The sequence below is a fragment of the Anabrus simplex genome, chromosome 1 (assembly GCF_040414725.1).
Source record: "Anabrus simplex isolate iqAnaSimp1 chromosome 1, ASM4041472v1, whole genome shotgun sequence".
In the NCBI taxonomy this organism is placed as follows: Eukaryota; Metazoa; Arthropoda; class Insecta; order Orthoptera; family Tettigoniidae; genus Anabrus; species Anabrus simplex.
Window position 1 is genome coordinate 1,770,232,266 of NC_090265.1, and position 72,089 is coordinate 1,770,304,354.

Sequence of the window (72,089 nt, forward strand, 5' to 3'; positions counted from 1 at the left end):
CGAACACGGTACTCGATACAACATATGATTAGAACATCGGTTGATGTGTTTACAACATATCTGGCGTATACCTTTGTTCTAAGAGAAAAAGTAAGACTAAAATTTTGAACAGCTTACGTAAGATAGCAACTCTTATAACTTCCTTTACTTTGCTAAGGCATAGCTTTATCGAACATACAACGCAATCTTGCACATATCGCGTACCTGCATGTTTATACTTGAACACATACTGCTGTTCATAGTTCGATGTTGTAGAACACTGCATTGCAAGACTAGAATCAAACACTTTTGAGGGGAAAAAATTCTGTTCTCGACATACTTACCGAACTAGACGATACTATACTTACGAATCTGCTCAACACCTTCTTTCTTGCTTTTCTTCTATGAGTAATAAACAAAAACTCTATCTTGCAAATAAGGTGCGGGAGGAAGGTAATACCTAATCTAAAATAAAAGAATATGCTAATTCTACATTATTTATTTACATCTTGTATGTACAAGTTTTATCTCGAATCGTTTTACCGTGGTGATGTTTGCGTACTTCTCCCTTCTCAACACAATTCTTGTATGTACAAGTTTAAACTTGCCGTACTATGCTCTCAGCGTACCTCTCCCTACAATATGTACAGTGAATTGTGATGTAAGACAGCGTAACGTAAAGTACACACCTCTAGCATAATGTTTACACACATCTGCTTTATGTAAAGTAGTACCTATCAATACTACTATGCCCCCAGGCTAGAGTGTTGGTAGAATTTGGAATGACAAACCGTTTGCAATCATCATTATTAAGGGCTACCTTACTAATTAAATGAGTGTACAACTGGTGCTTCTTGCTTCTAATGACAGACATTTGCTTATGCAAAACAGGTGGATTACTTTTAATGCAATTGTTATAGCTTTCAAAACTTAGCTGATTCTGAACTACATTCTTGTTAATCCCCTTCAATCTCTTTATTTGTAATTCATTTAAGAGTTTTATGCAATATGACTTGGATTTAGTACCTACAAATGAATCGATTATATTCCCAGCACATTCATCTTTCATTTTACCTAGAACCTTTTTGTTCACTAGCGGTAGATGATATTGATTATTTGCAGGATAGTTACTTCTATCAAACCTACCCAAGTCAGGCTTTATATCATTGTAATAGTCATCAGTTTTGATTTGATAAATAAACGAATCGGTATCTGTGTAGAGCAATTGCGCATTATGCGCGTACTTCTTCATCATATAATCGTAATGGAATTCATACATGAGTGTTTTAGCCAATTCAAGCACTGCAAAGCCGACGTAGGTAGGTTTGTCATACTTAACCTTAACACGATTCATCTGTATAATAACTAAATTCTCATGTATGATGGTGCAGCTGTGGAAATTTGGTTTACTTATTAAATAGTTAGCACCATACCTTTTCTTAATATTTTCCCAGTTTGTAATCAATTTTACATCAACGCGTTTGTCAACATTTTCCATAGTCTTACCAAACACGCTGTTATTCATGAGCTTGTAGAAATCTTTTTCAAACTCGTTAACCGCATTCGTTCTTAAATTATTGTTCAGATCGATATATGGCTTTAGCCACGGTGTCTGATTAAATTCTAGTACGCGATGAATTTTGGATAACTTCAAACCATGCTGCAAACACTGTTTTAAATTTCGGTAGTGAATGATATACTTAGATTTATCACACAAATTAGCAATGAGCATTTTCGTCGTTGATGCGATGTACGGGGACTTCATATTTTTAGGGCAGAACGGTAAGTCATTATGAGAAGTGTGTAACTCTTTAGGATACTGTAAGTCAACTTCGAGGAAATAGCCTTTATCAGCTTCATCGCCTAAGGCGTGCAGCTGTAAAGCATCAATTTCGCACTGCGTTAGCCAGCGGAAACCACTCACCGGTAGATGCTGACTCATCGCCCACCCATACTGATTATTAGCATCGAGATAAACGATATACTGAGATTCCTGACTAGAATCGAAACTCGGCATGTACTTATTATTTGCCTTGGAACACCGCCCGCTGCACTGACTTAGACCGCCTCGAATAGATGATTTTATAAAGTGCACCATATCAATATCGGTTAGCAGTTCCAAATTCACCTGCGTGTATTTTAACATCGCATCCCAATTTAACCCAGGCTCAGTAAAATACTGACATGGGTCAAGGCTGTAGGTTTTCTTACAAACACAGCGAAAATTTTCAAAAACATCAGATAACAAAAGTACATCCGTCTTTAAATATAAATCGGAGTATTCACCTAGCGTTTCAATGTGGAACTGCTCCCAGATATGTTGTGCATGTAAATAGTCATCATCACTAATATCCGCTGAATTCAGCGAGCTGTAAAAGGATTGTTTCGATGGTAAGGCACGTTCTTCGAGGCGTTCTAAGCAGTCAAGATATTCACAACAAAAACACCCTTACACCGAAGTAAATTAAACTGCGCTTCTTCGGGAAAAACGGGTCGAATTTCCGTAAATTGTTCTGGCTGTAAATGACTAGAAAGTTTATCGAGGCTACTCGCCATAAAGCGAAACGAGTCAAGGAATCTCAGTTTTATAGAATGCTCCGCATCTACTTTTACAGACTTTGCAAACGCAATGTACCGCTCTTTATTCTGAGGGATTATATCTACTTTTTCATCTGAAGCTCCAAATTGTGAAATGATGAAATGAGAGTCGTAACCAGATAAGTTATGAAAAATTACAGGGATTACTTAAGATTACAGCTATAATGAGCGGCACATCTGTAGAAACCAGTTAAATGATCATGATCAAAAACTTTAGGGTCATTTTCGGAAAATTCCCCATCACAAATGCTACACTTTGTAGCACGTTCATGATCATTTAAATGAATTTCGGTGAGTGGCTTCATAGGAATATTACTATTTAGAATACGACCAAGACGAACTGCATCACTTTCAAGTCTTTATAAAAATACTTTAGCAGCATCAGGTCCTCGATACAGCTCTAACTTGTTAAGCGTACTATCATAACTACACTTGATGTAATACGCGAAGCTATACGGGACATGCATGTGCGTAGTATTAGTGAAAAAGTTGTCAGGATTAGGTGAGCATGTGTTGCATGGCGTGAGTATGGCTTCAAAGTCTGCATAAATCACGAACGGTACCCACATCTGCTTGTGAAAATTTGTAAATTTTAAAACATTATTGCTTGTAGTAGGTATCTCTGTACGTACTTGATTGCAGTCATTCTTGGAATGCTTCGTTAACTGATCTTCAGTTCTAAAATACTGCAAGCATCCATCACATAGCCACTTTTTACCATCATGTTTTGACAACTGACTACCAACAAGTCTACTCAGATTTTTAATCCAGCAAAAGTGGCTATTTTCACTGTTTTCAATATAGAGTAAGTTAACATGAGTACTCTTCTTATGACATGTATAATACAGAGGACCTACTACAGACTTTTTCTCTACACCATACACATTAATGCTAATGTTATTTAGTTCCTCAAAGCGCTTAATATCCTTTATCTGCACAGGAAATTCTATACTATCGAAATTTAGCTGCGTTGAATAGTGTGGATACGATGATGTTCTCTTAGCTACGTCTGATTTAGCAGGATTTAAAGCCGACATCACCGCCCATGCAAAACATGCCGCGTCATTGTTTTGGATGTTTACAACAGCTTCTTTTCGCTGAATCCATGTCGGCAGCTCGATGTACGATGAACCTCAAATGGGATTGTACTTATTGATGTTAACTTCTAGATACATTATTTCAACTAAAGCCCACCCTGATTCCTTTTCCTGAAATTCCTCGCTCTTAGTTGAAATAATGTTAGAGACATCCCTAAGTACATCACCAAAATTAGTCGACTCACTTATGACAAAATTCTTCGTATTAAATGATTTAATGTCCGTTATTTCCGATTCATCCGTGCTTTTAATGTACAAGGCGAAAAGTTCAAAATTAACTTTAATAAATTATGATTGTACAAAGATTTAGCAAGAAGCTGTTGTACATCCGGTTGAACACAATTTAAAAAGTTTGAAGTGCTCTGAAACTTTTGACTGGTGCGAATTCTGTAACTAGCAATGCTACTTTTAAATGCTGTATTAATTTCCTCGATGTTTGCGTTACTACCACTTCTACACGCACTATTTTTTTGCGCATTACTCCGTAAGTGTCCCTGAAAATGTGAAGATGGTACATCAGTGTTACAGTGCTCGCAGTGAATAGTTTGAAGTTCATTTTTCCTAGGTTTTTACTACTAGTACTTTCTACAGCTACATCAGTAGCAGCACGCTTTTTCCCTACTACCTGAGGGCAAGTAGATATTTGATGTACCTCTGCTAAGTGAGCCTGATATTGTTCTACATTAGCGAAGTACAGCCCGCAAACATCACATAAAGCGGATGTTATGCTAGGGTGTTTTGATTTAACATGACGCGTAAGGGTATCTACCCTCGTAAACGTCACCTCACACTGCTCGCAGGAGAACGTATCAGACGCCTCACGATGTTTCGATTTTACATGACGCGTAAGGGCATCTCGTCTTGTAAAAGTTACATCGCACTGCGAGCAGGGAAACATCTGAAAAGAGAACAACCAATAGAGATTAGGCGAAAGTTACGATGTTCGGAAGAAACCAAGTTTCAGCCTGTTGAGGTCGGACATGACTGTAAGTTTGAAATTATAAGATTAAGGTTGAGGTTAGACATAGCTATGTGTGTTTGAAATTATAAAATTAACCTCGTCTATAGCATGAGGATTGAGGAGAACAACTATTTATGATTAGCTTAAAGTTAAGATGTTCGGAAGAAAGGATTGAAGAGAGCGACTATTTATCAATAAACTAAAGTTACGATGTTTTAGAAGAAACCAAGTTTCAGGCTGTTGAGGTCAGACATAGCTATGTGTGTGTGTTTGAAATTATAAAATTAACCTCGTCTATAGCATGAGGATTGAAGAGAATGAGTATTTATCAGCATGAGGATTGAAGAGAACAACTATTTATGTTTAGCTTAAGGTTGCGATGTTTTAGAAGAAACCAAGTTTCAGCCTGTTGAGGTCAGACATAGCTATGTGTGTGTTTGAAATTATAAAATTAACCTCGTCTATACCATGAGGATTGAAGAGAACAACTATTTATGATTAGCTTAAAGTTAAGATGTTCGGAAGAAACCAAGTTTCAGCCTGTTGAGGTTAGACATAGCTATGTGTGTTTGAAATTATAAAATTAACCTCGTCTATAGCATGAGGATTGAGGAGAACAACTATTTATGATTAGCTTAAAGTTAAGATGTTCGGAAGAAACCAAGTTTCAGCCTGTTGAGGTCGGACATTGCTGTGAGTTTGAAATTATAAAATTAACCTCTTCTATGACATGCAGATTAAAGAAAATAACTATTTATCAATAGACTAACGTTACGATGTTTTAGAAGAAACCAAGTTTCAGCCTGTTGAGGTCAGACATAGCTATGTGTGTTTGAAATTATAAAATTAACCTCGTCCATAGCATGAGGATTGAAGAGAACAACTATTTATGATTAGCTTTCTCACCGCTCACCACCCTCTAGGACCCCGATACCACCTAGGGGTGATGAGGTGAAAAACCTTATCCACCAGGGAGAGAGAAAAAGAGAGAGGAAGAGAGAGAGAGAGAGAGAGAGAGAGATAGAGACCCTGGTGAAAAGGTTGTTAGAGTGTCCGCCCCAAAAAGGGAGTTATAGCGAACACGAGGGAGAAGATGGGCACAAGGAAAATAACACCGAAGTTCAAGCACAATTTAAAAACAAGAAATCATAGAAATAACTTACCGGAAGCAGGGAGGAAGACGACTAAAAGGCCGTGGAAGTAAATCAGAGGCAGTGCTCCACCGAACGTGGCGAATGAAAACCAGCATTTACATGAAGTTTAAAAAAAACTTAATGGAAGGGCAAATAGTAAGTAACAAACCAAGTTATTAAGATGATAAAGCCTAAGTTTATTTTTAAAACGTAATGGCAAAATGTAAATAAAATCAACATAAGGTTGAAAAATGGAAAAGGAAATTAACAATAAGTAAAATAAATTAGAATATACCCAGGTGGGGTATTAAAGAAAATTAATTCATTACTAAATAACAATTAATGAAAAATAAATACTCTTTAACAGATAATAAATGGGGAGCTTTATGAAAACAACAAAGAAGGAAAGGGGTGACCTCCGTACCAAATAAAATGTAATCAGAAAACAACGGAAAACCAATAGACTCTCTTACATAAGTACAACTTGAAATAAAATGTGATCGATCACGGATAGTTATTTAATAAAAAAACTAAGTTAACAATTATTCAATAAACTGGATCTTCAACGCGGTCGTTTCTAATAATTACCAGATTTGAAAACGTTCAGTTTACACCAAGGACAGTTTCCAAGGCAAACAGAATTTTACGTAAAAATACCTCCTCACGCGGGGCAAGGAAATGGTAACACAACAATTAAGGAGGAGAAAATAAATAAATTAATTTAAACAGTAAACGATACACTCAACCCCGAAATATATATAACTCAAGATCCACACAGGCTCAACACGCCAGACAACTCTAAACCCGCCAACAATCCACACACGAACCGTCGCCAAGGTAACCACCAAAAAACAAGCAAGGCCTCCTAATACACGGAGGAAAAACAGGCCAGATAAAATAATTAAATTCACCCAAACCCCAGAAGGGGGGGGAGAAGAAAACATACCAAACGAATTAGAAAACAAAACACAGGAAAGCAAACAGAAAGCCGAAAGAGGTAAGGTTCGGTACCTTGGAGACTGTACCTTGGTTTACAAAGAAAGTTACAATTTAAAATGCCAAAGTAGATCAGTAGAATTTTAAATTAATAATTCCAATTTAGTTCATGGTGAACCTTCCACATTACTGTGATTAGTTGCCGAAACAGTTTTCCAGATTTTCGATACCACACACGCAAATAGGAATTAATTTAACGGCGAAGTCCAAATATTTATTATTATTATTATTATTATTTTTCCAGAAATCTTCGAAAATATCAAAATCCTCTTCAGGACGACGTTTAAAGTGTGCCAAACACTGGTACATACCTTTGGTGATGAAGAAATGAGAAGAATTTTTAACCTGACATTGTTGACGAAGAAAAACAGTCACACCGCCAGCATCCAGACCTCGTTGTGAAGTATCCAGACGAAAAATAAATCTAAAAACACGGTCAGAAAGAATGGCAGGAGGTCTCCAATTAGTTCATCTGGGGCAAATCCCCGTTATCGGGAGATTACGGTGGTTTCCACCTACTCCACGACTCCATGACGCCGGACACAAAACCACACGAGCTCGCTATCATGGCTGACTCAAGCGAACTGCCTCTCGCGTCGGCAAGCCAGCGAGGAGGAGGCCAGTTTTGCCTGGTAGCAGGTCTGCGCATGCGCAACCAAACAGAGCTAGGAGATACTGCGCGCGGCCTACATTAGTTTAAAACGGTATGTCGAGCAGTCCATAGACACAGATATTCTAGGGCTCACAGGCCAGTTCAAAATGTTTATAAGGGGGAGGCTCACATTATTTAATATCGTCACAGCCCTCCCGCCCCGAATCGGCGACAAAATCTCATGCACATGCCATCAATGATGAGGCGGTCATACATACACTAAATTTGGGCGAAGTTGTCCAACAGAAAACGACCACCAAGATTAACTAATTTTAGTTAGGAGTTCACATGACCAGGTTAATAGTCCAAGACACAGTTCCATATCACATAGTTTTTAGAAATAATTGGCGGGTGCGATCAACATCAGTGTCCAGAAATGTTAACCGAGCACTCGGAAAATCACCAGAGTAATGTTTGTCATCAAATAGAGAGCACAATGACCAGAGTTCACCAAAGTTTCAGGTTCACCTAATACACATGTTTTCTATGCATCACACAATGATACAGTTTATGACACATGACGCAGTTCACCTAGAGGTTTGGCAACTCTCACACTAATCACAGATATACTGACCAAAATTAAACCAAAACCACATGTTTATAAGTCCACGCATTCAGGTTATTTTCTCAAGCACGGTGGTAAATTAATTTTTAATGCATGAATACCTTTACAAGTCTCCTTTGAAATTAAGGAAACGCATGATCTTGTGTTGCAAAGGGAGACTACAGGGGAAAGAAACGCACAACGGGACCAGGGGAGGACCAAAGAAAGGCGCAATTGGTGAATGAAATCTTCAAAATAAGTGAACCGCCAATTTTTAGATCAATACAGTTTTGTTACGCTTGATTGAGTCAGGGCCACGGTACACCACTCAAAACACAGCAGTAGGTAGTCAACGAGGTAAGCACCAGTTAGTACACGGAGTATCCATAATACCAGAATGGAACGAGCAACCACACCCATCACCATAGCCAAACAAGACCTCAAACTTCAACACTCGATTCGGTTAGCAATCAAATACCCAGAACCAAAATCACCGCAAAAACAACAACCCATAATCAAGAGCATCGACCATAACATGAGGTGCCATAACCGCAGTGCCAAATAGCAATATTCCACAGAAGTTCAGATCAGAAGCTCTGAGTGAAACAACACCTAGCCCACAAGTACCATCACCACAGTACAACGGCTTACCACCACTAACTAAACATAAATAAATATGACATAGGTCGAGAAGGTTTTCCTCTAGACAAAGATCATTATACAGGCGTACACCAAAGAAAGCAAGTTAAGTCCAAGATTTAGAATTTAGTAGATACAGGGCTACGACACAGTGAAGAATCGACCACTAACAGATTCCGAGATCCACTGACGAGAGCATTAGGGCAAAAAAATTTCAAATACAGGTCCAACTTCCCACATCAAAATACACCACCTAGTTGAATAAGAGTGAGGACAAGAAACCAAAACGCAATAGATAAATCCAGCTTCAAGAAGTCAGAGTTAGGATATTAAATATGGAAAATCCAAGGCTTAAAAGGGTAAACATGTTTAGAGCAAGGGAAGGATTGACTGGACCTGTTGGAGACTTCTTAAGGTATCCAGATGGAGGGTTCGCGAACAGTCTGTCATCGACAACAAATCAGCCAAGCAACACCAAGCAACCGCACACATCATTAGTCACAAATAAGCAACCTGGAACTAACGGAACAGAAATAGGGATAGAAGAATCACAGGAGGGAACACAATCTGGAATCAGTAACCAACCTACTACACCGAACCTTAAATACAATTAATTCCACAACGGCCAGCCAATCAAATTAAAAGGCAAAGTAAAACCTCAGATCGGAAGACCAAAATGGAAAATATCGAGCAATGACGCACACAACGTACACCACCAGATACCCAATAGGGTCTCGGCATTACCCGGTCTACAAATACGTGACTTTCCCATCACACTGTCCCAATAAGGCCACAGGTACTTTCTCCTATCCACCAGGAGAGCAAGCAAATAAAACATAAGTGGCGGAATACGAGGCGAGTCCATGGAAAATGCTCACAGTAGCATGAAGAAGGCAGTACTCTACAAGAAGACCCCATAATCAACTCGCAGGAAGATTCCAGTACCGACCAAGGGAGCACTACTCCGTCCCATACCAGAGTAGCCAACCCAGAGCACGGTAAGATGACAAACACCAAAGTCAACAGACACAAGAGATCCACTGAGAAAAATGAAACACCATAGAGTGGTAGGTAAAATTAAAAGAGCTTTACTGTTGAAGAAATTACAGACAACGACATCAGACCAATAGGAAATGCATGGAGACAGGGAAAGTAAAACCCGAGCATACCAAACAGACACATTACTGAAGACCAACAAACTAATTCTGAGAGTAGAAGATTCCTGTAGGAAGAAATGGCCATATCCCCAGAACACGGAGGTAAATCAAAGACAGATACGAACACTGCCCATACCAAGGTGCCAACATCACCAACTAATACAACACAAAAGAATAACCCAACCATGACAAACCACACCGGACATGTGTCAGCTCCACAAAGGGATAAAGGAACACAAACATCCTCAACAACATGCCGTGAAGTTCTCATGCCACCCCAAAATAATTCCCCAAAAATAATCCACGGTACCGTTACAACACAACCACCTTACATATGTCCAAAGCCATCCCAATGAAGGTTCAAAAGGGCATATACCACCCCTCAGGCAGAGGATCATCAACAACAACACAAGACCCGACAAGTAGATATGGTAGGAATACTTGAACCCACAACTCAAAGGAATTAGATAAGTACCAATAGGTTAACAATTTTTGACAACACATATTCTAGGCCTATAATTACCATGGCAGTGCACGATACCAACATGGAGAGAATAATCAGGCATAAGAGACACCAAATTACCAAGCAATGTTTACAGCAGGATGAAATCCAAAGCAGTAGTTCAGAAAAGGTCAGTCAGATTAATTAATACACAGCAAGACAAGTTACGAGTAGCAAAACTTGAAGTGCCCCAGACACCAGATAAATATCCTTGAACTAGTTGATAGGTTACACGAGGAAGATGGTTCACGACACACCAGGAATAGTGAAACACGCTCGACCAAAATCAGGAAGGAAAAAACCAGTTAAAACTATAATAGCTCAGGCACAAGGCCATCCAGTTATCCCAACCTAATACCGGCCAACATGGCCCAACCATAACTGATAACTGCCTCACGAGTAGTTGACAGAAAAGATAACTCCAATCACAAACCAAGACCAGACATACATACATATTCACGGGTGGGATGATGAAATGAAAAGACACTCAAGCCAACAACACACAGCACACAGCCAAGGCACAAACACACAAAAGCTCGGTAATGATTGAGGCACATCATATAGGCAGATTCAATATACCAAATTCCACACAAGGATGGGAACACCTCTCTAGTAACAGGTCAAATAAACCAGACATGATCTCGCAAGGGTGCATATTTAACGGCACACAAAAAGCCAACTACACTTCGGATAACAGTAACCTAAACCAAATTTAAAGAAATAACAATAGACGAGTAAGGTTAAGCAATTTCCAAATTAAAAACCAACCAAAGAGCACAGAAACATTACAGGCTTGATAAGTTTCAAAATACCATGATGTTGCCCATTAGATTATCAGATACTAACACCCAAGAACGGTTACTGGCATGGAAACAACAGAGGTTAGCCATAAGTTAGTAGGGGCAAATAACTTACCCACACAGCCCCAATTAAATGAAAAGCACATACAACCATCAATACCATAACACCAGGTCACATTTCAAAACCATGAAAGGGCATAACACATCACCGTACACTACAGCACATAACCGTTTACACATATAAGTAGGCATATTTGGACATGCTTAGTGGCCAGGTCAAATTATAATCAGAATCACACACCAGGGTTAACGCAGTAAGAAGGTATTAAATTTAGAAGACCAATAAACGGTTAGCATGTACACCACCGAGGTACCATACAGGAAATATGCTAGAAATGATAATAACATCATTAAGTCTCGGAGCCCAAAACAAGGCCAGAACAGATAACGCAATAAGGTGATCCCAGGACACACAATGTCACTCTGCAAAAGCAACCGAGCAACCTTCACATAACATAATGATCAAAAAAGCTCTCCACGATTAAACCAGATTAATTCCCACCGAAATCGCAACCACAGTAAGCAGGAAGGCAGCAAAAATACAAGGTTGACAGCCAGTACACATAATACAGGACATGTACTAAGCGGTAGTACACCAGTAGCCCTGAGTCAACCAAGTCATACTCCATTACAAGTTGTTCAATTATTACAACTTCCACCAACCCAGAATAATTAATTACATGCAATCACTCACCAAATCCGCCAGGAAAAAGGAAGAAAAATTGACAGGTCACCTCGAAACAGTAAGGCAGAAGCAGAATTCATAGCACAGGTACCCAAAGGGTTTCAAAATCATAGTCAGCAAGTAGGTAAGTCCATACAGCTCAGCATAAACACAGTTGAAAGCAACAGGGAACTCCAAAACACAGGTACATGAAACAAATAACATAGGGAATTACACGAGATCCTTGCATTTCCTTTTACAATAGTTATTGACAACAACACTTTTAGTTTTTTACTTTTTGATTTCCATCCGCCAACATTCGCCACAGCACTGCACCGAGCAAGGGTAGAAAGGGAGGAAAATTAGGCTGCACAAGGCAGAACAACAGAGATTAGGCAGCAGAGCAACAACAGTGGAACAACAAACAACCACCGCTCTGATACCACTCTCACCGCTCACCACCCTCTAGGACCCCGATACCACCTAGGGGTGATGAGGTGAAAAACCTTATCCACCAGGGAGAGAGAAAAAGAGAGAGGAAGAGAGAGAGAGAGAGAGAGAGAGATAGAGACCCTGGTGAAAAGGTTGTTAGAGTGTCCGCCCCAAAAAGGGAGTTATAGCGAACACGAGGGAGAAGATGGGCACAAGGAAAATAACACCGAAGTTCAAGCACAATTTAAAAACAAGAAATCATAGAAATAACTTACCGGAAGCAGGGAGGAAGACGACTAAAAGGCCGTGGAAGTAAATCAGAGGCAGTGCTCCACCGAACGTGGCGAATGAAAACCAGCATTTACATGAAGTTTAAAAAAAACTTAATGGAAGGGCAAATAGTAAGTAACAAACCAAGTTATTAAGATGATAAAGCCTAAGTTTATTTTTAAAACGTAATGGCAAAATGTAAATAAAATCAACATAAGGTTGAAAAATGGAAAAGGAAATTAACAATAAGTAAAATAAATTAGAATATACCCAGGTGGGGTATTAAAGAAAATTAATTCATTACTAAATAACAATTAATGAAAAATAAATACTCTTTAACAGATAATAAATGGGGAGCTTTATGAAAACAACAAAGAAGGAAAGGGGTGACCTCCGTACCAAATAAAATGTAATCAGAAAACAACGGAAAACCAATAGACTCTCTTACATAAGTACAACTTGAAATAAAATGTGATCGATCACGGATAGTTATTTAATAAAAAAACTAAGTTAACAATTATTCAATAAACTGGATCTTCAACGCGGTCGTTTCTAATAATTACCAGATTTGAAAACGTTCAGTTTACACCAAGGACAGTTTCCAAGGCAAACAGAATTTTACGTAAAAATACCTCCTCACGCGGGGCAAGGAAATGGTAACACAACAATTAAGGAGGAGAAAATAAATAAATTAATTTAAACAGTAAACGATACACTCAACCCCGAAATATATATAACTCAAGATCCACACAGGCTCAACACGCCAGACAACTCTAAACCCGCCAACAATCCACACACGAACCGTCGCCAAGGTAACCACCAAAAAACAAGCAAGGCCTCCTAATACACGGAGGAAAAACAGGCCAGATAAAATAATTAAATTCACCCAAACCCCAGAAGGGGGGGGAGAAGAAAACATACCAAACGAATTAGAAAACAAAACACAGGAAAGCAAACAGAAAGCCGAAAGAGGTAAGGTTCGGTACCTTGGAGACTGTACCTTGGTTTACAAAGAAAGTTACAATTTAAAATGCCAAAGTAGATCAGTAGAATTTTAAATTAATAATTCCAATTTAGTTCATGGTGAACCTTCCACATTACTGTGATTAGTTGCCGAAACAGTTTTCCAGATTTTCGATACCACACACGCAAATAGGAATTAATTTAACGGCGAAGTCCAAATATTTATTATTATTATTATTATTATTTTTCCAGAAATCTTCGAAAATATCAAAATCCTCTTCAGGACGACGTTTAAAGTGTGCCAAACACTGGTACATACCTTTGGTGATGAAGAAATGAGAAGAATTTTTAACCTGACATTGTTGACGAAGAAAAACAGTCACACCGCCAGCATCCAGACCTCGTTGTGAAGTATCCAGACGAAAAATAAATCTAAAAACACGGTCAGAAAGAATGGCAGGAGGTCTCCAATTAGTTCATCTGGGGCAAATCCCCGTTATCGGGAGATTACGGTGGTTTCCACCTACTCCACGACTCCATGACGCCGGACACAAAACCACACGAGCTCGCTATCATGGCTGACTCAAGCGAACTGCCTCTCGCGTCGGCAAGCCAGCGAGGAGGAGGCCAGTTTTGCCTGGTAGCAGGTCTGCGCATGCGCAACCAAACAGAGCTAGGAGATACTGCGCGCGGCCTACATTAGTTTAAAACGGTATGTCGAGCAGTCCATAGACACAGATATTCTAGGGCTCACAGGCCAGTTCAAAATGTTTATAAGGGGGAGGCTCACATTATTTAATATCGTCACAGCTTAAAGTTAAGATGTTCGGAAGAAACCAAGTTTCAGCCTGTTGAGGTTAGACATAGCTATGTGTGTTTGAAATTATAAAATTAACCTCGTCTATAGCATGAGGATTGAGGAGAATAACTATTTATGATTAGCTTAAAGTTAAGATGTTCGGAAGAAACCAAGTTTCAGCCTGTTGAGGTCGGACATTGCTGTGAGTTTGAAATTATAAAATTAACCTCTTCTATGACATGCAGATTAAAGAAAATAACTATTTATCAATAGACTAACGTTACGATGTTTTAGAAGAAACCAAGTTTCAGCCTGTTGAGGTCAGACATAGCTATGTGTGTTTGAAATTATAAAATTAACCTCGTCCATAGCATGAGGATTGAAGAGAACAACTATTTATGATTAGCTTAAAGTTAAGATGTTCGGAAGAAACCAAGTTTCAGCCTGTTGAGGTCAGACATAGCTATGTGTGTTTGAAATTATAAAATTAACCTCGTCTACAGCATGAGGATTGAAGAGAACAACTATTTATGATTAGCTTAAAGTTATGATGTTCGGAAGAAACCAAGTTTCAACGTATAGAGGTCAGACATACCTTAAAATCTTTGCGCTGCAAACTGTTACTCGGATGAATAAAATGCGTACGTTCAAGCCTGAAACTCGAATGATAATATTCTGGTCGTACCTAAAAAGAAAAGAACAAACATATATGAATGTAGTGTAGGGTACATCAGCTAGCCTACCTATCTTTACAACTCAAAGTTCGAAAACATACCTTAAAAATGCACGTGCTGCAGACTGTTACTCGGATGAATAAAATGCGTACTTTCAAGCCTGTAACTCGAATGATAATATTCTAGTTGTACCTAAAAAGAAAAGAACAAACATATATGAATGTAGTGTAGGGTACATCAGCTAACCTAGCTATCTTTACAAATCAAAGTTCGAAAACATACCTTAAAAATGCACGTGCTGCAGACTGTTACTCGGATGAATAAAATGCGTACTTTCAAGCCTCTAACTCGAATGATAATATTCTAGTTGTACCTAAAAAGAAAAGAACAAACATATATGAATGTAGTGTATGGTACATCAGCTAACCTAGCTATCTTTACAACTCAAAGTTCGAAAACATACCTTAAAAATGCACGTGCTGCAGACTGTTACTCGGATGAATAAAATGCGTACTTTCAAGCCTGTAACTCGAATGATAATATTCTAGTTGTACCTAAAAAGAAAACAACAAACATATATGAATGTAGATGTCTATTACCTAGCGTAGAAGTTGCTTTGCAAGCAGTAACTAACAGTTCTAGCTTACCTTAAGATAAAGGCTGAAGAATAATATTCACAGCAGACAGTACTTAGACGGGAGATGTGTACGTAATAATCGCATACAGAGAACTGTGAGCGCTTCACGCAGACTGCAGCGAGTAAATATGCTCCTTGTTGCCAAGCGGATATCAAGAATTGCAGACGTTTGCGGTACAATCGGAACGAAATGTTTATGCAACAAGAGCTCTCCTGAGGGTCTTACGCTGAGTTCCGCAGTCTGATGTATTTAAGCCGGGATCGAACCTGCTGTTGATGCCGAGGTGTCAGAATTTAAGAGTTCTGCAGCGGATCGAGCCTTAGAAAGTTAGCACGCGATCCTCGACTTCTGGACTTAAACGGGAGGGTACTAAGCTACATCCGCGGTATTCCTTACCTGTAGGCACTTAAGGGTATTGAGCTAAAACTACATTTAGCTAGATCATGTAATTACACGTTATGACGATCGCGCAGGCCCTTCGCCTAGCATTTGCTATTTTTACGGCTTCCGACAGTAGGAGTTCGAACCCGCTATCTCCCGAAGTAGCGAGAATGATTGCGGGTACAAGAGTGTTGAGGGTGATTCATTTGTCGGATGGAGGTGATAAGCCTTGGGCAGGCTTCTCCGGTAGGAGTAGGCTATGTGCCGGTACCGGGATATCTAGTTATAAAACCTGCTACAACAAATTTATCATGTATACTGCGATTTAAAATCCTAGTCCTTTAACGTCAGGAAGGGTAACCGGTCGTAAAACTATGGTTATGATCTAAGAGGCGGGGTGTGCAAAAAGCCAGCATTAAGTAAGGGCTGTTGATGGGGCGTTAAACCTTGTGCAGACTCCTTCGAAAATGATTGTGAGTACAAGACGTTGATGGTGATTCATCTGTCGGATGGAGGCAATAAGCCTTGTGCCGGCTTCTTCGGTAGGAGTAGGCTATGTGCCGGTACCGGGATATCTAGTTATAAATCCCGCTATAACAAATTTATCGCGTATACTGCGATTTAAAATCCTAGTCCTTTAACGTCAGGAAGGGTAACCGGTCGTAAAACTATGGTGTATGATCTAAGAGGCGGGGTGTGCAAAAAGCCAGCATTAAGTAAGGGCTGTTGATGGGGGGCGTTAAGGCTCCCCCGAAACTGATTGTAAGTACAAGATGTTGAGGGTGATTCATCTGTCGGATGGAGGCGTTAAGCTGTGTGCAGGCTTCTTCAGTAGGAGTAGGCTATGTGCCGGCACCGAGTTTTACCCTCTCCCTACTGTAGTATATTACATTCTTAGGTAGTTTCGAGGGCGTGCAAAAAAGCCAGCATTAAGTAAGGGCTGTTGATGGGGGCGTTAAACCTTGTACAGGCTCCTTCAACAGGAGTAGTCTATATGCCGGCACCGTGCAGGCTCTTTCGATAGAGGTAGGCTATGTTCTAGCACTGTGTTTTAACCTCTCAGTACAATCATAATATTTTATGTTAGGAACTTACACGAGCTAAATGCTACACAGCTAAGAAGACGTTCCGCGAGTTACAAGTGGCTTATCAGGACTCAGTGTCCTCGTTCAAGGTTAGTGCAGCCGGAAGATGAGTGTACAATTTCAGTCAACACATGCATTCCGTACCTCGCTCTGAATGACTGCGCCGATACAACTTCAAAGATAGTGTTCTATGCGGTAGAACAAAAAATGTAACCCATAGCATGCTATTAAAGCTTAACACTGTAAATGTTTGGAGCTCCTGTTTTTACAGCTAGATGTAGTTCCTAACGTAACAGGGCCGGGGTTAAAAATATATTTTACAGCCGAGTACCCCCTTCCTAACATTAGATTTTAAATCGCAAGAATCTGTTTTACGGCCGGTTGCCCTTCCTGACGCGAGATTTTAAATCACAAGAATCTGTTTTACAACAGGATGCCCTTGTAGGATTTAAATAGCATTATCTAGCCTCTTACATCATACACTATTGTTTTAGGTCGGTTGCCCTTCCTGACGTCAAAGAACTGGGATTAAGAATCTGTTTTACAACTAGTTACCCTTTCCAACTCGAGAATCGGTGTTTTACGGCTAGATGCTCTTCTTAGATTTTAAATAGCAGTATCTAGCCTCTTACATCATACACTATTGTTTTCGACCGGTTGCCCTTCCTGACGTCAAAGAACTGGGATTAAGAATCTGTTTTACAACTAGTTACCCTTTCTAACACGAGAATCGGGGTTTTACGGCTAGATGCTCTTCTTAGATTTTAAAAAGCAGTATCTAGCCTCTTACATCATACACTATTGTTTCACGGTACGGCCGGTTGCTCTTCCTGACGCTGAAAGACCAGGATTTAGCCAGTTACCCTTCCTGATACAACAACTCTAGGATTTATTTTTAGACTGCACTTGTCTAGAAATAGCCACACGAAATTATTATATAGAAAGAGAATTGCCGGCTCCTACGGTTTGGTTTATTATGCTTGCCTCTCACCCGGCAGTCTCGGGTTCGATTCTATGTTTTACAGCCGAGTGTCACCTCCTGACGCAAGAGTTTAAATCGCAAGAATCTGTGTCAAAAAGCATGTTGATTTGTTTCCAAACAAGAGCACGTAGCATTTGCCGCCACCACATTCAAACTAAAGATTGCAACACTGTTCTCTCTAGATTAAAGATGGCGGATGATAGCTGTCAGAAAAGCATATAGTTTTGTAAAGCACGTGGAATTTACCACCACCACATTTCAAAGGTAAGTAGCTAAAGAGGGCAGCACGGTGATTAAAGATGGCGGATGACAGCTGTCAAAAAAAGCATGTTGATTTGTTTCCAAACAAGAGCACGTGGAATTTGCCGCCACCACATTTCAAACTAAAGATTGCAGCACTGTTCTCTCTAGATTAAAGATGGCGGATGACTGCTGTCAGAAAAGCATATAGGTTTGTAAAGCACGTGGAATTTACCGCCACTAAAGAGGACAGCACTGCGCTCTATAGATTAAAGATGGCTGGTGACAGCTGCACGTGGCTTTGTTTATCTCACACTAGTGAGGTTAAGTTGGTAGCACTAAGGTTTAGGCCCGTTAAGATGGCAGCACTGCGGATGACAGGTGACGAATTTGCAGGTTACTGCCCACATGTCAAAGAATAAAGATACCAGCACGATGCTCTCTTGGCAGCTTTTCAAATTGTCCGCCACCACAGAGTGCAGCGCGGCGCTCTGTAGATTAAAGATTTCGAATGTAGAATTTGTCACCACCACATAGAGTGCGGCACTGCGCTCTCTTGATTAAAGATGGCGGATGACAGCTGACGGAATTGCCCGCAAGAGTGCGGTACGGTGCTCTGTAGTTTAATGATGGCGGATGACAGCTGACGCAAGAGGGCAGCACGGTGTTCTGTGGTTTAAAGATGGTGGATGACAGCGCATAGGTTTGTTTCCAAACAAGAGAATGTAGAATTTTTCAAATTGCCGCAACCACATTTCAAAGGTATCTAGTTAAGAGTGCAGCACTGAGGTTTGTGATGCAGGATGGCGGATGATAGCTGTCAGAGAAAAGCACGTAAGTTTTTAGTGTACGTGGAATTTGCCGCCACCACAAAGAGGGCAGCACTGTGCTCAAAGATGGCTGCTGTCACGTGGAATAGGGATGTATCGCGCAAAACATTTTCCGCTAGGCAGCGCAAAAGTTGTACCCGGTATGCGCTTTCCGCTGCTCGATTGTCTTACATGAGACTTATATGGAGTATTCCTACATTTGTTATCATAGTAAAGAAACTTTTGTTTTAAATGCATGAAAATGGAGTTACCATATTCTGCTAATGTTTTTAATAAGACGGGAAATGGTATAGGTGCAATGACGATTGCGGATTTGAAAGCAGAATTGAAGAAAAGGGGCGGAAAAATTTCCGGAAAAAAGCAAGAGTTGATTGAAAGGTAAGGACTAAATGCAGCAACTCATTCTTTTAGCGTTTTTGTTAAGACTGAAGTCTTTAAGTACAAATCGCATTTTGAAAACATTCCTAATACGGTATTTTTCTTTCCTTTACAGGTTAGAGGCATACATAAGGCATGACATTGGTGTGACAGCAGTGCCTGGGTCTACATCCAGTACGACTGAATTTCATCTCCCCGCAGCGCACGAGTTTCAGGATCTTGTTTCGGATCATAAGAGAAATATAAAGATTTCAAATTTGGAATTAATGAATTATTTCGTATTCAGGAAGTCTGAAATTGATGGTGCTCCAGTATCAAATTATAGGTCACTGTGTGATTCAGGGTACAGACTGTTCAATGACAGATTTATTGAGTTTGTGAAGTGCTGTGTACAACACAATGAAGTGTTTTTTAAAGGGCAGGTCCGGTCAGAATTTACAAAGAATAAGAAGTATAATTTAAATATATTGTTAAATAAATCAGGGAATATTGAAGGTGCAGAATGTGAGTGTGTGGCTGGAGCTGGTCCCAAAGCGAGCTGTAAACATATTGCTGCTGTCTGTTATGCTCTAGAGCATTTTTCAAAAAGTGGGGAAATCAAATGTGTTCAAACGTGCACACAGCTTTTGCAGACCTATCATCAACCAGCTAGTGCAAAGAAAACAATAAGCCCCATTAAAGTGGAACATTTACCATTAGCTCCTGATAGTCAGTTGCCCTGCCATGAAGTGAGACCCCCCTCTGGTATAAATCAAAGTGGGTATGAAGATTATGTACATCTTCTTGTGCAAAATTCTCATCACAAACTTACATTTTCACATGCCTTAAAGAAAAGGAAAGTATCTGTGGAAGGAGTGTTGCATGACCATTTGTATGATGCCAGTTGTTTGACATCATATGCAGAAAATCTAGTTGCTGCTGATGAGGGAAAAAGAGCTCAAGTGGAAAAAGACACAAGGGATCAGTGGAAGGAATCTATTTGGTTACAGGAAAGGAAGTATCGCTTGACTGCAAGTACCTTTGGAAGAATTTGTCATACTAAGGATCCCGAGAAACTTGCCAGGCAGTTGCTGAAGCCATCAGAATTTCTTAATAATAATATGAGATGGGGTCTGCAGATGGAGAATTTAGCCAGGCTGAGATTTCAGGAGTTGACTGACTATAATGTAAAGAAATGTGGACTAATAATACATCCAGACAAACATTATTTAGCAGCATCGTGTGATGGACTTATTGGTGATGATGCATTTCTTGAATTAAAAGGACTTCCCAGCCAGAAACATTCAAAGGTTTGTGTCAGTGCAGTGCCTTATCTGGAAATGGTGGGTAACAATGTTTCATTGAAAAGGAAACACAATTATTTTTACCAAGTGCAAGGACAGCTTTATGTAACGGGACGACAATATTGTCTTTTTGTTGTATATACAGCAGTGGACATGCTTATTGTTGAGGTTGAGAAAGACAATATGTTCATAACGGAAATGTCATTTGAACTAGACAATTTTTACAAACAGTATTATGTTCCAGCATTGCTGTCTTAAAATGTGGTATGACATTCCTAAGTTTTTTCAGTAGCTTACTGTAATATTGCAATTTTCAAATTAAAATTTCAAACACCTCATCTTGTATAAACTTTGCTTCATACCTACCCATCCATTATGGATTTTCTAAAGTTACAAAGCATGTAACAAACAAAGATAATTCTACTAGATAAGCGAATTTTACTGTGATGCAGTTTTGATTGTAGAATTTTATAGGTTTTACCTAATCCTATAGCTCTTTCAACATGAATTCTTTTTGAGGCAATCCTTCTTGTTTCAAGATTTTCAGAAGGAGTAAACTGCTTTTTACCCTTTAAAAAAGGAGGGATATTTAAAGAGACACCTTTTACACATAGCAGGTCTTGAATGTTGAAACCCCTGTCAGCCATTACTGCATCACCCTCTTCTAAAAGTTCCAATAATCCAGAACGTATAAATAATTGTCTATCAGAAATGGCACCCCCATACACATCAGAGATGAAACAAATAAAACCAGATGGATTAATTCCTATGAGTACTTTGACTGTATTACAATTTTTATAATTTGAGAAAGTTGCTTGCTGAGCTGTTGGATTTTTTGGTTTCATTATGGTGACTTCAGTGGCGTCTATAATTACTCTTGTTGTGGGATATTTCTCCTTAAATGAAAGTGGACTGTTGGCAAATACAGTATCCCTATCCAGCCAAATATTTAGCTCACTAAACTGACAATACATAAAATTAATCCACACATTGACAATCTGGCCTACCACAGCTTTTCGGACACCAAATGACAGTCCCAGTTCAGCATCCGACTTGTTGGTTCTCAGTTTCATTATTGTCATAAGGAAGCAGTATTCTGGAGAAAGAGGAAACACCTGTAAATTAAAACGATTATCTCCAAGAATAGAGAACACTAAATTAAAATGGTCTAGGTCCTGAAATCCAGTATAGAGTAATATTGCATCTGGATTTGACATAATATTTTCAATATGCAGGATACCACACTGTCTTGTTTGAGTGCCTACATCTTTTGTTACTAGCACTTCTGAAGATGGTTCTTCTATGTTGGGCACCTCTTCAACTTCTTCAAATGCTGCTACCTCATGTGGATCTGCCTCCACCACCGCACACGGTGTTATTGCTGTTTTCCTACTTCTATATCTTCTTGCTCTTGGAGTTATTTCCAAGGTACCGGTGCCACACCATGAAAATATCGAAGGTACAGCGTGCTCCTTAAGTCTTCGTCTTTCGCCTAAAATTATTGAAAAAGGTCGTATTAAATCCTCAGAATGTCACTACCTTATTATAAAATTATTTTAAATTAGTACTAATTAGCTTTCTTACCAGTTATAGGAATGACATAATCTTCAACTGTAAAATGTTTCGAGCAGACCTTGATATTAGGAGTCACATTTTTATTTCGGAGGTCCTGCCTACGAATTGCATGCAACCACTTTTTACGGAAAGGATTCTGCTTAGGAAATTGATGGTATGAATACGGTCGACCTTGATTCTGGCACATAGGGACACAGCAATAGTCAGGCATCACAATTTTCTTGTTGTCTTTACTGTCGTTACGAAATATTAAATCTTAAACTTCATCATTTAACTAGGCAACTTCCATTAAAAATACATACAAACAAATGACGATCGACAAGCGCATACCGGGTGATACTCGTGAGACATCTATCGGTAGTGTTTCAGTACATCCCTATTGTCTACCACCACATTTCAAAGGTATCTAGCTAAACAGGGCAGCACTGAGGTTTGCGATGCAAGATGGCTGCTGTCAAAAAGCATTTTTCAAATTATCCGCCACCACATTTCAAAGGTAAGTAGCTATAGAGGGCAGCACTGTGCTCTATAGATTAAAGATGGCGGATGTCAACTGCACGTGGATTTGTTTATCTCGCGCTAGTGAGGTTAAGTTGGTAGCACTAAGGTTTAGGCCCGCCAAGATGGCAGCACTGCGGATGACAGGTGACGAATTTGCAGCTACTGCGATAAAGAGGGCAGCACAGTGCTCTATGGTTTAAAGATGGCGGATGACAGCTGTCAAAAAAGCACGTGGCTGTCAAAAAACACGTGGATTTGTTTATCTCGCGCTAGTTAGGTTAAGTTGGTACTACTGAGGTTTAGGCCCGTCAAGATGGCAGTACTGAGGTTAGCGATGCGTTGTTGTCTGTCAAAAAGCACGTAGCTGTCAAAAAACACGTGGATTTGTTTATTTCGCGCTAGTTAGGTTAAGTTGGTACCACTGAGGTTTAGGCCCGTCAAGATGGCAGTACTGAGGTTAGCGATGCGTTGTTGTCGATGACAGCTGTCAAAAAGCACGTGGCTTTGTTTACAAATTCAAATTTCCCGCGGGTGGTGGAGGAGACCTCTGGGAGGCCTCTGGCTGCGGTGGCGGTGGAGGAGGCCCCTGGGAGGCCTCCCAGTGCGGTGGCGGTGGAGGTGGCCTCTGGGAGCCCGCGGTGGCGGTAGCCGCCGAACTGTCCAATTATACTACTTACGGCTTTTAGTGCCGGGAGTGTCCGAGGACATGTTCGGCTCGCCAGGTGCAGGTCTTTTGATTTGATCCCCATGAGCGACCTGCGCGTCGTGATGAGGATGAAATGATGATGAAGACGACACATACACTCAGCCCCCGTCCCAGCGAAATTAATCAATGATGGTTAAAATTCCCGACCCTGCCGGGAATCGAATCCGGGACTCCTGTGACCAAAGGCCACGGAGCCGGACGTGGTGGTGATTTATGACTAAAGTTCGGGAATCACAGGTAAGGATATTTGCGGATAATGTTGTACTGTATAGAGCTGCAGGATTGTGAACGACTGCAGGGGGACTTAAACAATGTAGTGAGATGGACAGCAGTCAATGGTATGAAAGCAAATGGGATGAAAAGTCAAGCTGTAAGTTTCACCAGGAGGAAAAGTCCTCTCAGTTTTAATTATTGTGTTGATGGGGTGATACATGGGCGCCCGCAAGGCGCGACAAGGGGGGCCCTTGCCCCCCCCCCCACTGGATTTTAAAAAGGTTGATGTGCAATTGTTTAACATCATACCAGATTATTTCATAAACTGAACTTACTGACAGTTATCTAGCATCTGTTATAACCGGAAATTTCTGTAAACAATTTAATGTTGCTGACGTTATATTGGTTTTTACATTGAAGAAAATTGTTAACGTGACTCCCCCAAAAAGATCCTGCGGGTGCCCATGCGGGTGATAGTACCTCATGGGGAATACTGTAAGTACCTAGGTGTTAATATAAGGAATGATCTTCACCGAGCTCGATAGGTGCAGTAGCTTAAGCGCGGCCAGTATCCAGTATTTGGGAGATAGTGGGTTCGAACCCCACTGTCGGCAGCCCTGAAATGGTTTTCCGTGGTTTCCCATTTTCACACCAGGCAAATGCTGGGGCTGTACCTTAATTAAGGCCACGGCCACTTCCTTCCTATTCCTAGGCCTATCGCCATAAGACCTATCTGTGTTGTGCGACGTAAAACAAATAGCAAAGAAAGGAATGATCTTCATTGGGGTAATCATATTAACGGTTACCGATTTCTTCATATGCTTATGAGAGTATTTAGTGGTTGTAGTAAGGAAGTCAAGATAGGGTGTATAAGTTTCTTGTAACGGTAGCGGCGATTGAGAATAAGAAGTATAGGGTGGGGCAAAATCATGTACAGATAACAGGAAGTACCCGGGTTTGCAGGGATATAGCGGGGGGGAGGGGAGGGTATGTACATCAGAACTGAAAAGTAGCTACAAAATGGTAAGTTTGTTGATGCTCTCTGAGCAAATTTCGACAGAGAGGTAAAGGTTGTCAGTTATAACTTAAGTGCGGTAATAATAGTTTTTGAATTTTTGATTCAATACCAGACAATAAAACTTTCACCAAAGGATCAATATTACACATGTAGAAGTGCGGCGTGATTATACAATTAAAAATCATTTAGTATTTGACTAGTCACTAACAAACTAACAGACACTAAAGAGACTGCTAGACTGACGAATGCACGCGGCAACCTCAGTGTCCATAATTATATATCTGCTAACCTTCCTCACAACACATGCAAAGTCTCCACTAATCGCTGTGGCGCGATACAAATCGGTTAGCCGCGACAGTCGACATTTTGTGCATATTTCCACTAATAACTCTGTTAATAATTAAAGAAAATGAAGGAAAAAATTAGCTGGTAAGACAGCAAGGCTTGTACAAATTGTCCTTTTTAATAATTCCTAGTTTCATCCTGTTAAAATGGAATAAAATGTAATGTTTTTCCAAAAAGGGGGGGGGGCAGACAGCCCCACTCGCCCCCCCCCCCCTTCCTCCCTCCTAATCGCCGATACTGTCTGGTAAGATCGCAGTTAGAGTATGGGACTCTCACCAGACTACTTGATACGAGAACTGGAAACAATTCAAAGGAAAGCAGCACGATTTGTTCTGAGTGATTTCTGGCAAAGGAGTAGTGTTACTAAAATGTTGCAAACTCTGGGTTGCGAAGACTTGGGAGTAAGGAGACGAGCTGCTCGACTATGTGGTATGTTTCGAGCTGTCAGTGGAGAGTTGACGTGGAATCACATAAGTAGACGAATAAGCTTGAGTGGAGCTTTATAAGTAGGAAAGATCACAATATGAAGATAAAGTTGGAATTCAAGAGGATAAATTGAGGAAAATATTCACTTATAGGCCGAAGAGATTGGAATAAATTATCAAGGAAAATGTTCGATAAATTTCCAAGTTCGTTGAAAATATTTAAAAAGAAGTTAGTAAACAATTATAAATAAATATAAATATGAGGCAAACAATTGATAGGGAATCTGCCACCTGGGTAACCGCCTTAAATCCAGATCATTGATTGATTGATTGATTGATTGATTGATTGATTGATTTAAGAGGAAGCACAACTAGGCAACTATCCTCTATATAACACTAATCAGAGGGAAAAGTGGAAGGGAACCGACACTTCGGAAAATGAAGGTATTGGCCAAAGAAAGGCGAGAAAATAAGAGACTTCCTAAGCCTCGTGACCTAATACCATCGGGGTCTGAAATGAACAAGAGTTGGCCAAGGGCGGTCAGATAAGATAGATGAAAGTGAGGAGCCTGGCACAAACCAAACTCCATGGCGCAACAGCTCCGAAGGGCCATGGCCTACCAAGCGACCGCTGCTCAGCCCGAAGGCCTACAGATTACGAGGTGTTATGTGGTCAGCACGCCGGATCCTCTCGGCCGTTATTCTTGGCCTTCTAGACCGTGGCCGCTTTCTCACCGTCAGATAGCTCCTCAATTGTAATCCCGTAGGCTGAGTGGTCCTCGAACCAGCTCTCAGATGCAGGTAAAAAATCTCTGACCTGGCCGGGAATCGAACCCTGGGCAGGCCCGCTACCCCTACACCGCGGGGCCGGCAGCCTGGCACAAGTAAGTGGAAATAATGCCAGGACTTAGCTGGGCCCCATGGTCGCCCACCTACGCTCTCAAGTTAAGAGCCTCTTACGACAGTCAGGGAATACTGTAGGGGGTAGGCCTATTCTACCACCCCCACCCATAGGGTTTAGAAAATTGATGTCCAAGAACCGATAACTAGAGTAGCTGTTTGGAGAGTTGCTATGGAAATCATCCCCGTTAACATACGCATTATCTCATCATCATCATCATCATCGATTTTCCGCTCCAGCAAGCCGGGTGCGGGTGTTTACCAGCCTCTTCCAGTTCGTCCTGTCCATCCACAACTGATGCTCTACATTTTGCTGCCAATTTCGGGTACATCACGTTGGCAAGATCTTTGAAAATTTGCTTTTCCACCTATCACGAGGCCTCCCTCTGGATCTCTACTAACAAAATTCCTTCTCATATGTCCATACCATCGTAATCTGCTTAATTCTAAGGTTTCCAACAGGCTCCTGTCCAATCCAAGTTGTTGCCGAATACTTTCATTCCTTATTTTGTCTCTCCTTGTCTTTTGGAGACATGGCCGAATTTTATGAAAGGGAAAGGGGCCGTTTGTAATATCGGTACAAATACATTTCATTGGTGTCGTATCTCCGTAAAATTAGAAAATACCGTACATGTTTCTGAACACGTTTCTGTCTTCTTCTATCTTAATCGGTTTACCCTCCAGGGTTGGCTTTTCCCTCGGACTCAGCGAGGGATCCCACCACTACCGCCTCAAGTGCAGTGTCCTGGTGCGTGCGACATTGGGTCTCGGGATACAACTGGAGAGGATAGACAGGAAGAAGGAAAGAAGCGGCCGTGGCCTTAAGTTAGGTACCATCCCGGCATTTGCCTGGAGAAGAAGTGGGAAACCACGGAAAACCACTTCCAGGATGGCTAAGGTGGGAATCGAACCCACCTCTACTCAGTTGACCTCCAGAGGCTGAGTGGAAAACGTTTAACAGATCAAATGTCGACAAGCGTTCTATGGTTTTCAGATAGAAATATGAGCTATTATGCACTTGGAAGATATCACGAGCTAGCTTCTGCAGCCTCATAAATACTAGACGAGAACTTTTTTTTTTTCTTACAATTTGCGTTATATCACACCGACGATGGGGTAGGAAAGGTCTAGGAATGGAAGGAAGCGGCCGTGGCCTTAATTAAGGTACAGCCCCAGCATTTGCCTGTTGTGAAAATGGGTAACCACGGAAAACCATCTTCAGAGCTGCCGACAGTGGGGTTCGAACCCACTATCTCCCGGATGCAAGCTCACAGCTGTGCGCCCCTAACTGCACAGCCAACTCGCCTGGTCTAGGCGAGAACTATAAGATAAGTAGATTCCTACGTACCTTATAGACTATATTGTATTGTAATCTGATTTAATTGTGTTCTGTGTAGAATACTCAATAAATGGTCGACAAAAGTGTTCATTATTATAGCCCCGTCAGTGACGGGTACAGCAGCACTTAGCAGGATTATAAAAATGGACCTTATAACATCAATAGCTGAACAATTATAGTTCCTTCTACTAGAACGGATATTTAAAAATGAACTTCCCGTGTTACTGTAGCACGCGCAGAACACGAATGTCGAGTTCCGCTCTAGAGATGTGGCCATGAAGAAAAGCGAAGTAGCCTATTGTATTAAACATCCAACGAACACTTCATCAAGCAATATGAATTGCGAGAGGAGAGGATACGGTCTTGTCTGCCATCTGTGAGAGGAGGTCAGAATTACTTAGCGTTCCCACGTGCAGAAACTTCACAATTATTATGCTAAATACGACGCAAAACTTGAAAGTATTGTAAGCACACATTTCACACTAACATAAGTGAACGAAAAGTAACATAATAATGTGAAAAAAATATGACATCCACATCATAGCCCCCAGGGAGGATCGAACTCCCGACCCCTGGTTTACAAGACCAGTGCTCTAACCACTGAGCTATGGAGGCTCTCATATCTACAATGTCATCTTAACATTATATAAACAGAGTTATCTTTCTGTTTAATATTCGCCCCTTCATTGCTTTAGTTTTAATTATTACATTTTCGTCTCCAATTATTCCGCTGTAAACATGTATTACGCAATAAAACGTACCGGGAAGATGTGAAACATACAAATGCTAGTAGGAAGAAACACCAAGTGGAATACGATTGCGGTTTAAGGAAGGCCTTCCTTTCCCTATAGACTAAACAGATACAAAGAACTAACCAGAACTTCAAAGCATCATTAACAGAAATTAATATCTGCATCACAATAAACTAACGATATATTGACATTAATCGTAAGTCAATTTGGAAACGTATTTTTCTGCTGGACTGTTTCATCATGATATCGTTTGTGCTAAAATGACAACGTATTTCACAATACAGAATTCGATGGCATTAACTGCTATCCACAGCAAAACAGCTCGCACGAAAAATGATGTGATATCGTACCACGTGATTGGGATTGGTCCAATGAGGATAGGGAGGTCAGACCAAGGATACTTCTAGAGAAGATATGTTTATGTCGATTTATTTTGGTAGATAAGTCAAACGTTATAAATAACTTTACCTATGATTAACTGGCGTTATTAATGTCGTAACAGGTTCTCATTCCTTCCACATCTTTGTTATAGGAAACCCTGTTAACTGTTTTTATTGATAGATATTCCGCAAGTCGGATGTCTGTACAATTTCGACTTCTCTATCGACTATCGAACTGACCCTCGCACCTCGCACTATCCTGCGTATCGTTCTTCGTCAATCTCTCCGAGAACGGGAAAGGTCGGACTGCAGGTTAGTCTTGTGGATTATCCGGTAATTTAGAGGATTTTAACTGTAAGGTCAGAAGGTGTGCATTGTAAGGCCTCAAGTATAATAGAGAATTGATAATTGTAAGATATTCAGTGTGAAAATGAAATAATATCCTTGTACTAAAGAGTGAGTGTAAGTTCTTCTCGAGGAAGTTAGTTTCACAATATTGCTAAATATATTTATTTTGCGTTACCTACCTAATTTGCCGAAAAATCAGGAAGATCTTTCACGATTGGAAACTTATTTCAATTAAAAATATAGTGCTTCGATGTGAATGATGTAACTTACGAGGGCGGTCTCGCATTGAGCAATGATAAATTGGCCTTGAGCCAACTGGGTCACACGCGTCTAATATTCGATCTACATGTGTGTGTGTGTGAAGGGTCCTTTTCAAAATTTGTTTTGTTTTTAGGGAAGTTCCTGTCACTAATAAACCATGGGTGTTCCTGATGGAGATGCAGAAAAGGGAAAGAAGGTGAGTTTGAATCTTACAAGTTCAAGGCTTTATCCTCGTTCTTCTGTCTTAATTCAGGCTGTTCAGCCAACTTAACTAACCTCCAATCAAGGTGAAAGGGATTAACTTTTAATCTGTAGTGGGAATTCGGTGTGGATCGTTATAATCCTGTTCAGAACAGTTCAAGGACAACTGTTGCTTATAATGTTTAAGAACTTAAGGGTAATTGTCACTCAGCAGTGGTCTGCTCTTCTGTAGTATTCCTTTTCCTATTCCTTTCCATTTTTTTATTGCACTAGGCATCTGGTTTAAGTTGTTCCTGTGGTTGCACGTAGGATTAAAGTCTATAGGCCTATCCCACTTTCGAGGTTTAATTGGGTACTGGATTTTTTGCAGTTCTGTGAATCTAATGACCATTTAATGTGTTTCTCTGGATTGAATTGGGCTGAAAATATTGGCAGGCTTCATTATTCGAACCGTTATATGTAGGTTGAAAGTAAAATGTGCTTTAATGAATAAATTTATTCTTCTTTATCTATTTACCCTCCAGGGTCGGTTTTCCCTCTGACTGAGCCAGTGCCCTGGAGCTTCAGACTGGGTTGGGGGATACAACTGGGGAGGATGACCAGTACCTCGCCCAGGTGGCCTCATCTGCTATGCTGAACAGCGGCCTTGCGGGGGGGATGGGAAGATTGGAAGGGATAGACATGAAAGAGGGGAGGAAGCGGCCGTGGCTGTAAGTTAGGTACCATCCCGGCACTTGCCTGGAGAAGTGGTGAAACGACGGAAAACCACTTCCAGGCTGGCTGAGGGTGGAATCAAACCCACCTCTATGCAGTTGACCTCCTGAGGCTGAGTGGACCCCGCTCCAGCCCTCATACCACTTTTCAAATTTCATGGCAGAGCCGGGAATCAAACTCGGGCCTCTGGGGATGGCAGCAAATCTCACTAAGCACTACACCACAGAGGCAGACTAATAAATTTATACATAAATATTTAATGCTGTACGATGTATAGCGTTACCATACGAGTATATATCCACAAACAATATTTTTAGACTTATTTCCTAAGGATTTCTTTCTTGTTTCCTTTTTTGTTTCATTCATTGGTGGTGCCAGGGCATAGCGGCACTAACCTGCAGGCTGCTCCTGGTGAAACAGTCTGGCTGTGTCTAGGGCAACATTTCAACCACACTCTTAGTTGGAAGTTTATAGTAGTGAATTTAAATAATTAAAGGTAGATTATTAAAATCAATCAAAGGCATTTATGTTGACAATTGGGCTTCGGTTAGAATTGATGGTAGAACGAGTTCTTGGTTCAGGGTACTTACAGGGGTTAGACAAGGCTGTAATCTTTCACCTTTGCTGTTCGTAGTTTACATGGATCATCTGCTAAAAGGTAATGGCAGATTGTGCCGAAAGCCTGGAACTTGAAAATAGGTGCAATGAGTATGGTATGAAAATTAGCCTCTCGAAGACTAAATTGATGTCAGTAGGTAGGAAATTCAACAGAATTGAATGTCAGATTGGTGATACAAAGCTAGAACAGGTCGATAATTTCAAGTATTTAGGTTGTGTGTTCTCCCAGGATGGTAATATAGTGAGATTGAATCAAGGTGTAGTAAAGCTAATGCAGTGAGCTCACAGTTGCGATCAACAGTATTCTGTAAGAAGGAAGTCGGCTCCCAGACGAAACTATCTTTACATTGGTCTGTTTTCAGACCAACTTTGCTTTACGGGAGCGAAAGCTGGGTGGACTCAGGATATCTTATTCATAAGTTAGAAGTAACAGGCATGAAAGTAACAAGAATGATTGCTGGTACAAACAGGTGGGAACAATGACAGGAGGGTACTTGGAATGAGGTGATAAAGGCTAATTTAGGAATGAACTCGATGGATGAAGCTGTACGCATAAACCGGCTTCGGTGGTGGGGTCATGTGAGGCGAATGGAGGAGGATAGGTTACCTAGGAGAATAATGGACTATGGTATGGAGGGTAAGAGAAGTAAAGGTAGACCAAGGCGACGATGGTTAGACTCAGTTTCTAACTATTTAAAGATAAGAGGTATAGAACTAAATGAAGCCACAACACTAGTTGCAAATCGAGGATTGTGGCGATGTATAGTAAATTCACAGAGGCTTGCAGACTGAACGCTGAAAGGCATAAGTCTATAATAATGTATGTAAGTCAATACGTTATTCCAACGTTTTACATTCATTTTAGCATACAAATACTAAACATTGTACCAAAAGCCGCCTCACATCAACTAGGCAAAAATTCGGAACAACTTACATTTTCCAGCGCACGCATCTAGGTGCGATTGCACTGTCATTTGTTTCTCTCGCTCGCGTCTCTTGAAGGGCTTAATCGTGTGGTGGACAGAGCTGCCAACTGTTCATATAAAGAACTAGTCCTAGTGCAGCAGCGCTACTTTTGAATTTACGAATCTCGTGACAAATCCATTGGTCTGGATTGGTTAGGCCATTGGTCTGGATCAAGCAAAGGGGGTCTGGGGGTGTAAGCCCCCAGGTTAGAAGCCGCTTGCCCTAGGCCTGTAGTATCCTGCGTGACACCTCCATTGGTCTGGATTGATTAGGGTAGGTTAGTGTCCAAGCTATTGGTCTGGATTGGTTGGACCATTGATCTGGATCAAGCAAAGGGGGTTGGGGGCGTAAGTCCCCAGGTTAGAAGCGGTGCTAGGCCTCTTGTTATCTCGCGTGACACCTCCATTGGTCTGGATTGGTTAGGGTAGGTTAGTGACAAAGCCATTGGTCTAGATTGGTTAGACCATTGGTCTGGATCAAGCAAACGGGGTCTGGGGGCTTAGGTTAGAATCCATGAAGCTGCCCTAGGCCTCTAGTATCCCGCGTGACACCTCCATTGGTCCGGGCAGTTGTGTATTTCTTGTGCGTGGGTTGGTAACGGAATTAATTTTACTTCAATGCTGGGAGTCACGTCATGGAAATGCTGGTACGTAGTTAAAGATAAAAATTTCATTGTTCCGTATTGAAATTATTGATGTTAAAAATTAAATAACTGGAAAGGAGGTTCAACCTATTCAATACTCAAAAGAAAGAAACGTAGCAATCACATTTCTATTTAAATGGGACCGGTTTCGACCTTAGTCTAGGTCATCATCAGCCATAAAGATTCTTCGCACCCCCAAGCTCATAAACGTGCTACTTATAACAGCTTAATTTTTCGTGCCTTCAACACCCCTACGTCCAAAAAAGATTTAAATAATGAATTAAACACCATCCGCAACATTGCTAAATTTAATGGCTTTAACAACTCCTTCATTAACCGCATCATCAACAAATTCAAACACCGTCCAAAAACCACTTTATCTAAAGACACAATAAAACCAACTGCTTTTTCCACCTTCACTTTTACTCAGGATGCTTATAAAATAACTAATATCTTTAAAAAACATAATATGAAAATTTCTTTTAGAACTAACAATAGAAGTCTTGATATCTTACACAACTCTAAATCTCTAAATAAGTCTAATGCTTTTTCTAAATCTGGTGTATACAGATTTAAATGCAACAACTGCAGTTCCTCCTACGTCGGACAAACTGGCCGCAACTTCAATATCAGGTACTCTGAACATGTCAACGCCATTAAATACAACAGATTCTCTGCCATAGGACAGCACATACAAGACTCCAAACATAGTTTCACCAGTATTGACAATGACATAAACATACTTAAAATCATTAACAAAGGCCCCCTCTTAAACATTACTGAAAATTGCTTTATCCACCTTGACCAGTACTTCAACCCTAATTTCAATTTAAACGACATTTCTGAAAAACCCAATATCCTTTTTGACTTCCTAATTCTTCTTCTCAAAAATTCCAAATTCCAAAACCCCAATTCTATTTTCCATGTCTTACATAGTTCCCACCCACATTTTCTACCTCCAATAACCCACCCTCCTAACCCACCTTAAACTACCCCTCCTTCATTTCCCTATCTTATCTTTCCTCATTACCATCTAACTTCAATTTCTTTTATTCTTTCTCTTATTTCACTATCACTCTTCCTCGTTTAATTTATTCTCCTCTTTCAAAAATTTTTGTCTTGCGCCAACTTCGACTACTTCAATCATAACCTAAAAATTTTTTTCTTTTTAAAAATAGCGCACTGTGCATATAAGTTTTCATTTGTTTTCCGATATTGCGCTTTTTACTACATTTTTTTCTTCTCTCTACAATTGTTTTTTCAAGTTTAACGGGTGCTCATTCGGTTGTACTAATTGGCGTCGTATATTTTTTATATACGTACTTGGCTTCCCGCAGCCGTGACAGGTTCTGGACCTTCGAAACGTTCTCCACTCTACTTTGGTGTTTGGCCACAGCGCGTGACCTTGAGTGTGCCGCGCTGGTCACCGGGAGCTGGCGGCTTTCTACTACAGATCTGTTCGTCTGCGAATTCAAGCCTTTTTGATCTTCGCATGTTGATTGGTAGTGTTGTGACTTTGTGCAGGACAGAATGTGGTGTCGTGTCTTTGTGCCTAACAGAGTGTGAAACTGACCTCCAACATTCATAAACATTTTACATGTTTTTTATGGCTGATGATGACCTAGACTAAGGTCGAAACCGGTCCCATTTAAATAGAAATGTGATTGCTACATTTCTTTCTTTTGAGTATTGAATAGGTTGAACCTCCTTTCCAGGTACGTAGTTAGGCGATGGATTATGGCGCGTGATAAATTCTATTAGATTATAAAAGCAAAATATCTTCTGGGGGATGGCGGGTGGGTTCTTAACTGCCGCAGTGAACACATCTCTCCTCTACAATGTATTCCAATTCAGATTTCCAACTTATTACTATATACAAACATTGCTACATTACGAATATGAATTCTACGTCACAGTGCTTTGGTATGTTTTTTGTTCATGTAAAATGTTTGTGTGTGAAGTCTTTGCTCACTTAACTCTTTGAATTTCTTTGATTTGCTGTGCTTGATGTTACTTGGTGGTATGAGTTGTTGGCGTGTGCCCGTAACTCATTCATGTAGGCTAATTATTGGTCCAGGGATCATGCTGTTTTTGTTCCAACAAAAGTTTTTTTAAATGTTATTCACAATATACTTTTCACCTCCATTTTCCCATTTGAATTGCCCATGCTAGTCATGATGGACAAAGATATTGAGAATTCAGACATAGCACTCCCATTCATTGGTGCTAACTCATTAATTAGTATAATTATTGGTCCAGGGATCATGCTATTTTTCTTTGAAAAATAATCATTTTTGTGTTACAATATTCTTTTTACCTCCATTTTCCCATCTGAACTGCCCGCTCTAGTCGTGATCGATATTGAGAATTCAGACATAGCACTTCCATTCGTCAGTGCTAGCCTTGGACCTCAGGAAGGAAACAAAAGACTATATGGTGAAGCAGAATGCCACAGTCGTCAATTCTAGAGAAGCGAGTTTTCAACAATGAAATAGCCGTAGTTACGTATCTATATTTCTTTAGTAATCGTGGTATTTATCAATTTACTGCTATTACTGTTGATATGCGTGAAAGCAATTATCCTCCATTTAGAACAACAATTACAATGATATTTCATGGATACGATTTGTTCACATAACCTCCCATTTGAATTTAATACAGATTGTTTAGGTGGAAGTGCTACTAGGGGACGTACTTTTCTCTCCCTCATTCTTAGATGCAAGACGCATAAGACCGTAGTAGCAATGTGAGCTACAGAGCTAAGTTGCATGCTCTGATGGCCCATTTGACAAGCCATTAACAATCTAGATAAGTTTGGCTGCATCGTTAGACTGAGGGGCAAGTTGTGACTTTTTGGTGCATTGCCTCTCTACTTAGGAAATGTGAGGGTATGTCCAATTTCCTTCCAGACAGCCTCATTTTTACTTTCCCATTTCTTGTCTTTCCTATTATACTTTCATCATTTCATCTTGCTGGCATGGAATTTACTCTCCTGTCTTTACTTCATTGTCCAGGTCTGCTGCATGTTAATCCATCAGTCTTGAACGTGTTCCAGTTTTCCGGATCTGGTGAATGAACGCGCTCCATTTACTTCTCTCCATGTAGGGGTTTTCTTCCATAACCTGCTGCAAGCTCAGAGCTCGTTCAGATTGATCATTTGTAATTTGATAGATCCATGTCTTCCTTGGCCGACCTCTTGATGTTTTGCCTTCGATTTCCTTCTCAAACCGCACTAGCTGTTCTTTGTGGGTCCATTTTGCAAAAGTTCAGTTACTGCAACACTTTTTCAGCACAGAAATCTAGGCGTGATTGCACTGTCATTTGTTTCTTTCTCGCGATGGTCATGATCGTGCGGTGCACAGGGCTGCGAAGTCTTGACCTTAAGAACTGGAACTGAGTATGGCGTCGCTAGTTTTCAACTTACAGACTAGCGGAGTGGTTTGGACTGTGACTGAGCAAAAGGGGTCGGGGAATAAGCTCCCAGATTAGGGCCGTGAAGCGGCTGTTAGGTCTCTAGCATTCCGTACGATTATAGCAGCGCATTCAAAAAGCTGAAGTGTATTATCATGCTGGCTAGTGACAAAGCCATTGGTGTGGACAAGGGCACCCATGCCTGAGGGCAAGGGGGGTACCCCCCCCCCCCCCAGCTCTCAGGAAAGGCAAAAATCTAGTGTCAGGTGTATTTCTTTCAAGAAAATGATTTAAAAGTCGGTTTTACATAGAAGTGGTAGTACCGCCCCCCACCAACAGGCAGGGGATACCGTGGGTGCTATTCTACCGCCATTCTTCTTACAAAATTGAAAAAATACTACATACCCCCAGGTCAACCCCCCCCCCCCCCCCCTCCCCTACAAACTGTTATATAGGTACCCATAGGTGTTGATTAGGTTAGCTCTGGCTAGTGGCCAAACTGTTGGTCTGGGTAGGTAAGCTCAGGCTAGTGACAAAATCATTTGTCAGAATTGGTTAGGTTGTTGACAAAACCATTGGACTGGGATCAAGCATAAGCATAAGCCCCCAGGTTAGGGCCGCAAAGCGGCTTTAGGCCTGTACAATTCCGTATGGTGAGAGCAGCACACATTCAAAAAGATAACTAATTTATCATGCCTGATGGTGACAAAGCTATTGGTCTGTGCTGTACTTTGTTTCGTTACAGATTGCATTTAGTTGTGTTTTTATTGCGTGCGCATTGGTAACTGAATGGATTTCACTTCATTGCTGGGAATGACTTCATATCTGATTGTATCTCAGCCAATGGAAATGCTACAGTGCACTTTAGCAATGAATAATGGTGTGTGATAAATTATATTATAAATGTGTTTTTGGGGAATGGTGGGTGGTTTCTTGACTGTCGCAGTGAGCACATCTCTCCTCTGTAAGGTATTCCACATATGATTTGTAACATTTCAAATCCTTAATGATGCTATAAAACTTATGCTGCATATACTGATTTTCTACTGTCCATTCTTTTGAGATGACCAAACCATTTCGGCTTTGACATAGTTCTCATCTCTTTACAGTTCCCTTTCAGATGAAGATTCTCACACTGGTAAAAGGCTTTTTTTTTTCCCATCAGTTTGCTTCCCAAGAACTTGGAGCTTTTCACAACTTCAAGACCTGGTCCCCCCCAGTTTTTACGGTATCTTTCTCTTTTCTGCTTTTCTGCTGCACACATTTTCTTACCTGTTCAGTATATCCAGTTGACCCTGTCCTTTTGGTTTGCTTGCCTTATCAAAATGTTGCCTGTAAACAAATAATTCAGGATTTCTGTAATCCTAAACTCCGAACGGCTCTACTTCTAAATTGACGTTTAGGCCGATTTTGGCTCTGTCTGGTGGTTGTGCACCGAAGCATAGACATCCAACCAATCCCAACCTGCCATTTATATCGATTTATATCGGCAGAGCACGATCTCGAAACCTAGTTGCCAAGTCTGATATTTACATTCACCACGTGGTTAACCTATCTCGTTCAACGTGTATGGTATTCGGTACGGTTCGCGATCTTTTGCATTTTCCTCCAGTAATTAGTGTTTTATCATATAAGTTTTATCTCTAGTATAGTACAGTATAGCGTAGTTTACAGTTTAGCATAGCATAAGTACAGTATAGGTTTAATTATTAAATAGCTGTAGTTTTATTTACGTCCGTGTATCAGTGTACTTAGTTCGTCGTGTTTACCATGTCTCAGTGTAGTTCGGAAAAGACAAGTGGCAAGAAATCGAGACGTGTGGGACAAGGCACGCCCTTGAGAAGCCAGGCTCGTGAAATTGTGTCCAATGTGCGCGAGTACTTTGAGAAAGAAAAGGAGAACGGTGCTACATTGCTTCCTTTAGCACAAGCTGTACAGAGAACTGCCGACGCTACCAAAGTGAGTAAATACACAGTAGTGGCAATTGGAAAGGAGAAATACCACGCTGAGGAACAATCTCCTGGATCCTCTAAGTTTGAAACACCGGGTAAGAAAAGGAATCGGGCCAAACCAGTGACGAACTTGGACAGTTTCGAGAAAGATGCCATTCGTCGTCATATTTATGACTACCGCAGAAAAGAACACCCTACTCTTGCGAAGCTACGTGAGTCTCTGAAGGAAAGCGAACTATTTAAAGGCAGCAAGACTTCACTGAATGTTGTGGTAAAGGAACTGGGATTCCGTTACAAGAAATTAAACGGTCGCCGAGTGTTAATGGAGAGAAGTGATATTGTGATGTGGCGCTGCCGGTTTTTAATGGGCGTTATGAAGGAAAATTTTGATTCGATTGTGTGGTTAGATGAAACATGGATTAATGCAAACCATACCGTAGGAAAAGGCTGGACAGATGATTCTGTGGAAGGTACAATGGCAGTGCCCATTGGAAAGGGGGGAAGAATTATTGTGCTACATGCCGGTACCGCAAACGGATTTTTTTTTTTTTTTTTTTTTTTGCTAGGGGCTTTACGTCGCACCGACACAGATAGGTCTTATGGCGACGATGGGATAGGAAAGGCCTAGGAGTTGGAAGGAAGCGGCCGTGGCCTTAATTAAGGTACAGCCCCAGCATTTGCCTGGTGTGAAAATGGGAAACCACGGAAAGCCATCTTCAGGGCTGCCGATAGTGGCAAACGGATTTGTACCTAACTGTTTATATGTTCTGAGGTCTAAGAAGACTGGCGATTACCACGAGGAGATGAATAGTGTCAATTTTCAGAACTGATTTGAATACACATTGATGAATAACCTGTCTGAAAATTGTACAATAATAATGGACAATGCCCCCTACCATTCCGTAATTCAAGACAAAGCTCCGACAATGGCAGCAAAGAAGTCGATTCTTGCTGAGTGGTTAAGGAGGCACAACATTCCTGTGCGGGACGACATGAAGAAAGGTGAACTGTTGCAGCTTGTGAAAGAAAACGAGCCACAATTTCCTGTGTATGTCGTGGACGAAATTGCAAGACGTCATGGACATAGTTATTCGACTTCCACCTTATCATTGCCACTTCAATGCAATAGAGAAGATTTGGGCTCAGGTTAAGGGTTATGTTGCAACAAAAAATAAGCGTTTTACTGTACCCGAGGTGGAAAACCTGTTAACCGAAGCTGTGGTGAACGTCAGTGCCGATGACTGGAGGAAAGTTGTGCGCAGTACACAAAGATTAATACGTGAGGCGTGGGAAAATGAAGATGTACTGGAGAACTCCGTCGAAAGTTTAATAATATCTTTGGGACCTGGTGATAGTGACAATGATTCATCGTTAGAGGGTTCCAGTGACTCTGAGATCAGTGGAGTGTTTCCTTTGTAGGCCATAACCTCCTTCCTGTGTCAGCCATTGGCGGTGAGTGATGTGTTATTTCCTAATTCTCTTTTATTCTGAATAATATATTATTAGTGTCAGATGTTGTTAGCAAGTGTAGATTTTATGAATTTGTTTTAATTCCATATGTATTCGTTTTTCTGAGTACGGTATTACATTTTACTATATATGGCTGTTTACCGCGGTTGTATTGCATCAGCTGTTCTCGCGGGTGTAGCGCGCTGGCAACAGAGGATTGGCGATGCTCATTTGTTTTGCGAAACTTCAATTTAGAAGTAAGGCCGTGCGGAGTATAGTGGTTATTGTAGGGCTGTTGAACGTATACATAGTCTTATTTAGTCTCGATGGTTTGATATTCTCATAAATCCGAGCTGAAAAATTTGAATTAACAAATAATAAAATTATTGGTGAAAAAGGTATGGTGTATGCTACAACTAAAGGTGTCTGGTGATAACTTCTTGGCTGATTCTGAGGTAATTGTGAAAATTTCATAAATTTCATGAACTCTTATAAAATAAGAACCCTACAGCTGACCAGCTTTATAACTCTAATGAAACTGCTGAACTTCAAAAATTTACAGGCTAAAAACATGTTTGTCCACACAAAGAAAAGTGCTTAGAGCATTTAAACACATTTCCATGACAGCACTGCCTTTCTCTGCATACATCAAAAAAGTGCACTGGGGAATCAGGAAATATTCAAGAATTGTTTAAATGATTTTATACTGCAGCTGAAAAAGTTTCTGAATGAGAAAGGTTTGCCATTCAAAGCAATTTTGAACACTTGTACAATATGGGCTCGCATCCAAGTGAAGATGAACTTGAGTAATGGTATCCGTGATTTTTATTTACCGCCTAAGCCTATGGATCGGGGAGTACTGGAATGCCTCAAGAAAAACTGACTGCGATGGCTGCTACAATCTCTTGTACAAGCAACAGAAAGTGAGGATAGCATTGTTGGAGCTTCAAAAGGAAGTTATTCTTAAAATGGGGTGCACTGATGCTGAATCTGCTGTCCATATAGAGTGTGCAAGGCCAGGCACATGATATGAGAAGACTTATACAGGCACGTTTTCGATATATTTGTTTTAAACCTCGCTCTACAGTTCAAACAGCACACTTAGGGCCAGATTCATATAACTCGGTTAAGGATTAGTTACGTTGAACTGCTTTAACAGGATAGTAACAGAATGGCTGTTTCATCAACCTTCATTAATGCTAACACGCCATTATATTTTGCTAATTTAATGTAGCACACTTGTCCTGTTGAGCTGCTTATCATGTTACAATAAAAAAGGCTGGAAGAGATTTTGTATCAGGTGCTCAGGAGGAGAGAAGGCATCTATCCGTAAAACTAGGGCTAGACGATGCTAAGAGATGGGAACACAGAGAAGAAATGACTTGCTAGAACTAACGGAAGTGCAGTTTTTGGAGCAATATAGGTCATCTAAACCTGTCTCGAGGAAAGTACTCAAAGAAATAGAAGAGAGGTTAGAATAACCATAGGCCTACAGGACAAAATTCACACCTGTTTCCAATGCAACAATTGCTGATTACACTGAGATACTATGCAACTGGGTCATTCAGATTGTTACGGAGATAACAGTATTGTAAATTGTAGAAGATAGATAGGAAGGCCTACTTAAAACTACTATTCCATTAACTTACTCGTACGTAAGATACATAGTCAAAATAAAAATTCAAAGGAAGGGAGATCATAATCACGTGTAGCATACACCATGTATAACCAGGTAGGCCTAATTTCTAATATGATAATGCTACTGTAGTTTTAATGACATGTCCAGTTAATAAAACTCACCTTAGAAACTTCTGAATGGTAATACAAAAGATATCTTACACAATAACAAGAATGCTTTAAAACCAAAGTATCATTTCATAGAAGAGAGAGAAGTATTATACTGATATTCCATTAACTTGTTAACATGTAACAAACATTACATTTTGTGTTGTTTGAGTCATCAGTCCATAGACTGGTTTGATGCAGCTCTCCATGCCACTCTATCCTGTGCTAACCTTTTCATTTCTACGTAACTATTGCATCCTACATCTGCTCTAATCTGCTTGTTATATTCACACCTTGGTCTACCCCTACCGTTCTTACCACCTATACTTCATCAAAAACCAACTGAACAAGTCCTGGGTGTCTTAAGATGTTTCCTATCATTCTATCTCTTCTTCTCGTCAAATTTAGCCAAATCGATCTCCTCTCACCAATTCGATTCAGTATCTCTTCATTCGTGATTCGATCTATCCATCTCACCTTCAGCATTCTTCTGTAACACTACATTTCAAAAGCTTCTATTCTCTTTCTCTCTGAGCTAGTTTTCGTCCATGTTTCACTTCCATACAATCCCACGCTCCACACGAAAGTCTTCCAAAACATCTTTCTAATTCCGATATCAATGTTTGAAGTGAGCAAATTTCTTTTCTTAAGAAAGCTCTTCCTTGCTTGTGCTAGTCTGCATTTTATGTCCTTACTTCTGCCATCGTTAGTTATTTTACTACCCAAGTAACAATATTCATCTACTTCCTTTAAGACTTCATTTCCTAATCTCATATTTCCTGCATCACCTGCCTTCGTTCGACTGCACTCCATTACTTTTGTTTTGGACTTATTTATTTTCATCTTGTACTCCTTACCCAAGACTTCATCCATACCATTCAGCAGCTTCTCGAGATCTTCTGCAGTCTCAGATAAAATAACAATATCATCGGCAAATCTCAAGGTTTTTATTTCCTCTCCTTGGACTGTGATTCCCATTCCAAATTTCTCTTTGATTTCCTTTACTGCCTGTTCTATGTAAACATTGAAAAGGAGAGGGGACAAACTGCAGCCTTGCCTCACTCCTTTCTGGATTGCTGCTTCTTTTTCAAAACCCTCGATTCTTATCACTCTAGACTGATTTTTATACAGATTGTAGATAATTCTTCGTTCTCGGTATCTGATCCCTATCTTCAGAATCATAAATAGCTTGGTCCAATCAACATTATCGAATGCCTTTTCTAGATCTACGAATGCCATGTACGTGGGCTTGTCCTTGATTTGATCCTCTAAGATCAGACGTAAAGTCAGGATTGCTTCACGTGTTCCTACATTTCTTCTGAAGCCAAATTGATCTTCTCCCAACTCAGCTTCAACTTGTTTTTCCATTCTTCTGTAAATAATACGTGTTAAAATTTTGCAGGCATGAGATACTAAACTAATGGTGTGGTAGTTTTCACACCTGTCAGCACCAGCTTTCTTGGGAATAGGTATAATAACATTCTTCTGAAAATCGGATAGGACTTCTCCTGTCTCATACATCTTGCACACTAAATGAAATAACCTTGCCATGCTGGTTTCTCCTAAGGCAGTCAGTAATTCAGAGGGAATGTCATCAATTCCAGGTGCCTTGTTCCTATTGAGGTCACTCACAGCTCTGTCTAAGTCTGACCTCAAAATTGGGTCTCCCATTTCATCAGCATCAACAGCCTCTTCATGTTCCAGAACCAAATTACCTACATCTTTACCTTCATACAACTGTTGGATATGCTCCTGCCATTTTTCTGCTTTGTCTTCTTTCTCTAGAAGTGGCTTTCCATCTGAGCTCTTAATATTCATACACCTAGATTTCCTTTCTCCAAAGGTTTCCTTGATTTTCCTGTATGCAGCATCTACCTTTCCCAGGACCATACAGCCTTCGACATCCTTGCACTTCTCCTTCAGCCATTCTTCCTTAGCTACCTTGCACTTTCTATCCACTTCATTCTTTAATCGCCTGTATTCTTTTCTGCCCTCTTCATTTCTAGCATTCTTGTATTTTCGTCGTTCATCAATCAGGTCTAGTATCTCCTGAGTTATCCACTGATTCTTAATTGATGTTTTCTTCCTTCCTAACATTTCTTCAGCAGTCCTACTGACTTCATTTTTCATGACTCTCCACTCCTCCTCTACTGTGTTTCCTTCAGCCTTTTCATTTAGTCCTTGTGCAACATGTTCCTTGAAAGAATCCCTCACACTCTTTTCTTTCAACTTGTCTAGATCCCATCTTTTTTCATTCTTTCCTTTCTTCAATTTCTTCAACTTCAGATGGCATTTCATGACCAACAAGTTGTGGTCAGAGTCCACGTCTGCTCCTGGGAAAATTTTGCAATCCAACACCTGGTTTCTGAATCTCTGCCTAATCATAATGAAGTCTAGTTGATACCTTCCAGTGTCTCCAGGTCTCGTCCAGGTATACAGCCGTCGTTTGTGGTGTTTGAACCAAGTATTGGCGAGGACTAAATTATGATCAGTGCAGAATTCAACCAGCCGACTTCCTCTTTCGTTCCTTTGTCCCAATCCAAATTCTCCTACTGTACTACCTTCTCTTCCTTGGCCTACCACTGCATTCCAGTCTCCAATCACAATTACATTCTCGTCACCTTTTACATATTGTATTAAATCTTCTATCTCCTCATATATTCTTTCAGTTTCTTCATCATCCGCTGAACTAGTAGGCATATAGACCTGCACTATTGTGGTGGGCATTGGTTTGGTGTCTATCTTGACGACAATAATTCTTTCACTCTGCTGGTCGTAGTAGCTTACCCGCTGCCCTATTTTCTTATTCATTATTAAACCAACTCCTGCATTTCCCCTGTTTGATTTTGTGTTGATAATTCGGTAGTCGCCTGACCAAAAATCTTGTTCTTCCTGCCAACGTACTTCACTTATACCAACTACATCTAACTTTAGCCTATCCATCTCCCTTTTCAAATTCTCTAACCTACCACAACGATTCAAACTTCTAACATTCCACGCTCCGACTCCCAGAATGTCAGTATCCATCTTCCTGATGATTGCCCCCTCTCGTGTAGTCCCCACCCGGAGATCCGAATGGGGGACTAGTTTACCTCCGGAATATTTTACCCGGGAGGTAGCCATCATCAGTACATCATTCATACAGAGAGAGCTGCATGTCCTCGGGAGTTAGTTACGGCTGTTGTTCCCCATTGCTTTCAGCCGTGTAGCAGTATCAACACAGCTAAGCCATGTTGAGTATTATTACAAGGCCGTATCAGTCAATCATCTAGACTGCCGCCCTTGCAACTACCGAAAGGCTGCTACCCCCCTTTCGATGAACCATTCGTTAGTCTGGTCTCTCAACAGATACCCATCCGATATGGTCTGCATCATTGGGACACGCAAGCCTCCCTACCGCGGCAAGGTCACATGGTTCGCAGAGGAGGTACATTTTGTATTGAAATGTAAATTGAAAGCAAAGGGGATCATAATCACATGTAGCCTACACCATGTATAACCTGGTAGGCCTAATTTCTAATATGATTGTGTTTATCTGTCCAGTTAATAAAGTTCTGATATTGTGATATTCTACATCACAAGTCATTACGAAGGGTCAACTTCATCGCTGATTAATGCATTAATCTTCTAAGTCATCTATTTAAATGCTGGAATAAATATACCATTCTACGCATTTTTTTTTTTTTCAATTTTTTAAGGTTGTCGTACAGGTTTTTCAAATGGAACTCCTTATTCTGCGCGAAAGGAGTACAGGAGAAAGGTAACAAATGAATAACATTGTCCGGCACCATTCAGAAGGGCAAAATGTTATTGCTACACACTGCCGATTTGATAGTTACGTTAATGACACGTTAATGAACGAGCCTGTTGATGTTCTGTGAACCGCAATTTCCATAATGCCATGGTAAAATCTTAACAAGGTGTTACCCAATGCACGTTATCGGATTTTGAACAGTGGTTGATGAAACTGGCCCTTAATGTAAGTATGATACGGCAAAGTTCAGAGCGCTGTTTGAATGCACACAAATTATCAAGGGAGAAGTTTGATAAATTTCACACTTCTTCGAAATCATTTAACAGACTAGGTAAAAAACTGTTAGAGATTCTGCCACCTGGGTGACAGCTCTAAATGCAGATCAATGACTGATTTTTAAATTTAATAATAATAAATGTTAGTTATTTTAGGAAAGTAATAGGTAAAATACATTACATACCTTTAGGCCTATCCTCTTATCAGTTAGTGTGATATTCCTTCCATAAATTCCTCATTGTCACTGGATGGTCCAGGTTCAACTGAATCTGGACTAGTTGACAATGCATTGGCACGCATAGAGGGCGGAAGTACGATAACTTTGGTTTGTTTTAAAACCCATTTCAGACAATTTTAAACAATTATTCTCGCTTGGTTACCAACATACAATCGGTAACAATACAGGCTGCTGGCTATGTGATTTCTGTGTGTTACCACCCTAGAATTTTCAAGTACTATTTCATTTTTTTAAAGAATATGTTTCTTTTGTTCCAGCTTAGGTCGCCAATGTTTAAGGATGTTTAAATTCAGCGGCTTCATACTGTTGGCTTCTGTCATGTTAGAGAAAACGACAGTATTCTGTCTTAAGACAGTTTTTCAGTCCAAATAGATAAAAACTAAAAATTTTAATCTAAATAATTGCTTTTTCAGCTGTTTGTCCAGAGGTGTGCACAGTGTCACACAGTGGAGGCAGGAGGCAAACATAAGACGGGTCCTAATTTACATGGATTAATTGGCCGAAAGACTGGCCAAGCACCTGGCTTCGTTTACACAGATGCCAACAAGGCGAAAGGTAATGTTTAAATCTCTTAACACGTTGAGTGCCGAGCTGATTGTAGCACACTATTCCACTGGTGCCAGGCATGTTTTTGAATTGCATTCCGCTGGTGCCAAAGCAATTGTACGCGTTGTAGACTGTTTATATAATCTTGGGATGTATTTATATGATGTACTAAGTAAATTTTATCTCACCATACCATGGTCATCCGTGACGCCATATGGTGTCACATCAATTTTTAGGAAAGATAAAATATAGCGTGACGCCATATGGTGTCACAGAATTTTTTGACATGGAATGTTCAATACGAATTTCCAATACGGGATATTTATTTCCTAATTCAAATTAACGCAATATTTATGAAAACCTAGTAAAATGCAAAACAAGTACTTATATTACATTACATATTGTTGTGAACAGTTTTCTGATAACTCTAAACAATGAAAATATGCGTCTCGGCATGCCCGAGTTCTTGTTACTCGTTGTAATTTTTCAAACCTTATTGGCATCGTTGTTCAAACATCGTCCTTTTGTACACTTGTTTCATGTGCTGTTTTCATATTTATGTTTTGCACATCTGATCGGGAAGTTAAGGGGAACGCGCTAACTACACGCTACCTGGCTACTGGCGCAGCTCGACGCAGTCCGGTCGGTTCACATCCGCTGCTTCGCTCCTCCCTACCTCTTCGCCACACCCCGATACTCCCGCGGCACTTTTAATTTTATGACTTTATTTGCTCAATTTTGGGTTTAAACTTGCGCTGGGTACATGCAGTTTTCACCTTGGCATTCCACTGCCTCCCACGAATATTCCTACCCAATTTCAACCGAATCCGAGTGTAACACATGTATGTGTTCCCTCGTAAGATTATTACCAATATCTTCCATTTTTTAATATTTTTGCACAACTATATAAACTGAGTGATAATACGTACGTAAACATGGAATAAAAAAAGCCTGGCGCGCTTTCACCAGTGACAATGACCACTGGCCAGTCAGTGGCTTCGGAAGAATACTGTGGCGCCACATGGTGGCATACAGTAAAAATACATAGCTGGAATAGACCCTGAAGTTCGCCCTTCACGTAGTTCCAATTTTACACGCATAGATGTCACAGCTGATTATCTACGGCGCATCGGCTGAAACTCAACTGTGCCGCCATATGGCGTCACGCCATCTCAAATTTGAAGATCACCGTGACGCCATATGGCGGCACGTGGCACCCAACGTGTTAATGTAGTAATCTTCTATACTTGCATCTCATTATAAACATTAAAACAGCAATTCTTAACCTTTATCATACTTAATTACATGCGCTATTACAGCCCACTGCTCGATTATCAGCATGCTCTGTGTGCTCATCCAGACATAATTTTCATCCCTAACGACATTGCAATCCTTACCCTTTTACTAAAATTCCCATAGAAATTGAAGAGGTTTTGAATTAACAACTTCTAAAAGACTGCGTTATTCCGTTAGGAATGGGGAATCTGATGATAGTAACTGATATACTTAAGATTCTTAGAAGAGATTATAAATGCTGCGATAATTTAAGTTATTTACTTCAGAATTCTATGTTCAGTGGGCTTGTAAGAAAGGAATTAAAGTGACATGAAAGCTTCCCTGCATCACTTGTTACATATGGTGCAAGTTTAGTATGTAATATGGCAAAAGATGTTCCAAGTTCAGTGGCAGAATACAATTCTATTACAATGGCGCATGCGCAGATCGCGCTGTCCCTTTTTAAATTTGCACATGCAAAGAGAGCAGGAGGAAGTAACTAGTTTTATGTGATGCTTCACAAAGCATGAACACATTGTTCAAATAAACAAAAGGTTTCACAATCTAGCATGAGTGAATGTAGTCCTCAAAACTTGCTTTTTGTGAGGTAGATCTCGAAACAAAGGTTCCCACATAATCTGCTGTACCCTCACAATGGAAATTCGATCTTTCTGCCTTTCCCTCTTCCGAGCACACTTTGCATCTGAGAGATATGCCCTTTGTAGAATAATGTTGGGAACAGTTTGCATCAAGGCGAGAGATGTACAGCGCTTGTACTTGGTGTGCCATGATGAGTGGATGGTGGTGATCTGGGTTTGTCTATTGAGCAGCATGCATTAAGATTTCTAACAAGTAGCTCATGAAGTTCTTGCGAGATAGTGTGCCCCTACAGAACAAGTGAATATGTTCAGCGGGTGGAAAAATGGCTGTAGTCCATGTCTGGTGGGAAATACTGTACGTACGATTGCTCATGTCAATATAGCCCATGGATAATGTAGCTTTCAATGAGAGGTTTCACTGCATTGTCATAGTCATACACTGCCTGCTTTTTAGCAGAAAAGGAAATTGCCACATCCTTCTGTGCAATGCATTAACGCATTCATCAATAACAAAATGTCCTTTTTCATAAACCAGAATTCATGGTGAACCAGGGGGATATAGTGAACGCTCATCCATTTGAAGGAGTATTGCTATGGTTGATAAATCGATGGAGAATCCGGGGTGATTCCCTAACGTATTAATTTATCAACTGCTAGTCCGATAAAAGTTAAGAGTTTGTGTTCTATCGATGGTTCTGGCACGATCAGTATTCACACTAGCAGTCGGACCTTGTGCTCTAAATCTCAGTTGGAACTGTCTCATGCTTAGTCCTGTAGGCATTAGTTTGCTGTAGGACCTGCAAAGTTAATAGCAAGTTGCTCCACCTTCTACACATGCATCTAGCTATTGTATGACTCATTCATATCAGCGTACCTATTTCCAGCGAACTGTTGCCAAGTACACAACCCCAGAACAATGGTTTTGGGTGGGGCAGTTTATCATGGTTTTCTCCACAGTTTTTCTGTGCACGTGCTGGCTAGTGACAAAAGGCCAGTGGTCTAAAACGTCTTAACTCAGAGCCTCTCAAGATCCCCCCATCTGTTTCGTGTCTGCCGGTGGCCCTCTTTTAGGATTTTTTTCTTTTTGTGCGGTGGTTGGTTACGAAATCTGTGCGTTGATTTCTGGGAATGATTTCATGTGAATGATACGGACGTGCCAACTCCTCCCCCGCCCCCCTGATTTAAGCATGAAACTCTGATTTTCTTCATAATTCGCTGGGAGACATTCTGCAGTGCTAGTTTTCCTGTGGAAACAAGTTATTTCCGAAACATGCGTGAGCCTTACAACTTATAAATTTTAACTCTCTTGCTTTTCTATAACTTTCAACCAACACATTTCACTTGTGACCGCATGTCCAAACTGTGTTTTCTTAGTCTCATATTTACACATCCTCTTTTCAGTTTCTGGGAACTTTGCATGTTGTGGACAAGAAGCATGGTGCTTACTGCTTGTCCGTTCAAGATGAGCCCGTTTTCCTCCAATCGCGTATAGAATTCTCTTCCACATTGTACTTCTTGCTGCACGATTAACGTGGAACATTTCTTTAGTCATGAATGATCTATAACGAGAACTCGCATTGGCCATCTTAGATGTGATATTACCTAAACTGACACCATGTAAATGACTCGACACACTTTTCAGTTTTGACGAGAATGGATTTGCTAACGGAATGGGTGGGGGAATATAACTTTCAGCCTGGAGTACTGTACTGACCTTTACGTGAATTATACTCGCACCACAAATTATTGCCACCAGATTTTGAAAAAAAAAAAATTGCAGAGATTATTCTTGTGTATACGGTATAATATACACACATACAATTTTTCTCTATCCGTTGCATTGTTCATTTAAATCTTCTTATTTAGAAGAGCATTCATCTGATGAATACTTGTAAATAAGAGATAATTGAGTGCGGTATTGTAAGATATTGATGGTTAATACTACTACAGTTATCATTCATTCATAATGTGGAAACTATAGAAATTTGGTCAAATTAAAACTTTCATTTCAGACATCTGCTTAGAGACAAGAAAAATTGTATGTCTCCTCCAAAAAAAAAAAAACTTTAAAGAGTTGAGCATTCATTGTTCTCCACTGAAATAAGAGCATTCCTATCTGATGGGTACTTCAAGAATAATACTGAAGATATTGAGATTGTGGTAAAACTAGCACTGCTCTGTCCCATAATTGTCCAGTACACTTTTGTTGTCCAGTAATGATTGTCCAGTGCACATAATTAGACATTGGCATTTATATAGAAGGAAAACTTAATAAAGGAATGAGTTGTACCATAATATACTCTAGGATCAGTGCAGTTTGGCCAAACAATTAGTCAAAAATTGAATTAGAGATAAGTTATGAATTTCTTTATGGTCCATATTGACATTTGATCTAATGTAATGGTATTGAATAAGTGGACTTTTTCTACCCTTTGATACAGATAGCTGCAGTTTTGACAATATGGTGCTGTAGTAGGCCTGGTGAATGTAATAGTTCAGTGCGATCCAATAATGACTGCGATGTTGAGAGACCTCGTACTGACCATGTGAGTAAGAGGTGAGAACAGGATGGATAAGATGAGAGATCTCTGTGCGTTTGATCATGGCCAGTGTGTTCCACGAGTACATAGCTTTGAGCAAAACCACAGTTGCCAGGGTAAACTGCTGTGGAATACAGCATGCTGTTGATGGCTCACAGTCAGCTGACTTGGATGGCAAGAGTGGATGGATGGGTCACAGTGTAACAGATTACTTGTGAATACAGCGTTAGATTGCAACAAAGTGTAAGCGGCCATACCATTAGAGACTACCGAAGCCATCATCCTACTTGGGTACTGTTCACTGCACGTCACAAGGCACAGAGAATGACATTGGCACGGTAACACCGCCATTGAACTCTCAAAGCATAGAGAAAGATTGCCTGGACGAAGTGAGTCGTGGTAACCAGTCTGTGCATGCCACTGGCAGGGTACGAGTCTGTCACCAAGCACTTGAGGCAATGGATTCTCTTGTCAGTAGGGTAGGGTTTAATCTGGGGTGGGTGGTTTTATCATGTGGGGACTGATCACGTGGGATGAAACAGGACCCCTGGTACATCAGACAATATCCCTTTATTTCTCACAGGAACCTTTTGTCGGATCATGTCCACCCATTTGTTCACTTCCAGTACACTGCAGGAAATGCGTACATACAGTAAGACTATACACTGTCCAGTTGCTTCTGAATTATAGTTTGGTTCGGTGAATATTGAAATGATCTGTCAAGATGACCCTGCAGTGAGCGTTCTTGCTTGGGGCGGGCGGGATTACTGACAACCCACTTCAAAAGTTAGCACCTCTGTTAGGGTGAAAGGGGGTGCAGTAAAACCTCGTTAATTCGAAGTCGTTGGGACTCAAAAATCAGACTTCGAATTACCGGTACGTGATTTCGAATTAACCGCCAATTCGCAATTCAGAAGTACGAACCCTTGCCGCGTTACAAAATATTCTGAGGCCCGTTACTGCATGCATTTAACCTTGATTCACAGTTTATACCTTTCAAATGCCATGAAAAAAGAACTATTTCCAAAATGTGTCCAAGAAGGTGCATTTACAGTATTCAAATAATGCACTCGGATATCTCACTGGTAAACATAACCTCACGCAACGAAAGAAAGAAAAAAAAAGCACGATTCAAAGACTAGGAGAAATCTATGCTGGCTCCCATGTGCAAGTGCTTTATTAATTGGATTACTATACTGTATGCATTTTCGATGCCTTGTATTTACACAGAAAGTACCCTGATGCCCTTAAAATCGAACTTTCCTATGACTCTAATCCTTGTACGATTTCCCGCCATGGCACTTCTCTCGTAGGCCTACTTCAGAAATGTCAACACTTGCCGCGTCACGAAGTATTCTAAGACCCATAATACATGCAATCACCTCGATTCACAGTTCAAACCTTTAAAATGCCATGGAAAAAACTTTCCGGAATGTACCCAACAAGGTGCATTTACAATGTTCAAATAATGCACTTGGATAAATCACTGACAAACGTAACTTCACGCAACGAAAGAAAAAAACGCACAATTCAAAGACTAGGATAAATTATGCGGGTTACCCTGTGCAAATTCTTTTTTTATTATATCTTTACTGTTTGCATTTTTATTATAGATGCTTTGTACTGGCATGTAAAGTGCCCGACACTCTTATAACATTGTGGCTTATCAAAGTTTTCTATGACGAGGGGATAAAGTATCTCGCTTCCATCTGCATTGCAACGCACTACTATGACCCCCATCCCTCACACTGTACGATTTCCCGGCTGGCAATTTCTCCTTTAAAACCATAAGACCGTTTGGGCTCGCATTAAAATAAAGCAATGCAGTTTCACCGGCAATGTCAATATTGTTCGATGCCTACGAATTTATATTTGCCACGCTTTTTGGTCAACTGTCGGCATCGCCAGTGTTCGCGGGTTCTGTTTTCCCGCACACTGCATGTTGCGTGATGTAACGGCGTTCCTTAAAAGGTTGAACACAAGAGTTCAGATTTCATTCAACTTAGCAATCATGAAGCGCACTGTAGACCCACCGAAGTGAGTGTAAGTGCGGAAAGCTAACCTTCCACGTTCCGCAACGTGCGTTCTATTATGACGCGGAGCGGGTAAATTTCATTTTGAAATTACTCTGTAACATACTATTGTTTTAAAATGTAAAGGCAGTTTCGAATTAAGTCTGAATTTCGGTAATGGAGCCGACATTGTACTTCGAATTACGAATTATCCGTATTTCGAATTAAACAATTAAAATAACATGCAAAACTCTATCTTATGTTTCCGGGAACGAGAGTTTCTTCGAATTAGGCGGGATTTTGAATTAACCGATTTTGAATTATAGAGGTTCTACTGTATCTCTAATTCAGTTGCTCATTCGTGTAAATTACTGTAATACCGTCTCTGCATACTGGATAATTATGATACAGAGGGTGTGCAAAGTAAAGCTACCAATCTCTTGCATGATGCAGGAAAAGCAGAAATATACCATACTGCAAGTTTGATTTTAAGTCATTCTTTGTATATTTGTGCAATAATATGAGAATATATGATATACTCCTAGTTGCAACTTCAGAAAATTGTATACAAATGTACTAGCCTTGTTAACATTGTTGAATTATAAGTTAATGAACAATTCTTTAACTGTAGAAGTTTAAATTGTGTGCACATTTATTAAGAAGTTAGTTTGTATTTTACTCTCATAATTAATGTTGCAAACTTGTTTTTGCTTGGAAAATAATGCATGAGCATGACTGTAAAACTGTTCTGGAGCACTTCCTTTTGAAGAAATTTGTGCATAATATTGATGAAAGTGAATCAACCAAAAAGGGAAAGCATTGACGCTTTTAAACAATTGGGACTTCTTTCATTTAACTTTGTGAATTTTTCCAGGAATCACTTGGAACAGAGATACATTATTCGTTTATCTGGAAAATCCTAAGAAGTACATCCCTGGAACGAAGATGGTATTTGCTGGACTCAAAAAGCCACAAGAACGAGCTGACCTTATTGCCTATCTAGAACAAGCAACAAAGTAGACCAATTAAATTTAGTAGAATTCCCTCTTAGAGAGGCAGAGACTCACTGTTGTGAATAGGCTCATAGTGTGCTGTGTATCTTCCACAGTGCAATAATCGTGCTGTACAAATCTGTTCATTCAACCATCCATCATCAGTTTTTTAATTGCTTGTGTAAGATTCAATGTTGTCATATTTATTTTTCTTGTGATTGTTATCTTACAGCAAGTAATTTCCACTTTGTGCAATTGCTGGTCATGTTACTGTACAAAGTTGAAACCATAAGTGTTAAAGAAACATGAACAATTTTAAATCTTACTTTATTCAACAAACCCATCTCTTCACTTCCCATTTCCTTCTTATATTGGGGATTGGCTGGAATGTATATTAAGCCATTCATCCTTGATGTTTCCTCATGCTGTTGTTCAGATTTGATAGACTTGTAAATGTATGAATTGTAACTTTTAGCTCCTGGCTAATATTTGCATAGTTTATGCTTTATTCCTCAATTCTTGGTTCCCAGTCCTTAATCAACTTGTTCCTTATCAAACCCAGCCAGTTGGTTTTGGTAACTTGTCCTTCAATGTTAATTATACCCAAACTATCACTTCTGTGATTAACAGTAGTAGTTTTATTAGATCGCTGTATTCATAAATCTCTTTTCTCCAAAATACACTTCATAAAATTTTCCACATTGCACATTTTGGCTATGCAGTGTGGTTGACGTAGCTGCAAGCTTTCTTTCACAAGACATGTTCAAACTAGGGATGGGAAATACAGCAGATATCTCAAGAAGGCCGAGAACTTCATGTTTTGCAGGAAGACTTTTCTTGAACCTGCTTCTGACGTCACTCTGTACACTGTGAGCAATGACACATTGCAACATCGCAGTCAACCACAATGAGTCAAGAGGCAGTTTAGTCTCTTGATAGCAAATAGCATAGACATGTCCAAGTGGGAAGATAGGTTAGATGGTCTGATTTACCCCCATTCAACCCATGAGCTAGAAAGCAAGATGTTATTTTATTTGAGCTTGAGCCTTTGATTTATAGTGGATGACAAATATCTATGCCTTTCTGCTCGTAATTTATTTGATGTAATACTTTTAGCACATGGTTATGGCTACCAACTGAGTCATGGACATGGTACATTTCCCCTTATCCAGCTCCTGCCAATAGTATTTCACAGAAGTCCTAGAAAGTAGGGATTAGAATTCCTCTTGCTCAAGAGTCTAAGGAGTTTGGACAGCCAAAGTAGGGGACTGCCTGTAGGGGTGAGGTACAGTGGTGACTTCGAGGGCCCTGGGACCGCTACGGTAGCTGTGAAGGCCCTTCAGGAACTCTGAAAAGTGGTGGCAAAAGGGGCTCTGGTTAAGACGCAGCAGCTACTTAGGTTCCAAAACGGGTAAAAAAAAAAAGCAAATAAGTAAATAAATGCAATGTAAATATTAATCTTACACCAGTTGTATAGTATCATTTGAAGTAATTCCACACACTGTATATCAGTTGACTATATTTGTAAGTAGTACAGGAGATATTATAAGTAGAATTTTGTAAACAATATAAATTTATTAAGGATGACCTGTGTTTAATGGAAAACATTGTTAGCGTAAATTGTATAATATTGTATTATAGGAAAATTTTATTCTCTTGTTAATTTAATATTTAGTGCTTGACAATAATGTATTTTAGTGTACCATTTGCCACCGAGGTAGACACCTCATTTGCAAATAAAGAGATTTTGATTTTGAGTCCTGAGACAAATAGCCAAAATATCAAATCTCATAAAGCGATCTAATAGTGGTGTACTCTCTTGAGCGCATTTACGAGTTCAGCGAAATGGTAAAATTTCTTGCTCAAAGCATGGCTTTCAGGTTATTTTAAATGATTGCATTTTTTGTTGATCTGCCATGGAACGTGGAATATTTGCTTTGGCCTTATATTTTTCATATTAACACAACTGCTTATTTACAGAAAGGAATGACATAGAACAAAACTTAGTTTAGATGGTCTTAAAAATCCCCACAAAAATCAAATCTGTTATTTCATTCCTAACCCTCGTAGAGGATTACGTGGGCCATCAGCTAAACAGCAGTTCTTCGGCGGTGGAATATCGAAACATTATTTTTAAAGGAGTAATATTTGTTATGAAGCATGTCTAGTACATACATAATGGGTGCTTAAAAACTTCCAGTGTTGGCACTTCTTGAAACTAGCATGACTTTGATACTAGGCATTAACACACTACTAAATCATTTTGTGCTAGTGTTTATTGCATTTAATAGTTATTGGCACAACAGACAGATTCGTTTTCCATTGAATAAAGTAGTCTGTTGCTCTTTCCTTTAAGTAGCCTGTGATTTATCTCTTCTTTCTTAGGCTATGTCCTAATTGAAAGCAGTGTTGTATCACTCGCAGAAACAAATACATTATTTCAGATTTGACCGACTCGATGCATCATCGTGCCGTTTAGCACCGCACAGCACGAGCATAGGAAGCAGAATGATTTTGACGCTACTTCGCTTAAGTTCTCTTAAGATGGGAGTCACACACGGCATAAGCCCTAAAGCCTATACAGTATCATGTCTATATAGAGGAGTTTCTCTAGCCCATGCAAAAGAATTTGGAACAAGACATGGGAATTATTCGAGTAAAAGAGTGGTGAATAAGACTTGAGTGAATCGATAGGATCGATAATAAAGTGCAAATTTATATCTTTTTAGTATATTTATTCCCTAAAATAACTACATTTTCAAAATAGTTAGTTTCAAATAATATCGTTGAAGTACATTCCCATAGTTTTGTTTAGTGATGGGCAACGCTCTCGGTCGATACTCTCGAGACAGACGTCACAGATCTCAAGACTCTCGCGAGAATCTAGAGAAACTGAGCTCCTTAATACCATTAACGAAAGTGTAGTGTATCCTCTATTTGCTGGGATATCCGTAAAGCAGAGCTTAAGGTCCAGAATACTGCTGCCGTGTATGGCTTAACAATGCACATACTGCAAAAGTTGATGTCCAGCTGAATGACACAGGACAATATTAGGCACCATCAAATCAACATCTCTGAAATGGTTGCCAGTGTTATCCAACATCCATCCCTCTCACATACGAAGAGAAACAGCTCTGCTAAAAGAATGGCAGAATTGTCACAGTGATCCTCAATTGCCCTTACATCAGGACTGCAAACTTCAGACACGACAGAGGTTGAAATCCAGGAAGCTTGGTGAGAAGCTCATCAACTCACATTTTGATGCTGATCAAGCCTGCCTGGCGTGAAGAATGGAACTCATCAAACCCTGACCATACGAAATAAATAATATTAATGATAGTGAAGACAGATTGCCTGTATCTTAAACTGTTCACGAGTTATTTCAGGTGGAATTTCTCACAATCGTTGTCGGCAGGGTACCGTAGCTTTTTGTGATTCAGACCGGGCCTGAGGTGTTCTGTGGCTATTCCTCTTCATGTATACTATGTGTTTTTAAGTGTAGGATCATCCCAGAAGTATTTCTGCCGACGTATTTTACTTCTTTTGAGTAAACAACACTGCGGACTGTGCTGTGTGGCATATCTTCAAAATAACAGACATCCATAACTTAAGTTGCGTTTCGGACATCGTCTTCAAGTTCTCGCGTACAACTAGACACAATTACACATTGCACTGTCATATACCGAAGTACCTAATTATTATTATTATTATTATTATTAACAAATACATCGCAAATGGGAAATGGTCACTTGCAGTAGTGTAATAACCAGCATACTGATGTGGGTAGCGATGGGCAACGCTCAAGACTCTCAAGACTGACGTCGCAGATCTCGAATCTCGAGACCGATCCTCCTGTAGTGCACGCTGTGCGACGTACCAGTAACTACAATAAGACTGTAAACATGTGAGCCAATACATTTTGTCAAAAGCTTGGAAAAAAGTACTGCATGTTCAACTATGAACCCTGTAATACCATTAACGAAAGTGAAAACCGAATGTCAGTATCTTATACTGTTCTCGGCTCATTTGAGGTAGACATCTTAGCTGAATAACCCTGCATAATTTGTGAATAAAACTGTTCAAGAGTTATTTCAGGTGGACTTCTTAGCTGAATAACCGGTATAATTTATTAATAACTGTTATTAGGATGAAAACCTACCTGGATGCCTCACAATTGTCAGCAGGGTAGCTTCTTGTGATTCAGACCGGGCTGGAGGTGTTCTGACTATTCCCCTTCATTTATATTATGTGTTTTCAAGTGTCGGATCATCCCAGAAGTATTTCTGCCGACGTATTTTACTTCTTTGGAATAAACAACACAGCGGGCTGTGCTATGTGGCATCTCTTCAAAATAACTGACATCCACGACTTCCGTTGCATTTTGGACATCGTCTTCAAGTTGTCGCGTACAACTAGACACAATTACACATTGCACTGTCAATTTTTTAATGACATTTGTTCGGGGCGTCGACCTAAAGAGATTTGCCCCTACTTGCACCTTGTGATATGAACCTGCGTGTAATTGGATGGAAGAAGTGTAGAGTGCTGAATGTGAGGAAAGGAGCGTTAAGGACGACACAAAAACCCAGTTCCCAGGTCGGGGATATTAATCATTTAAATCAAAAAAATCCTTACCCAGCCGGGAATCGAACCTGCGGCCGCCGGGTGACAGGCAGACGTGTTGCCCCCTACACCGCGGGGCCGGACTGCGCTGTCATATTCCAAAGTACCTAATTATTATTATTATTAACAAATACATTGCAAATGGGAAATATCCCGGTGGCAATGGTCACTTACAGTAGTAGTAATAATGTTGTTGGCTTTACGTCCCACTAACTACTTTTACGGTTTTCGGAGATGCCGAGGTGCTGGAATTTAGTACCACAGGAGTTCTTTTACGTGTCAGTAAATCTACCAACACGAGGCTGACGTATTTGAGCATCTTCAAATACCACCGGACTAGCCAGGATTGAACCTGCCAAGCTGGGGACAGAAGGCCAGCACCTCAACTGTCTGAGCAAGTCAGCCCGGCACTTACAGTAGTGTAATAATAACCAGCATAGTGATGTAGGCAAGTCTTCCTTCGTAAACAGGACCATAAGGGATTGGAATAAATTACCTGCAGCAGTCTTTGATAGATAATCTTCCAGTATCAAATCGTTTAAGATGATGATTAGTGCTAGTGTAAAATGAAAAGTAAAAGCTGTAAACGATGGACACTAATCGAAAGCGACTTTCAACTTATTAGGTCGTGTTACGTACATATAGTACGTGATAAAGAGATGTTAAGTACAGAACAAAAATGGCCAACCAGACACCAGTGGGATCCGAACCCACAACCTCCCGATTTCACGTCGGTTGCTCTATCACGTACTATATGTACGTAACACGACCTAATAAGTTGAAAGTCGCTTTCGATTACAATGTGGTCGTGAAAATTCAATATTCATTGACTTGGCCCTCAACGGGCAACTTAAACGCACTCTACAGTGTGATGGTGGTAGTACCAGACCTGTAGCTCAGATCCTTTCCAACAGAACAAAGATGGCCTAAGCCACCATAGCTCAATTGGTAGAGCAACCGACGCGAAATCGGGAGGTTGTGGGTTCGGATCCCACTGGTGTCTGGTTGGCCATTTTTGTTCTGTACTTAACATCTCTTTATCACGTACTATATGTATGTAACACGACCTAATAAGTTGAAAGTCACTTTCGATTACAATGTGGTCGTGAAAATTCAATATACATTGATGGACACTAAATTTGTGATTTTCTGCTGGATTTAGAATGTTAAACTAGTAGTATTTCTTCTAATATTTTCTCTCCATTGAACTGCTTGTTGTACTCTTGCTGTTGTTGTTGGGTAGTTATGTTTCAACTTCAATATCACTTGTAGTGTTAAGCTAGTAGGTTCAACCTATAGTATTGTAAGCCATAGTGTTAAGTAATGGAAATACTTAAGTTGTGTGTGAATTTATGTATAATGATGCTGGATTTAGAAAGAAACTAGTAGTATTTCTTGCCATATTTTCTTTCGTTGTCGTTATAGTTGTAGGGTAATGATGGTTTAACTTCACTTTATTATCACTTGTAATGTTAAGCTAGTAGAAAGTTCAACATATAGTAATGTAAGCGGTAGTGTTAAGCACTGGAAATTCTGAATTTGTTTATGATGGTGCTGGATTTAGAATGTTAAATTAGTAGTACTTCTTGCAATATTTCCTTTCCATGGAATTGCTTGTTGTACTCTTATTGTTGAGTAATTATGCTAACTTTACATATGACGCGAATACTCCATAACATTGTAAGGAATTATTTCCTTCATGACCAAAATAACACAAGCAGTGGTCATAATGTGATACTGAATGTGGGGTCTGATAATGATTTACACCTATCTGTCTAAAGAATTGGAGCAAACTGAAGCATTTTAATTACACATTCCACTCCTGCGTAATGGTGGTTGCATATGCAGCAAGGCGCATCTTACCTCATCTCGAGTTCGAATAATTCACGCCTCTGGTATCCAGGTACGTGTACCTACAGAAGCCGTCAGGTTCTGTACTTAAACCACTCATTCGTGTACCTACCAGTGCATACAATGCCAGAATGCGTATCCTTTATAATTGTTATACTGCGTCAAAATAGACCTCGGTAGAAATGAACACTAGTCGCTTGTTGACACGTATTTACGAAATGGAGAAGGCCCGTGGTTGGCTATTCGCATACTCAGCTCTGAGTACCTGTAGGCCTACAACACGCTGCCCGCCGCACAACGCGGTGATACCGTTCTCGAGATCTCTCGAAATTTCTCGCGAGAAATAGTGTCTGCGCTAGTCCCGAGAAATCTCGAGACCTAGTCTCAGACTGCCCATTACTAGATGTGGGCAAGTTTTCCTTCGTAAACAGGACCATAAGGGATTGGAATAAATTACCTGCAGCAGTCTGATAGATTCCCTTCTGGTATCAAATATTATAAGATGATGATTAGTGCTAGTGTAAGGTGAAAAGTAAAAGCTGTAAATGACGGACACTGAATTTGTGATTTTCTGCAGGATTTAGAATGTTAAATGAGTAGTATTTCTTCTAATATTTTCTCTCCATGGAATTATTGTTGTACTCTTGTTGTAGTTGTTGGGTAGTTATGTTTAACTTTACTTTAATATCACTTGTAGTGTTAAACTAGTATGAAGTTCAACATATAGTATTGTAAGCCATAGTATTAAGTAATGGAAATACCGGTACTTAAGTTGGGTGTGAATTTGTGCATAATGATGCTGGATTTAGAAAGTTAAACTAGTAGTATTTCTTGTCATTTTCTTTCGTCGTTATTGTAGGGTAATGATGGTTTACTTCACTTTATTATCACTTGTAATGTTAAGCTAATAGAAAGCTCAACCTATAGTTGTAAATGGTAGTGTTAAGCACTGGAAATACTGAATTTGTGTATGATGATGATGCTGGATTTAGAATGTTAAACTAGTAGTACTTCTTGTAATATTTCCTTTCCATAGAATTGCTTGTTGTACTCTTGTTGTTATTGGGTAATTATGTTAACTTTATATATGATGCGAATACTCTATAACATTGTAAGGAATTATTTCCTTTGTCACCAAAATATCAGTAAACACAAGCAGTGGTCATAATAGGATATTGAATGTGGGGTCTGATAACGATGTGCACCTACCTATCGAAAGAATTGGAGCAAACTCAAGCATTTTATATTGTACATTTCACTTATGCATAGAATAGAAGTTGTATTCAAGTAGGATGTGGTTTGTCGGACTGGTTTGAAACAAAGAGAGGAGTGCAGCAGGGCAGCTCAATTGTCACCACTTCTATTCATTATTGTGATGGATGTAGTAATGATCTATTAAAAGGAAAGAACATGGAGATATCATAGCTTTCACATTTGCAGATGATTTTGCGATCTGGAGTGACTCGGAAGAGGAATTGGGAGAGAGATTGCAAAGCTGGAATGAGGAGTTTAAGAGATATGGTCTAAACATCAGCAAGACCAAGACGGTGGTGACGAAAGTGTATGGGGAAGGAGCAGAACCAATAATCGTGTTAAATGAAGCCCAACTGGACAGCGTTCCACTTTTCAAATACTTGGGTAGCATTCTATCAAATGACAACCTAGCAAAACATGAAGTGAACAATCGAATCAATAATGCAACACAATAACTGTATGAATACCAGGAGGACATAGTCACGTCTATAAGAAAAAGGCGCCTGACCTTTTATGGACACTTGGCCCGTCTGGATTCCGAAAGACTCGCCAACAGGATATTCACAGTAACAGGAAGAGGCAAGGCTTCTAAGAACAAATGGATCACATCAGTTAAGTCAGATATGGAACAACTAGATATCCCACCGGGACAAACTCATGACCGACTACCATTCTGTCAAGCCATCCGACACGGAGTTTTCCCAACGTCCCTTACAAGTAAGAAGACTACAGGAACTAAGTGGACCGAGGAGAGAAAGCTGGCTCATAGTCAGCAAATGAAGGAGTATTGGAAGAAGAAGAAAGCAACAACTTTACCCAAGAGTAGATACGAGCCCCGTGGTCCTCAGTAGGCCTAAACGACAAAGAAGAAGAAGGCAACACAATTTTACCACAATGTAAGACACCTGCTGTGGGATGAGCAAATACCCATGAAAACAAAAATGACATTGTACAAGTCCTATTATACACCAATTCTTACATAGTCTCGAAACCACAACACTGACCAATAGAGATAATTCCAAACTTCAGGCAGCTGAAATGAAATTCCTACGCACTATGATCCAGAAAACCTGGAAAGACAAGATTAGGAATGAGAAAATTAGAGAAGTACGAATAGATGATTGTCTCCTCAATAAGATTCAGATATCAAGACTGAAGTGGTTTGGTCACATGAAGAAGATGCCAGTAAACAGAACTGCAAGAAAGGAATTTGACAGAAAAGTAGAAGGAAGACAACCCATGGGGAGGCCACGAAGGAAGTGGATAAATTTAGTTAAGAACGATGTTCTGCTGAGAGGTCATGATTGGGATAAGTTGGTGGAGGAAGAATGGTACAAGGACAGGATGAGATGGTGAAGGCTCATATACCACACCCGGGAAACTGGAGATGGTTTATGATGATGATGACTTATGCGTAGTGGTGGTTGCATCTGCAGCAGGGCACATATTGCCTCGTCTTGAGTTCAAATAATGCACGCCTCTAGTATCCAGGTATATGTACCTACAGTAGCCGTCAGTTTCTGTACTTTGCCTTTTCATTCGTGTACTTACCACAGCATACAATGCCAGGATGCGTTTCCTTTATAATTATGTTATACTGCATCAAAATAGACCTCTCTAGAAATGAACGCCCTAGTAGCTTGTTGACACGTATTTATGGAATGGAGAAGGTGCGTGGGCTGCTATTTGCATACTCGGCACAAACAACATTCAGCTCCGTCTACCTGTAGGCCTATGATGCTGCTCGCCACACAATGCGGGGATAACGTTCTCGAGATTTATCAAAATTTCTCGCGAGAAATAGTGCCTGCACTCGTCTCTAGACTGTCCATCACTAGGTAGGGGTACCTACAGTAGTAGTCGGTTTCTGTACTTAGCCTGCTCATTCGTGTACTCGCTGCATACAATGCCAGAATGCTTATCCTTTATAATTATGTTATACTGCGTCAAAATAGTCCTCGGTAGAAATGAAACAAATTAACGCCCTAGCGGCTTTTTGACACTATTGACGGCATGGAAAAGGCCCGTGGTTGGCTATTTGCATACTCAGCACAAACAACATCAAGCCTAGACTACCTTTAGGCCTACGACACACTGCTTGCCCCACAATACGTGACAACGCACTCGAGATCTCTCAATTTCTCACGAGAAATAGTGTCTTCGCTAATCTCGAGACCTCGCTCGCACTGCTCATCACTAGTTTTGCTACTCCTGTGCTTATTTATGAAAAGTACCTTTCATGACCGTGTATCTGGAGGGACTGATGAAGTAAAAACAGAAGTGATCGCTCACAGCAGTTGCAGAGCTGGTATTAGCATTGTTCACCCTCATGTTAAAGTTATGTAACGATTCATCTATTACATTAAAAGATATTAGGACATATTCAATTTTCCTTTGTAAAGTAAAACGATTAATCTACCGTAAATTGTTCTGCATTAATTAAAATACCTTCAGTTAAACCTTCTAAATCACATACAATATTGTGTAATATCACAGTACAGTAAACAATGTGAGGAACTCCTTTCATCGGGAAGTAACAATTTGATCGCACTATTTTTCAAATAGCAACACACATCCTGCTTGCAAGTTTGTCATTCTTATCAAATGTAACTTACTTTGTCCAGTCAGAAGAGCATAGCAACATTTCCAATTATCAAATCAAAATCTCTTTATTTGCAAATGAGGTGTCTACCTCAGTGGCAAATGGTACACTAAAATACATTATTGTCAAGCACTAAATATTAAATTAACAAGAGAATAAAATTTTCCTATAATACAATATTATATAATTTATGCTAACAATTTTTTCTATTAAACACACACATCATCCTTAATAAATTTATATTGTTTACAAAATTCTACTTATAATATCTTACAAACATAGTCAACTCATATACAGTACGGTATGTGAAATTACTTCTAATAATACTATACAACTGGTATAAGATTAAAATTAACACTGAATTTATTTACATATTTATATTTTACCCATTTTGGAACCTAAGTAGCATAACGACCTGCTGCGTCTTAACCAGAGCCCCTTTTACAACCACTTTTCAGAGTTCCTGAAGGGTCTTCACAGCTACCGTAGCGGTCCCAGGGCCCTCGAGGTCCCCACTGTATTTCACCCCTACAGGCAGTCCCCTACTTTGGCTGTCCAAACTCCTTAGACCAGGGGATGGAATTAATTTATTCACACACATTTTTTATTTACATTAACCTGCACTGGTCGAATGCCCTCTTAACATTTCATTTATTTTCTCTGTTGCTGTTTATTCTCTTTTTGAATATCTGTACAGATTTTGGAAAAGGATCAAACACTACCCCTGGTAAACTGTTCCACTCCTTCACACCCTTCCCGATGAATGAAAATTTACCCCAATCGCTTCGGCTAAAAATCCTTGTAATTTTATATTTGTGGTCAGTCCTGCAGATATAATTATTTTCCAACTGAAGCCTCTCACGGATATCTCCCCATGCTTCTTCTCCTGTATAGGCTCTATATAATCCTATGTCTAGTTTTCTCCCTTCTCTTACTTAAAGTTTCCCACCCTAGTTCCTTTAACATTTCTGATACACTACTCTTTCTCCTGAAATCCCCTGTTACAAATCTTGCTGCTTTCCTCTGCACACTATCTATTTCTTTTATTAGGTATTCTTGGTGAGGATCCCAAACACTGTTTGCATATTCCAATAATGGACGAACCATACTTAAGTAACTTTAGGACACAGCCTTACAAACTTGTACATATGATTATAACCACTTGGATGAAAAATACAAATAATAAGTGTTCACAAAAACTATGAAAGGGAACAAAGAATGACACTGCAAGAAATTTTCTGGGACATACATGAAATATTCCCAGGCCCATGATTTCCTCTTGGTAGCCAGCAATATGCACTAAAAGTACTGTATTGAATTTGTGCGAGTCAAATGATTATGTTTAAATAAAATGAATTTTTCTTCGTTGGGTGAGTGTGATATTGCAGACCTGACTTGTTCGTGTATTATCGCTGCGAATAGAAGGCCAAACTTCAGTTCATGACTTGGCCTGTTGTCCCATTGGACAAGATGTCAAAGCCTGTTGTTCTCAGTGTGCTGTGTAACTGTGACGTAAGAACGTGACGTGCATATGTTCCCAAGAGTCTCGAGGAATGCTTTTGTCGGAAAAGCATTGAGAAGTTCTTGTGATTCTAGAGACGTGCTCCCATTTCTCATCCGTACTAGAAAGTAAAATCCAGTGTAATATTTGTTCCTGGAGTATGTTATGAAGCAGAAATACACTGGGCATGATTTTCCATTTAAGGAGCCATGAGATACTTCAAGGCAGTTTGTAGCCTAAACTATGTTCTGTTCCTCTTCAATCCTGTTTGTTTTATCCAGATAAGTAGTTAGTGTTATAGGTAGTTACATACAAGGTTTAACAAGGTTTAACAAGAGGAAGTACAGTATATTTCAAGAGAGTAAAACAGTATTCTTATTTAATTGCAAAGAAGACATTTTTCCCCTTAGTTTCTTAACTGGGTTTTGTTTCGTTTCACATAGTTTGTTAGTATGAAAGGAGATCCATTGTACCTAGATACAGTACACTTTAAGGTAGGAAATTCTAGAAGATTTTGCAAATGGCGTTAAGGCTGATTAATCAAATGTCAGATCCCGTAAAACAGCCATTCCAATGCTTTAACATTAAACTTTTAAAACTTGATTTGCACACATGCTCGTAGTGTAGCTCTGTTCACTTTGACTTGGTGGGTGTTAACGACATTCTCGATTTTGGCTGTCTGTCTCAATTGAGAATTCCCATCTCTAGTTCAAACCCAACTGTTCCATGGTTTTGCACAATAACAATAACCTTGATCTTTCCTTGTCCCAGCATCAGCATAAATTGATTTGTGTCAATACAATGTTAAATTGCAAGTCTGACACGAGTTTTTTACATCATTTAACTGACGGTGACAGGCAGTAAAGGAAATCAAAGAATTTGGAAAGAGAATCTCAATTCTAGGAGAGGAAATCAAAACCCTGAGATTTACCGATGATATTATTTTATCTGAGACTGCAGAAGGTCTGGAGAAGTTGCTGAATGGTATGGACCTCTGTCCTGGGTGAGGAGTACAAGATGAAAATAAATAAATCTAAAATGGAGTGCAGTAGTACAAGGTCAGGTGATGCAGGAAATAGGAACGCCTTTCTTAAGAAAAGAAATTTGTGCACTTCAATCATTGATATAGGGCCTCCATGGCTCAGATGGCAGCGCGTCGACCTCTCACCGCTGGATACCGTGGTTCAAATCCCGGTCACTCCATGTGAGATTCGTGCCTGACAAAGCAGAGGCGGGACAGGTTTTTCTCCAGGTACTCCGGTTTTCCCTGTCATCTTTCATTCCAGCAACACTGCATTATCATTTCCTAGCATTTATCACTACTTAATAAATCACTTTGGGAGTGGCGACCCCATTGTAATAACAGCCTATATATGTTTAAATCATTACATTCCTGACCCAGTCAAAGACTGGAAAACAGGTCGTAGGATTTCATTTTCAGTCATTGATATAGGAATTTTTTAAAAATGTTTTTGAAAACTTTTGTTTGGAGCGTGGCATTGTATGGAAGTGAAACATGGACAACTCTCTCAGAAAGAAAGAATAGAAGCTTTTGAAATGTGGTGTTAGAGAAAAATGCTGAAGGTGAGAGGGATAGATCAAATTGCAAATAAAAGAGATACTGAATCGGATTGGTGAGAGATCGTTGTGGCTAAATTTGATGAAAAGAAAAGATAGAATGATAGGACACATTTTAAGACATCCAGGACTTGGTCAGTTGGTTTTTGAGAGAAGTGTAGGCGGTAAGAACGGCAGGGGTAGACCAAGATACTGTATTAATATGACAAGCAGATGTAGGATGCAGCAGTTATGTAGAAATGAAAAGGTTAGCACATGATAGGGTGGCATGGAGAGCTGCATAAAACTAGTCTATGGACTGATGACTCAAACAACAACTGACAGTGAGTAAAATTATTTTGATATATGTGGTTCGTGTTTGTGGGTTACTGTAGTCACGTCTTAGTTTGTGAACCGTGGGCAACGACTGAGTGGTGTAGTAAGTGGTCCTGAAAGTCGGGATACCAGTTGCTATGGAATGGGAGTGGGCATCTCGGACATATTCTGAGTCTTGGCCCTCCGAGTGCTCATGCGGCTAGGACTATACAATTCACCGGTGGTCCATAACCCGTTAGAGGAGAGATCCTCACTTGGACTTTGTGCAAGTAGGGTAGCATCCTGCTTCATGAATTTACCGAGCTCAGAACATTTTAAGCAAGCCTCGGACCTATGGGAGTAATGGAGTCCCACTCCCATTTGACAGGCAAGGGACTCCTTGGAAACAACTTGGCGAACGAAATGGAATTCGATGGGGAACTATCAATATTAATGGGGCTTATGGAAGAAAGAAGGTAGAACTGGCTGAGTCAGCAAAGAGGATGCATCTGGATGTGCTAGGAGTAAGTGATATTCGGGTAAGGGGAGATAATGAGGAAGAGATAGGAGATAATAAAGTGTACTTGACGGGTGTTAGAAAAGGAAGGGTAGAGTCTGGGGTAGGGCTCTTTATTAGGAATACCATTGCACGCAACGTAGTTTCTGTTAGGCACGTAAATGAGCGAATGATGTGGGTAGATTTGTCAGTTGGAGGAATTAGGACAAGAATTGTGTCCATGTATTCACCATGTGAGGGTGCAGATGAGGATGAAGTTGACAAGTTTTATGAAGCATTGAGTGACGTGGTCAGGGTCAACAGCAAGGATATAATAATGCTAATGGGCGATTTCAATGCGAGAGTTGGGAATAGAACAGAAGGATACAAAAGGGTGATTGGTAAATGTGGGGAAGATATGGAAGCTAATGGGAATGGGAAGCGTTTGCTGGACTTCTGTGCTAGTATGGGGTTAGCTGTTGCGAATACATTCTTCAAGCATAAGGCTATTCACCGCTACACATGGGAGGCTAGGGGTACCAGATCCATAATAGACTATATCTTAACAGACTTTGAATTCAGAAAATCTGTTAGGAATGTACGAGTTTTTCGATGATACAGACCACTATCTGATCTGTAGTGAACTAAGTATCTCTAGGCCTAGGGTAGAGAAAGTGAAATCTGTCTGCAAACGAATAAGGGTAGAAAATCTGCAGGACGAGGAAATTAGACAGAAGTACATGGAATGATTAGTGAGAAGTTTCGAACAGTAGACATTAAGCAGGTTCAGGATATAGAAAGTGAATGGGTGGCATACAGGGATGCTGTAGTAGAAACAGCAAGGGAATGCCTAGGAACAACTGTGTGTAAAGATGGGAGAAGGCGAACATCTTGGTGGAATGATGAAGTGAGAGCAGCCTGTAAACGTAAAAAGAAGGCTTATCAGAAATGGCTCCAAACAAGGGCCGAGGCAGACAGGGATTTGTACGTAGATGAAAGAAACAGAGCGAAACAAAGAGTTGTTGAATCCAAAAAGAAGTCGTGGGAAGATTTTGGTAATAACCTGGAAAGGCTAGGTCAAGCAGCAGGGAAACCTTTCTGGACAGTAATAAAGAATCTTAGGAAGGGAGGGAAAAAGGAAATGAACAGTGTTTGGAGTAATGCAGGTGAACTCATAATAGATCCCAGGGAATCACTGGAGAGGTTGAGGGAATATTTTGAACATCTTCTCAATGTAAAAGGAAATCATCCTGGTGGTGTTGCAAACAGCCAAGCTCATGGGGAGGAGGAAAATGATGTTGGTGAAAGTATGCTTGAGGAAGTGGAAAGGATGGTAAATAAACTCCATTGTCGTAAGGCAGCAGGAATAGATGAAATTAGACCTGAAATGGTAAAGTATAGTGGGAAGGCAGGGATGAAATGGCTTCATAGAGTAGTAAAATTAGCGTGGAGTGTTGGTAAGGTACCTTCAGATTGGACAAAAGCAGTAATTGCACCTATCGATAAGCAAGGGAACAGGAAGGATTGCAACAACTATTGAGGTATCTCATTGATTAGTATACCAGGCAAAGTATTCGCTGGCATCTTGGAAGGGAGGGTGCGATCAGTCATTGAGAGGAAGTTGGAAGAAAACCAGTGTGGTTTCAGACCACAGAGAGGCTGTCAGGATCAGATTTTCAGTATGCGCCAGGTAATTGAAAAATGCTACGAGAGGAATAGGCAGTTGCGTTTGTTTCGTAGATCTAGAGAAAGCATATGACAGGGTACCGAGGGAAAAGATGTTCGCTATACTGGGGGCTATGGAATTAAAGGTAGATTATTAAAATCAATCGAAGGCATTTATGTTGACAATTGGGCTTCAGTGAGAATTGATGGTAGAATGAGTTCTTGGTTCAGGGTACTTACAGGGGTTAGACAAGGCTGTAATCTTTCACCTTTGCTGTTCGTAGTTTACATGGATCATCTGCTGAAAGGTATAAAATGGCAGGGAGGGATTCAGTTAGGTGGAAATGTAATAAGCAGTTTGGCCTATGCTGACGACTTGGTCTTAATGGCAGACCGTGCCGAAAGCCTGCAGTCTAATATCTTGGAACTTGAAAATAGGTGCAATGAGTATGGTATGAAAATTAGCCTCTCGAAGACTAAATTGATGTCAGTAGGTAAGAAATTCAACAGAATTGAATGTCGAATTGGTGATACAAAGCTAGAACAGGTCGATAATTTCAAGTATTTAGGTTGTGTTTTCTCCCAGGATGGTAATATAGTAAGTGAGATTGAATCAAGGTGTAGTAAAGCTAATGCAGTGAGCTCGCAGTTGCGATCAGCAGTATTCTGTTAGAAGGAAGTCAGCTCCCAGACGAAACTATCTTTACATCGGTCTGTTTTCAGACCAACTTTGCTTTACGGGAGCAAAAGCTGGGTGGACTCAGGATATCTTCTTATTCATAAGTTAGAAGTAACAGACATGAAAGTAACAAGAATGATTGCTGTTACAAACAGGTGGGAACAATGGCAGGAGGGTACTCGGAATGAAGAGATAAAGGCTAATTTAGGAATTAACTCAATGGATGAAGCTGTACGCTTAAACCGGCTTCGGTGGTGGGGTCATGTGAGGCGAATGGAGGAGGATAGGTTAACTAGGAGAATAATGGACTCTGCTATGGAGGGTAAGAGAAGTAGAGGTAGACCAAGACGACGATGGTTAGACTCGGTTTCTAACGATTTAAAGATAAGAGGTATAGAACTAAATGAGGCCACAACACTAGTTACAAATCGAGGATTGTGGCGACGTTTAGTAAATTCACAGAGGCTTGCAGACTGAACGCTGAAAGTCATAACAGTCTGTAATGATAATATATGTATGTAATCTATGAACATATACTTTGTACTTTATATCCATTCTTATTTGTATCTTGATGCTAGAATCTGTGCATGGTTCCATGCATCAGTGTAGTGCTTTAGTTTAGATGTCTCTTTATTTTCCTAACTCCCAGCGACGCTATTTTTATTATAGATACCATCAGAGTAAATAGCCTTTGGTTTTGATTGTGGTTAGCCGGGCTGAGTGGCTCAGACAGTTGAGGTGCTGGCCTTCTGACCCAACTTGGCAGGTCCAATCCTGGCTCAGTCCAGTGGTGTTTGAAGGTGCTCAAATACGTCAGCCTCGTGTGAGTAGATTTACTGGCCCCTACAAGAATTCCTGTGGGACTAAATTCCAGCAACTCAGCATCTGAAAACTGTAAAAGTAGTTAGTGGAACGTAAAGCGAATAACATTATTATGATTGTGGTAAAAGAAGAATGTGGGGTGTGGAGAACTAGGTTTATTTTCTTACTTCAAGAGCTGGATATGTAGTTTTTTTGGTAGCCATAAATTAAGAAGTAAGTATAAATAACCACCTAATCGATACTTTATTAATGCCTCAGGCAAAATTGAATAAAATTAAAACTTACAGGACATGTTTCGACCACTTAGTGGTCCTCTTCAGCTGTATAAATAAAGAACTGAAAAAAAAAAAAAAAAAAACATTGACAATAAGCACAAATAAACGTTCTTTGGAGACTCCTTTGATAAAAATGGAGGTCATCAGAATAGGTCATCTTGCCTCTCGTTCTTGTTTGGAAAAGATGTTTATTCTGCGCTGTCTAGAGGGTCTGTCTTTGAGCGCGACCTGGTGAAGTAACGATGTGATACAGTTTGACAATTCATGGAAAGCTCTGGAGAGAAAGGAAGTAGAGTTTTATCGTCATCTAAAATAACATGTGAGGGAGGAGGGAGATTGGGCTGTGCTTCTGCGATGTGTTTGATTATATCTCTTGTTCGTCTAGTTTGTTTCATGTCTACCCATTCTAAGTATTTGCTAATATTCTCATATAAGATGTTTTTATGCTCGTTGTTTTCGTTGAGATTCTCTTCACCGTTTTCCAATTTATCAAGAACGATGTGGATGTTTTCCAGGTTGTTCATAAGATTACCTTTATTAATCATACAGATAATTTGAAGGTCCTGTTTTATATTGGTGAATTTGTGGTTGGACTCTTTCATATGGGATCCCATGGCAGAGAATCTTTTGTATCTTTCAGCGTTGACGTGTTCTTGATATCTAATTGAGAAGTTCCTTCCAGATTGTCCCACGTAAGTTTTTTTACATTGAGCACAAGTCAGCTTATAAATACCCGATTCCTGGAATTCGTCATCTTTAAGTTTATTAGCTTTATTATGACTAAAGAATCTTATGTTTCGTGTTGTTGTTTGTAGAGAAGGCTACCTTGGTATTGTGTTTCTTGAATAAGTTGGTGATTTCGTTAATCTTCGGGTTATTAAATGTGAATTTTACATATCCTTTTTCTTTTTCTGAATGCTGTTTAAGTTTAATTTGTTGTTGGTATTTGCATTTAGTGATGATTTTATTGATGAATTT

The 72,089-nt window shown here is 40.0% G+C and overlaps 1 protein-coding gene and 1 non-coding gene across 2 annotated transcripts; one reads left to right on the forward strand and one right to left on the reverse strand.

Annotated features, from left to right (window-relative positions):
- Positions 1 to 28,301: 28,301 nt before the first annotated feature.
- TRNAT-UGU (transfer RNA threonine (anticodon UGU)) lies at positions 28,302 to 28,374 on the reverse strand. Its single transcript has one exon. It is a non-coding gene; the product is annotated as a tRNA-Thr (tRNA).
- A 735-nt stretch (positions 28,375 to 29,109) lies between these two features.
- On the forward strand, positions 29,110 to 53,791 carry LOC137497063 (cytochrome c). Its single transcript, XM_068225687.1, has 4 exons — positions 29,110 to 29,203; positions 29,634 to 29,696; positions 45,921 to 46,062; positions 53,354 to 53,791. The coding sequence occupies exons 2-4, from the start codon at positions 29,658 to 29,660 to the stop codon at positions 53,497 to 53,499; spliced, it is 327 nt and encodes a 108-aa protein (XP_068081788.1). The 5' UTR covers positions 29,110 to 29,203; positions 29,634 to 29,657; the 3' UTR covers positions 53,500 to 53,791.
- The last annotated feature ends 18,298 nt before the right edge of the window (positions 53,792 to 72,089 follow it).

Coding starts and splice junctions, on each gene's coding strand:
- LOC137497063 (XM_068225687.1), top strand. CDS start 29,658: ATGGGTGTTCCTGATGGAGATGCAGAAAAGGGAAAGAAG. Junction 29,697..45,920: donor ATGCAGAAAAGGGAAAGAAG/GTGAGTTTGAAT, acceptor TTGCTTTTTCAG/CTGTTTGTCCAGAGGTGTGC. Junction 46,063..53,353: donor AGATGCCAACAAGGCGAAAG/GTAATGTTTAAA, acceptor GAATTTTTCCAG/GAATCACTTGGAACAGAGAT.